Genomic DNA, 70,470 nt, shown 5'->3' on the forward strand with positions numbered 1-70,470 from the left:
GCTTGGGGGCCCATCTGAGGGGTTAATACGACTCTGGTGGAGGTACAGAGGTCCAATCTTGCACTGCCTGCTGTCCCCCGAGTGAGAGCTCAGATAAAAATGGGTTTCTTTGGGGGATAAAATGCACAGGTTGAATCACTTGAAGGGCAGGTGTCTGCAAGGCTCTGCACACCTGTCTTGACTGGGCGCGGAGCTGACCCCGGGGCCCTTTTTTCTGCAATGGCCTCCCTTGCCTATCTGTCCTAGAGCGGCGCTCATTCCCCCAGTGATACCCTCGTTGGCAACAAGGACATAAACCTGGCTTAGTATGATCAACTCTATCTCGAGCTTGTCCAGTCTCCCTTTGAGTACATTCTCTCTTGAAGTGTCCTGTCTGGCCACATCTGAAACATGTTTTTGGCCGACTCCCCCAGAAGGTGACCGTCCCCAAACAGCAGAAGCTATTACTTTCCCCATTACGTGAGTAGTATCTATACTTCGGAAAATTTTCAGATAGTCATTTACACTTTTATGTTTATAAGGCCTAAGGGCTTCCTGACAATATTTATTAGCATTTTCAAAGGCCAATTGTTTAATAGTAGGCATGGCTCCTTCCACATCTCCAAAAATCCTTCCTGCCAATTGCATAAGGCGGTCAACAAATTCCTGGAAGGGCTCCGAGGGTCCCTGGACCACTTTACACAGCTGCTCTCCTGCCCCCTTATTAGGCAAGGACTTCCAAGCCCTCGTGGCGCAAGTTGCAATCTGTGCATACACAGCTGGGTCATATCATATCTGGGCACTAAGTTCAGTATACAAACCCATGCCTGCTAGCATGTCCACGTTCCTCTGCGGAACCCCAGCCACTGCATTACATGCGACAGTCTGAATACACTGCTCCTGATAGTCACTGCTCCAGAGCAAATAATCACCCCCACTGAGGACTGCTCTACACATTCGTTGCCAATCACTAGGTGTTAAGAATTGTCCTGTGAAGGATTCAAAAATGGCAATCGTAAAAGGGGCATGTGGACCATAAGCCATAACTGCCTCCTTAAGCTGTTTTATGTCTTTAAACTGGAGGGCTTCATGCTGTCTCTGCGTTTGCCCTGGGTTAGTTGGGTGAGACACTTCAACTACTGGAAAGACTACTCCCCGAAAGGGAGCAGAAGGCTTTGCCAAAGATAATTGACTTTGATAATCTGGGTTATACGCCATGGGCTGCTCTCCTCTAGTTTCTTTTTCTTTGATCTTACACTCTTTCAACTTCTTCTTTAGGGCCCGTATTTCAGAGGTTAAAGTTGCCTCTTCCTCCTCAGAATTAGAAGAAGATATGTCAGAGGCAATCTCAGACAGGACCAAAGATTTTACAGATTGCTCCTCCTGCACTTCATTCAGGGCAAACTCCATACTTCCTAGCTGCTCTCTTATTTTTTCATCCTCATTCCTAAGCGCATCTCTAATGAGATGCCTTAATGAAAAGGTAGCGATAGGAACACTGTTGGACCCTTCCTTTTGTAAAATCCTCTGGAGGTCAGACTTCATCTGATCCCAATCTTGGATATTTAGCTCTCCTGATACCATAAACCAAGGACTACTCAATTCTATTGTTTTATAAAATCTTTAACACTCTCATACTTAATCCCGGTGCCTTGATCCTCTTAACAATTTCACTAATCCACCAAAACCGTGGACGAACCTGCGGCACCCATTTCCAATACGCCCGTTTCCTACCTCCCTGAGGCGTTGACCAGCTTCCCCAGGCGATCCATCAGCTTCCTCCCTTCTTTCTCTGACCTCGGTGGGACCTCCACTTGTGGCGCCCGCACCACCTCAGTACCAAGTCAAGGGTGAGGGACTGCGGATTTAACACACACGCACACACACACACTAACACACACTAACACAGCGGGCCCTTCATGCTAAGAGAACAACAGCAGCAGTTTCAGCGGTTTCTATTCAGTGCTTAAAGAGCCTCCTTATAGACAGCAAAACAGGAATGCCACTCGCAGGTGAAATCCCTCAAGAGGTGATTGCGCACAGGAGGAAAAGTCCTGAGGAGAGGAGGGGTGCATTCTCAGAGCAGTAAACATGACTAGCTAACCAACATAAACACAGACATGGAAGCTGCCAGAAACGGAACATGAAACAGCAAGACAGGCAGGCAGCCCAGTTGGGCCTGGTTTCTACATCTCTTCTCTTCCTGGCCATCTTGTAACCCCTACTTGAGATCTCCCAGACCAAGAACTGACATTGTCTACTTCTCTTCTGCCCAGTAATTTGCTGTCAGGAACTTTATTAACCTATCCCCGCCTGCCCAAGACAAGATAACTTCCTGGGATGCTGGGAGCTACAGTTCTTGGGAAATAACAAGCCACATGTTTTCACTCCCCTAATTACATTTGTTTTAACCAAATACACTGGACGTGCTTGATCAGTGTAGGTGGGAGGTAGGCAGGAAATTCATCAGGATGCATGCTTGCCCCTGACTGGACCTGATGGTAAATGCAATGACTTGTAGGTTTCGCCTTTTTAAGCCCCTGCAAAATGTGGCTCACGGCCACTCCTTAGGGAACTCGAGAGTAGACCTTTCCAGAATCCCCCTCCCCCCGGGCCAGTATTTAATTAAAGCTTGTTTCAAATTTGCCTCAAAATTTTGGAACTGGTCTTTCTCTCATGAATTTCATGTTTGACAGTTCTCTTCCCTCTTCCCCATTACATACATAGACACACACACACACACACACACACACACACACACACACACACAATATATATATATATATATATATATATATATATATATATATATATATATATATATATCCACATGACAACCACTGCTGCTTGACAACATTCCAGCATACCGACAGACACACCAGATCACAAATTCTCCAACATCCATTTACTTTCATCTTTGATGATTCTCACAAGAGCAGAAAAGAAAGAGAAGCTACTTAAGAGCAGTACAGTAGAGTTGAGGCAGTGGACTAGGGAAGAGAGAGAGCAGCGAAGACAGTATAGTAGGGTACAGTAGAGAGTTCAGTAGGGAAGACAGTATAGGAGAGCTGGGTTCAGTTGAGTTTGGACAGTTTGGTGCAGTGGAGTTGAGCGGTCAGTTGGGAGTGAGTGCAGTGGAGTTCAATTTAGTGCAGCTCAGTTCCTGGAGTTCAAGGGCAATTTTCCAAGCAGAGCACTCCAGCAAGAAGCCAAATTAAATCAGTCACCTTGGACAAGGGTTTGAGCCAAAACAGCTGAGTTGAACAAGCCAGCCAGAGTTCAGAAAAAGATAGAAAAGGGCCAACCATTCATCAGTAATCCTCCAAGATGACAATTATGTCAGACAAATAAAGAATACCTTTATGCATGGTGGCATGCACCTTTAATCCTAGCACTCAGGATACAGAGGCAGGTGGATCTTTGTGAATTTAAAGCCAGGCTGGTCTGCATAGTGCATTTCAGGACAGCCAGAGCTATATAATACAGAGAATCCTGGCTAAATAAATAAAAGATGTTTATGTGAATAAACTGAGCATATTTGAAAGATGAATCTCATGTGGACATTCTAGCTGCCTGCTGAGCACCTCACAGCCTACCAGCTGAGCTCTCTGCACCTGGACTCTGCTGTCTAGACTGTACCTGAAGCAGCATCAGCCTCTTCTTCTGCAAGGGCCACACCCGATGGACTGTCATCCTTGGCCACATGCGTCCAGGGCTATTGGCCACAGAGCAGCAATGGCTCCAGCACCTCACACACCAGTCTTCCACAGCTGGCCTGGAAAAGGTGGGTAATGTGACAAATCTATTGCTATCTCCATTAGCTGCCATATGATCAGGGAGGAAGGGACCCAGTAAGGGGCCAGGACACCAACACAGGAGATTGGTAGTGAGGAAGATACCCATAGGTAAAAACGGGCCATGTGTAGGAAGGAGATGAGCAGGATAAGGGTGTGTGTGTGTGTGTGTGACAGGAGAGTCCCTGGGATCTGCTAGGGACCCATGAAAGGGCCTCTGAAGGAGCAACATGCAGGAAATGGGGCAGAGAGTGTGAGAGAGGGAATGCACTTGTCCTGTTTACAGGCTGGGTTTGTAATTGGAGTTTGTGTTTTTGTTTTTGTTTTTATGTCTTGTTTCTTGTTTTGTTTTTCAAGACAGGGTCTCTCTGTGTAGCCTTGGCTGTCCTGGACTCGCTTTGTAGACCAGGCTGGCCTTGAACTCACAGTGATCCGCCTGCCTCTGCCTCGTGAGTGCTGGGATTAAAGGCATGTGCCACCACACCCGGCCTGTAATAGGAGTTCTTACAGATGACTGCCCAGTCCCCAGGACTAGTCTTCAACCCAGATCAGCCTAGGAAAAGGAAAACCTCAGTCTCGGGAAGCTAAGCATGGCTGGCAAAGGGCCATAATGGGTATCCTGACTGGGAGGAGGGCACCCCAGAACCCACAGAGACCCTGTAGCAGGCTGAGGTGGGAAAGAGAGGGAAGTAGTTGGTGAGTATTTTACCTTCTTTTGCCGCCTGTGTCATCCCTGACCAAGAGACAAAGAAAAACAGGTAGAAATAGGCTAGTCAGAAACTTGGTCTCTTCCTGACCTCTGGTGGCCATAAGACAGAATGACAAGACCAGGTAAGGGAAAAAAAGGCAGCAATGGCTATGAGCATCAATGTGCTGTCTTTGGCCTCCAACTAACTCTACCTTGACCCTGCTTCTACCACTTTCCCAGGCTAGGGATGCTTCCTCTTTCCAGCTGGGCCTGAGTCATTTACCAGCCTGCACACTGGTCTATAAAGTGAGTCCAGGACAGCCAAGGCTATTACACAGGAAACCCTGTCTCAGAGGGGGAAAAAAAAGATGTAATCTCAGAGTCATTTTGATTTGCGTTTCTGTGATGACTAAGGATGTTGAGCATTTCTTTAAGTGCTTCTTGGCCATAAGAGATTCCTCTGTTGAGAATTCTGTTTACCAAGACCCACCCTATGGAGGAAAGCCAACCCCTAACACCATTAACAATACTCTGCTATGGTTTCAGACAGGAGCCTAGCAGAGAAGTCCCCTGAGAGGCTCCATCCAACAGCCATTCAAAACAGATGCTGAGATTCAAAACCGAACATTGGACAAAGTGAAGAGTCTTATGGAAAAGTGGAGAGGAAGGATAAAAGGACCTAGAGGTGACGGGCTCCACAAGAAGACCAACAGAGCCAACTAACCATGGTCCAGAGGGGCTTGTGGAGACTGAAACATAAACCAAGGACCACGCATGGACTGGGCCTAGATCCTCTACACAGATGAGCTGATGGACAGCACAGGCTTCACATGGGTCCCCTAGCAAGGGGAGAGGGAGCTGTCTCTGACATGGACTCTGTTGCCTGCTTTTTGATCACTTCCCCCTGGCGGGACTGCCTTGCCAGGCCACAGGAGAAGAGGGCATGCTCAGTCCTGATGTGGACTTGATGAGCTGGGGTAGGTGGAGAGGGGCAGCTCCCCTTTTCTGAGGAATGGGGGAAGGAGAGGGAGAAGAGGGAAGGAGAGTAGGACTAGGAGGAGAGGAGGGAAGGGCCTAGGACCAGGATGTAACGTGAACAAATAAACTATTTTTTAAAAGATTTCTTTTTAGCTTTGTACCCTATTTTTTAATTGGGCTATATAGTTTGTTGATGTTTATTGAGTTGCTTATATATTTTGTATATCAGCCCTCTGTCAGATGTAGGGTTGGTGAAGATCATTTCCTGTTCCGTAGGCTGCCATTTTGTCCTATTGGCCATGTTCTTTACTTTCTGGAAGCTTTTCAGCTTCATGAGGTCCCATTTACTAGTTGTCGATCTTAGAGCCTGAGCTGTTGGCGTTCTATTCAGGAAGCTGGCTACTGTGCCAATGAGCTCAAAGGTATTCTCCATTTTCTCTTCTAATAGATTTAATGGGGGCTGGAGAGATGGCTTTGAGGTTAAGAGCACTGGCTGCTCTTCCAAAAGTCCTGAGTTCAATTCTTTTTTTTTTTTTCTTTTTTTAAGATTTATTTATTTATTCATTACGTACATAGTGCTCTGACTGCATGTACATCTGCAGGCCATAGGAGGGCATCAGATCACATTATAGATGGTTGTGAGCCACCATGTGGTTGCTGGGAATTGAACTCATGACCTCTGGAAGAGCAATCAGTGCTCTTAACCGCTGAGCCATCTCTCCAGCCCCTTGAGTTCAATTCTTAGAAACCACATGGTGGCTCACAACCATCTATAATGAGATCTGATGCCTTCTTCTGTCATGGAGGTAGAACATGGCATACATATAATAACAAATAAATAACTTAAAGAACTAATAGACTTAATGTATATAGCTTTATGTTGAGGTCTTTGATCCATTTGGACTTGAGTTCTGTGCAGGGTGATAAATATGGATCTATTTGCATTATTCTACATGCAGACATCCAGTTGGACCAGCTGAAGATGCTTTCTTTTTTCCATTGTATGGTTTTCAATTATTTTTCAAAACTCAAGTGTCCATAGGTGTGTGTATTTATTTCTGGGTCTTTGATTCAACTCCATTGATCAACCCACCTGTCTTTATGCCAATACCATGGTGTGTTTTTTTTATTATTACTATTTCTCTGTAGTACAGTTTGAACTCAGGGCTGGTGATACCTCCAGAAGTCCTTTTATTGTACAGAATTGGTTTAGCTATCCTGAGCCTTTTAATTTTTATTGAATATTTGCATCAATGTTGATAGGAGAGATAAGTCTGAAGTTCTTTTTCTTTGTTGAGTCTTTGTGTGATTTAGGTATCAGGGTAACTGTGGCCTCATAACATGAGTTTGGCAGTGTTGCTTCTATTTCCATTTTGTGAATAGCTTGGGGAGTATTGGTATTAGCTTTTCTTTGAAAGTCTGGTAGAATTCTGTGGTAAAACCATCTGTCCCAGGGCTTTTTTGTTTGGGATACTGTCAAGAAAATCATCCACTTCATTTAGATTTTTCAATTTTGAGGCATACAGGTTTTTGAAGTAAGTAAGCCCTAATGATTCTTTGGATTTCCTCTGTATCTGTTGCTTTGACTCCCTTTTCATTTCTGATTTTGTTAATTTGGACTCTCTCTCTCTCTCTCTGTATTTCTCTCTCTCTCTCTCTCTCTCTCTCTCTCTCTGTATTTCTCTCTCTCTCTGTATTTCTCTCTCTCTCTCTCTCTCTCTCTCTCTCTCTCTCTCTCTCTCTCTCTCTGCCTTTTTGTTAGTTTGGTTAAGGGTTTGTCTATCTTGTTGATTTTCTCAAAGAACCATTTCTTGGTTTTGTTGATTCTTTGTATTGTTCTCTTTGTTTCTGAATTATTGATTTCTGCCATGTTTATTTCCTGCTATCTACTCCTCTTGGGTGTGTTTGCTTCTTTTTGTTCTAGAGCTTTCAAGTGTTCTTTTTAATTGCTAGTATAAGCACTCTCCAATTTCTTTATGACGGCACTTAGTGCTATGAACTTTCCTCTTAGCACTGCCTTGTGTCCCATAAGTTTGAGTATGTTGTGCCTTCATTTTCATTGACTTCTAGAAAGTCTTTAATTTCTTCATTTTTCTCACTGACCCAGTGGTTATTGAGCTGAGAATTGTTCGGTTTCCATGAGTTTGTAGGTTTTCTGTTGTTTATGTTGTTGTTAAAGGCCAGCTTTTATCCATGGTGGTCTGACAGAATACAAGGTGTTATTTCAATTCTCTTCTATCTGTTGAGGTTTGCCTTGTGACAGACTGTGTAATCAGTTCTGGTTCCATGAGGTGCTGAGAGAGTATTTCGTGTTCTGATGGAATGTGTGTGTGTGTGTGTGTGTGTGTGTGTGTGTGTGTTCCATTTGATTCATAAAGTTGGTTAGTTTCATTATTTCTCTGTTTAGTTTCTGTTGATGACCTGCTCATTGGTGAGAAGGGTGTTGAAGTCTCCTACATTAATGTATGGGTTTTAATGTGTGATTTAAGCTTTCGTAATGTTTCTTTTATGAATGTGGGTTCCCTTGCATTTGGGGCATATGTGTTCAGAATTGAGACATCATCTTGGTGGAGTTTTCCTTTGACGAACATGAAGTGTCCTTACCCATCTCTTTTGATTAATTTTGGTTGAAAGTCTATTTCATTATATATTAGAATGGCTACCCCAGCTTGCTTCTTGGGTCTTTTTGCTTAGAAAAGCTTTTATCAGCCCTTTACTCTGAGACAATGTCTGTCTTTGTTGCTGAGGTGTGTTTTGTGTAGGCAGCAGAATGATGGATCCTGGTTTTGCAACCATCCTGTCAGCCTGTGTCTTTTTATTGATGAATCAAGACCATTGATGTTGAGAGATATTAATGACCAATGATTGTTAAATCCTTTTATTTTCATAGCAGTAGTGGTGGTGGTGGTAGTGGTGTGTGTGTGCACGCGCGCTTCCCTTCTTTTGTTCTTGCTGGTGTGAGATTATTTATTTCCTGTTTTTTCTTGGATGTAGTTACTCTCATTTGGATAGAGTTTTCCTTCTAGTACTTTCTGTAAAGCTGGATTTGTGAATAGATATTGTTTAAATTTTGTTTTGCCTTGGAATAGCTTGTTTTCTCCAACTATGGCGATTGAGAGTTTTGTGGGGTATATTAGTCTAGGTTGGCATCTGTGGTCTTTTAGAGGCTGCCAGACATCTGTCCAAGCCCTTCCAGATTTTATAGTACCTGTTAAGAAGTTGGGTGTAATTGTGGTAGGTTTGCCTGTATAAGTCTCTTGGCCTTTTTCCCTTGCAGATTTTAATATTCTTTCTTTGTTCTGTACATTTAGTGCTTTGCTTATGATGTGGTGAGAAGATTTTCTTTTCTGGTCTGGTCTGATACTTATTGCATGTTTAATTGCATGTTTATAGGAATCTCTTTCTTTAGGTTGGGGAAACTTTCTTCTGGTGTGTGGCGTACGTGTTGTGGGTTGTGTATCTGTGTGTGTTGGAGTGGTGGGGATGTTGGTGGTGTATGCATTGTGTAGAGTGTATGGTGTGGGTGTGTGGTGTGTAGATGTTTAGGTATATGTAGACTTAAGCTACATAGCCTTACTGGCTTCTCCAGGAGCTTCCTGGCAGAACTTCTGAGCTTCCTCAGTTACAAATGAGTCTCACATTATGGTCAAGTGTAACAGAAACAAGCCTGGCTGTGGGCAGAGCTGGAGCAGGAGCAACAGGAGGCTGAGAGAAGGACAAGGCTTATGAGGAGCTAGCAGGGCACAGGAAGCAGGTGAAGGCCATGAAGAGTGGTGTGTTGGAAATGATTCTGTTAGGATGGGGTGCCATTTAATAATAATAAGTCACTGGATGTCCTTGAGTGTTCCTCACTGGAGTCTGCCCCGAGTCTACTCTCGCTGTCACTTTCTTTCTTTTTTTCTTTTCTTTTCTTTTACTGTTTTATTCTCTATTTTCTTTTGAAAATATTTTATTAATTTATTCATATTACATCTCAATTGTTAGCCCATCCTTTGTATCCTCCTATTCCTCCCTCCCTCCCTCCCGCTTTCCCCTTACTCCCCTCCTCTATGACTGTGACTGAGGGGGACCTCCTCCCCCTGTATATGCTCACAGGGTATCAGGTCTCTTCTTGGTAACCTGCTATCCTTCCTCTGAGTGCCACAAGGCCTCCCCATCAAGGAGACATGGTCAAAAATGGGGCACCAGAGTTCACATGAAAGTCAGACCCCACTCTCCACTCAACAGTGGAGAATGTCCTGTCCATCGACACTGAGATTCCATCTTACACCCATCAGAATGGCTAAGATCAAAAATTCAAGTGACACCACATGCTGGCGAGGATGTGGAGAGAGAGGAACACTCCTTCATTGCTGGTGGGATTGCAAACTAGTACAACCACTTTGGAAAGCTATCTGGTGTTTTCTCAGAAAAATGGGAATAGAGCTTCCTCAAGACCCAGCTATTCCACTCCTTGGAATATACCCAGAAAATGCTCCACCACACAACAGGGACATATGCTCAACCATGTTCATAGCTGCCTTATTCATAATAGCCAGAACAGGGAAACAGCCTAACTGTCCCTCAGTAGAAGAATGGATAAAGAAACTGTGGTACATTTACACTATGGAATACTACTCAGCTATTAAAAACAAAGAATTCCAGGAATTTGTGGACAAAAGGATTGAACTAGAAATTATCATAATGAGTGAGTTCACCCAGAAGCAAAAAGATTCAAATGGTGTATACTCACTTATATCAAGACACTAGCCCAAAGGGCATGTCCCATGAAAGTCTTCACATACCAGGAAAGTGGGTAAGAAAGGAGGACATCCTATGGGGACTTTAGGTGAGAGAAGCATGGGAGAATGGGGAAATAGAAGGATCTAAAGGGTCCTAGAAACCTACAAGAAGAACATTATGACAGGCAGATCTGGGCCCAGGGGTTCTGCTCAAACTATGGCACCAGCCAAGGACAATATAGGCAGTAAACTTCGAACCCCTACCCAGATCTAGCTGATGGACAGGACAGTCTCGCTGTCACTTTCACTCAGTGTTTGCTCTCACCACCACGCTGCTCTCTTTCTTTCTTTCTTTCTTTCTTTCTTTCTTTCTTTCTTTCTTTCTTTCTTTCTTTCTTATACGGTATTCTGCCTACATTAAGCCAGCAGGCCAGAAGAGGGCACCAGATCTCATTATAAATGGTTGTGAACCACCATGTGGTAGCTGGGAATTGAACTCAGGATCTTTGGAAGAACAGCCAATGCTCTTAACCTCTGAGCCATCTCTCCAGCCCTCTGCTCTGTCTTCATCAAGTCTTTCTTCGAAGACACACAGAACTTGGACCCCACAGCACAGAACATCCATGGGAGCCTTCGGTAACACAAGAAGACTGAAATGGGAGCCAGACAACAAGTTTGTCTGCCTCCCCACCCCCACATCAGTGAGTAGTAAAAAATAGCAGTACCATTAGCAGAACTAAGGAATCATGTGCAGGAGTCTAGGTAAGTTTGATAAGGCCTGATGGTCTTCAGATATTCAGCATTGTGGTTGGTTCTGCTTAAGAATTGTAATCGTTGTGGTTATTATGAGGGAAGGCCATTAACAAGAGACCAGTTGGACCCCCATTAGAGAAACTTCACACACACACACACACAGACACACACACACACACACACACACACACACACACACAGAGTTCAGGAATCCCAAACTGCTAGTTTCTGAATGCTATACACTGCCAGCACAGAACTGCAACCCAGCACCCTGGAACCAGACCCTTGGACCAGGGCTGCTATTGTTTGCATGACCTGATTTGCACAGCCCTATTTGCATGGCAGAGGTTGCACAACTGGAAAGTACGTGCACAGTGGCTCATATCAACCTCTTAGAGCTGTGTACCACTCAGTCTAATGCATTACATGCCAGCAGGCTGTACACAGAGAACCTCACCCTAACTGTAAAGAGGATTCTTCCCAGTGGAGACCCTCCTCCCCCTGGGGTAGAACCCTCCTTATCACTCACTCTAATGGCCTCTTGTTGTATACTTACAATCTGTTCTTATTCTAAAGAATGAATTCACTTATTGCCTGTCAATACTTTCTCCTTTAAGAAGGGACTGTATTGTAAGTCCATGGTAGTCATATCATTTTTCAGAAAACAAACAAACAAAAACACCTGAAATTCTCAGAGAAGTGAAGCTGTGTCTATAAATATCCTATAAGGGAGGAGTTGTTCAGGTTTTTGGAAGGATCAAAGTCCCTTTGACTATGGCAGCTAGACTCTCAGACCGTGAGGGTCATTATTACTCCTCAGCTTCATGTCAGTGCTGACAAGTCACCCAGATGGAAACATTAAATAATAAATGGCCATTTCTTGTCTAGGTCCTGACCTGGCACTGCTTCCACAGCAAAGGGGAAGTCCAAGGTGGATCATGGAGCCTAAGTCACTGAGCCCTCAGGGGAGAGCACAGAGAAGCACTCAGGACTCCACGGTAGCTGAGTGCCCATCTTTTCACCTCACAGGTCAAGGTGAGGCCTCTGACCAGGACAGAATCTTATGTCTTCCAACACCAAGACTCACCTCACCTCTGTCTCCTCCTGCCTGCAAGCTAGCTAGCTGTTCACAAAGATGTCTCTTAACTGACAGAGGGTTGCAGCATCATTTCCAGATGTAATGGGTATGGCTGGGGAGGGTACAGGAGGACTAGCCATGCCACACAGCTATGGATGGGGACACACACACACACACACACACACACACACACACACCTAATGCCAGCCCCAGCACAATCGAAGTGTGTCTCACCTCCCCAAGCTAGCAGAGTCCTGGGCTTCCACACACTACCAGCCAACTCCTCCTACCTGGCTTCCCTGATTAGCCCTGATCCCCACTGGTGGAAAAAGAGGAATTGGAGAAGGGTCTTAGGAAATTCACTCCAGAGAACTGAGCTCTCCTTTGGTTCACTAATCCCTGAGGGGTGGACACGGTCTGCTCTTCCAGCCTGGTTTTGTAGGTGGGTCAAGAAGAATCCCAAGATGTGCCCTTTATTCATATAAAGCTTGACTGGCAGGCTAGAAGCTGTGGGTGGGGTTTCCCACCATTTGGTGCAGGGGAGGACCCATTGCAGGAGCAGTGGCTGGTGTGAATGCAGAGGAGGTGGAGGCAACTACAGGGTGGTGTATCCTGGCACTAGGCTGCCAGGTGGGACAGGCAGTCTCTGCTTTGTCTGGAAGGCTCCCTGGGAATGCCAACTGCAGTTCTAGCTGGGTCCCAGGCTGAGGTATCATGCTGCTTTTTATGAAATGGCATATTTAATATATAACTAACCCGGGATGGTATTGTGTGCTTGTCATCCCAGTGTTCAAAGCAAAAACAAGGGGATCACAAGCTTGAGGCCAGCCTGCTTTTTGTTTTGTTTTGTTTTGTTTTGTTTTTACATAGTGATTTCCAGGCCAGCCTGGTTTACATAGTGAGTTCCAGGCCAGCCTGGTCTACAAGTGAGTTCCAGGCCAGCCTGGTCTACAAGTGAGTTCCAGGCCAGCCTGGTTTACATAATGAGTTCCAGGCCAGCCAGGATTACATAATGAGAACCTCCTGTCAAAAAAGAACCAACCAAACAAACAAATAAACAAAACATCGTGTAACTAATTGTGTTTGGTGTTGAAGGAAGGTCCAACTGTGTGTGGGTTCCCCACCCCCCCGCCCCCCGCCCAGGCTTTCATGTGATTTTACTTTTTCCCTTCAGCCATAATAACATGATATCCAAATGTTGTCTTAAGTGGTAGGTCTGTGAACACAGGCTTACCTATTCTACTTACAGGCAAGGCAAAAGGCATTGCCACCACCTTTAGGGCCCTGAGATTTCTGGTCGGGACAATCACTCCCAGAGTCTGCACCTCCTTTTCCCTCCTTTTCCAGGTCCACTTTTCCCCTGTGATGGCATCTCTTAAGCTTGCCATTGAATTCTCAACTTTTCCCCCAACTGTGTTCTTAAATGCTTGATTTCAGTGCCTTGAGATCTGGTTACCACCCTGTTGTGGGCATTGTTATGAATGTTGAACATCTCCTGTAACCACGTGATGATAAGAAATGTTCCAAATTATCCCTGATTGGCTGAATAAAGATGCTGAAGCCTATGACTGGGCAGAAGAGAGGGAGGTGGAGTTTTAGGTGCCTGGGCTTGGATTGGAGGGAGGAGGAAACTGAAGAGGAAGAGAAGAGAAAGAGAGTGCAGCAGAGCATCAGGAGGGGAGGAAGCCAGAGAGAGAGAGAGAGAGAGAGAGAGAGGAGTTGCCATAAGGCAAGATAGCACTGAGTACATGGCTGTAGGAACAGACTGACGGAGCAGAAGCTGTCCTGGGAGTCATCAGATTGGCAAGTGGTTGGTTTTTATGGGAGTTTTAAGTCCTAGGCTTTGAGTAGCTCAGAATCTGCCCATCATAGTGCTTACAGCTTAATAACAAATCAATCTCTCTGTGTCAGTCATTGGAAAACTAACTGGTTAATGAAAACTACTGCCTAAATAATTTATTGTATGGATTAATATAGAAAGAGTAATTCATCTTTCCGCAGTTTGGTTTGGTTTGAAGGCAGGTTCCTACATCAGCTCTTGCTGGTCCAGAGCTCACTGTATATTCCAGGCTGGCCTTAACATAACCCTCGTGTCTCAGTCTCACAAATTCACATGATTATTGTTGTAAAGCCAACAAAACTCTCATCCCTCTTCTGCAGAGATCTGCTTCTGCAACTAACTTGGCAAGAATGATACTTAAGGAGCACTCATTTCCCTCAATTTCAGCTACAGACTACTGAGACAGTGGGTCCCCAGAGCACAGACACTTTCCTAGGAGCCTCACGCTGAGAGAAGGAAAAGCCTGAAGCCTGGTACTACACAGAGGCGGGAGCTGCCTCAGTAAAAGACACTTCACCGAGTGCTAACAATTCAGACCACCTGCAGAAGAGACTGGAGCAGCCACAATGATGGGCATCAGCATTCCCTGACCAGGACCATTACACCTACACACACACACACACACACACACACACAACACTGAAATAGTTTTAGTTTTGTTTTTACTAATAATAGCTTTTCACTGTTGTTTGTGCATAGCTCTCTCATTGGCCTGTTGAGGACTGATTGCCAAGCTTGGCATGTTAGAGTTGCCAGGGCACAGGCAAACTCTGACCTTAACAAGGCTGGTAAAATGCCTACCACTCCTTCTTGCAAAACTAAACACACATGATGGCTCCCAGAGTATTACATATCATAACCTCGTGTTTGGTTATTAAAAGACAGCTGTAGAGAGATGGAAGGCAGAAAGAGAGGCTTGGTCTTATAACAGGCCCAGACCTTAGCACAACTGACTCCATGATGGAAGTGCCATTCAGGTTGTATCCATCAATGTCCATAGTTCTGAGAAAGTCTCTAACTGTACTAATCTTGCTTTTTTTTTTTTTTTTTAAACTTTCTGTAGTTCTGTTTCTGACTAACTGTTCTTGTTAACTGAAATTTGTCAATCCAAACTATGATATTTCCCCCCACTGGAAAAGTTTTTATTGAGACTCCACCAGCTGCACAAATTACTTCTGTCATTAAGCACCTTCTTCCTTTGCAATGCGGTCTTTCATGAGTGGTCCCATGAATGCTTTCTTCTCCTCCACGGTCTGGAAACAACCATGGCCCAACTTGGAAGTGGTGTTGATGAACTTCAGGTCAGTCTTCTCCAGAGATCACTATTTGGTCTGCACCAGCAAGGACTTGCGAAGAGTAAACACTCACTTCATGGTTCCCACCACACAGCCTCTGAGCATGACGAAGCCATTGGTCACCCCACCAGAATGCGCAAAGCCACCCAGTGGGTTGATACTCTTGCCAGACAGGTCACAGTCAGTAGATGCACTGTTCCTGATCAGCTTACCTTCCTTGATGAGGTAGCCTTGACTGTTTTATAAATCTTGTCAATCCCCAATAGATGATGATGATAGCCTTTCTGCCCAGCTCCAGGCACAGAGAAGGGCAGGGTGCCAGGCTCCAATTCAGGCAACTTTGCACATCCCTCTGTGGGTCTTCAGGGTAGTTTCTTCGTATGTTAACGACTGGTTGCCCCTTTGTACCTTTTGCCTTCTGTCACCCTGATGACATCAGTCATGTCATCCTGTCCAAACAGCTGGTTCACATGACGTTGCTGCTCCAGCCTCTCTCTGGCCCAGTCTAGCTTCTCAGCCACAGTGCCCCCGTTCACCTGGATCTCCATCAAGTGTGCTTTCTCCTGGCACCAAGGAAGCAGACACAGCTGAGTGTGAGCAATTGTGCAGATGACCTGGCAGTACTTCATGCTGTTGAAGTCCTCCTCCAGCTGTTTCTTGCCCATGTCATCCTGCCATTTCTTACAGTATTTGGTAAAGGCCTTCTTCTCAGATTTATGCCAGTTCTTTGTTTTTTTTTTTTTTAATTTATTTATTTATTATGTATACAGTGTTCTGTCTGCATGCCAAAAGAGGGCATCAGATCTCATTACAGATGGTTGTAAGCCACCATGTGGTTGCTGGGAATTGAACTCAGGACCTCTGGGAGAACAGCCAGTGCTCTTAACCTTTGAGCCATCTCTCTATCCCCGGATTTGTGCCAGTTCTTATAGAAGCGTCTTTTACACTCATTGCTGATGTGCTCAGCAAATACTGTCTTAAAGGTCTGGAGGCCTCGTGGGGTTTCTACATATCCCACAATGCCTGCAACCACCATGGGTCAGGTTTCCACAATGGTTACAGCCTCCATGACTTCCTTCTTGTTCACCTCAGATCCTGGCCTGTTGACTTCCCAGATGATGTGGATCATACCAGCCTTGGAGCCTAGAAAGGCTGAGAGGTGAACAGGCTTGGCAGGGTCATCCTTGGGGAATCTCTTCACTTTCCCATGATGCTGGCTGTTGCGTTTCTAAGGTAAGAAACCCACGGACCCGTGCCTGGGAGCAGAGAATTTCCTGTGAGACATTATGACCGTCGCACGCCGATAGAAACCAAAACATGATTTTTTATGCTCAGGGCTACACCAGAATCCTGAACACCCAGTGTAGTCGCCAGCCAGCCAATAAAGACTCTCTACCGGCTTAAACCCACCTCTGAGCAGTCCTCTCTGGTGGACACCCCACCAGAAAGTCTGACCTTTGATGGGGCAGTGTCTATTTCTGATGAAGCAGCATTTTGTCACCCATGTGTGCATGTGGCTAAAACATCTACATGGGAAGATGGGGCGGGGAACCTTCTAGGGGTGGAAACTCAGAACGACTTCTGTAGTCCTCAAGGGTAGCTGAGAAATGTCTTTCAGCAGGAAACTATAATTCCTAACTCTTGAGAAGCTATCAAAACGAAGGGCAGGGGTGTTAGCGTTATAGCTGTGCTCTGTGAGGAAGGGCTCGTTCTGGGTCCAGTGAAGAAGGGGTCCTCTAGTCTCCCAGCAGGGTGAGGGTCTTAACTTGATTGGCTTCAGTGGATCATGCAATCGTCATCCATGTTGGCCTGCATGCCGCCATGCTTCCTGCTGGGACGATAATGGGCTAAACTTCTGAACTGTAAACCAGCCCCAGTTAAAGATTTTCTTTTATACAAGCAGCTATATGGTCGTGGTGTCTCTTCACGGCAGTAAAACACTAAGACAGAGCTGACTCAGGGAGACAGTGACTGGTCCCACTGCCAGGACTGCTGCACCAGAATGAGTGAGCAGAAGTAGCAGGGAGCTCCAGAGCATCAAAGGAAGGGAACAGGAGAGAATAGAGGACTAACAGAAAGAATTGTATCTGGCCCGGCATGAAAGAGACAAAGGTCCCTTTCAGCCAGATTTTCTCCATAGCTTCTAAAGGGTCTTTTTGCAGATGTATCGGGTGCACACTACTGGGAGAGCTTGTGTGGAACAGTTTGTTTGGGTATAAAGTGAAGCTCTCACAAGTATGAGGAGAATGAGGAGGAGTGAAATGGTTGAAGGGAGGAAGTGGAGCACATCCATCCATGAGGAGGCTTGTTGATGAGGTTATGTCTGGATCCCTGACTCTAAGCATCACCCCAAGCCAGTTAGGATTTGATGGCATGAGAGCAGTATTGCTCACGGAGAAGGGCACAATTCTGGGAGTAGCGCATCAGTCAAGGAGTCGGGCTGGTCCTGAAGGCTGGTGAGAAAGGTCAACTGATGCAAAGAGATTCAGACTAGCTGTTTCAGCTCTGAGTCCCCAAAAGTGTCCAGATGGCAAGAAGAGGGATGCGTTGGATGGCCCATGGCCCATCAGTCCCCTTTCAGAGGTCACCTGAGCTGCTCTTGGTAACTGCCTCATGACGGAAGAGCGATGAGGGGAGCAGCAGTTAGAGTGTCTCAGAAGATAAAGCTTGACAGTTGGCAAAGATCCGGAACCTAAGTCAGGAGGTAGTGACTGTACAACTTGGCAGGGAACATTAGAGGAAAGGTTATGTGAGGAAAACTCACATCGTGATTCGCATGAGTTGAGTGCAGCTGTACACTGGCTGGACCACGCCACAGCACACTGTAGAGGGATAGAGAAGTGTAAGCAGCCAGTCATTACATCAGACACCTGCATGAGGAACAAGCACTGGAAGCTGTGTCAAAGTCAGGCGAAGCCAGCATCCAAGGAAGGACTCTGAACAGGAAATGTCTTAGTGATAGTCTTTGCTTTTACATAGAAGGAACTCTGTACCTTTGCTTCAAATATCAACAATACCAGCTATTATTTAATGAACAAAAACAGAGCATCTCAAGTAAAACACAATTTTTGGTTAGAAGTAATAAAGTAAAAAATTTAAAACTGGGACTATTATCTTAAATGACCATATCTAGTACTTGAAAACATGACAATACATATTTTCCTTAAATCAAATGTTATGCCTATATTCCAAGAGTCAATTTAATGCTTTTTTTGGCAATTTAATTCTTAGTAATATTTCCCAGTTAGCCTCTAGGACCAACATTGGCACCACTTGGCACCTTAACAGAGATGGGGACTCTGACTCCATGAACCACTGAATCGGAACGTTTGGGGCGGAGCCAACATTTGTGCTTCCAGGCCCTCTGTGTGGGTCACAGCTAAATGACATCTGCAAACACTGTCAGTAGCTGCAGTGAGTTCTTCTGATCAGTACTGGCATCTACGTTTCCAGACAAAGTGTCTCCTGGAACCATTTAGAAACAAAGCAACAGCAGTTTTCCATGTTTCTTCATCCATAACAAATACATCTTTAATTTTTTTAGGGGGGGGTGGGTTTGAAGCAGGCTCTCACTGTAGGCCCAAGCAGCCTTGCCTGTACCTCACCAGTGTCCACAGCAAGTGAATCCCTGCATCAGCAAGCAGCACCTCGGTGGGGTTGGCGTTCACTGCCATCTGATAACTGAGCTCCAGGATCCTGTTCCAGCGCTATTTCTATATTGCCAGGTTCAGATTCCCTCAGAAGAGCCCAAGATAAGAGCTGTGGGTTCCAGCAGCTTGCTCTCCCTTCCACCTCAGGTGAGGTGGGGGAGATGGTACCAGGGATTGAACCAAGGGCCTCCAACATAGTGATACTCCTTAGTGAGCTACAACCTTGGCCCTTTCTTCAGGTTAGAAACAAGGGTTGTGCTAAGTTACCTAGATTGGGCCGAAACTTGTGGTCCTTCTCTCTGCACTACCGTCCTAGGCGCTAGAAGCTTTCTGAGGGATAAAATCAGAGGAATGAAGAGAGAGTCAGAGACAGCAAGGGATGAAAGGCAATGCCGGGTGTATTGAAATTAGTCCTGTCCCATGGTGCCAGTCCTGTGAGGGTCCCCTAAGGAACAGCCTTACACTTCAGAGTGCCTCTTAACGAAGCATTTATCCATTGCTTCCTGGCCTTCATCGACTCTGAGTTACCCACAAGGCCACCTGACTCTCTGGGTCATCTCCCCATAAACTCTCTCCTCCGCTGAGATTTCTAGGGCACACTTGTTTGCAGGCTAAATGTGCTTTCCCAGCTTCGGACCAACCCCAATGACGTCTAAGATCGCTGTAGACTCAAGAAAACCATGCAGCAGACAGAGCTGACTCTTACCACAGCCATGTCGGGAGTCAAACAAGAATCAGGAACATGCTTTCCATGAACAAACGCGATCCCCTGGGCACAGGAAAGGCATCAGGAGCTCAGCTTTCCTGTTTCAAACAAAAAGATGCATATTTAAACTACAGCTGCTTGATTTAAAAGAAAGCTTGCCAGGAATGTTCACATACACACCTTTGGTCCCAGTACTTGGAGGCATAAGAGAATGGATCTGAGTTCAAGGCCAGCCTGCTCTACACAATAAGAACATGTGTCAAAAATAAATAACTTTGCTGGGCAGTGGTGGCACACGCCTTTAATTCAAGCACTAGGGAGGCAGAGGCACGCAGATCTCTGTGAGTTTGAGGCCAGCCTGGAATTTACAGAGTGATTTCAGGAGAGCCAGGGCTACGCACAAAACTAAAATAAATAAATAAAAATTTAAAAACTAAAACATAAAATGTGCTTTTTTTGCCAGGCATATGGTGCACGCCTGTTATCTCAGCCCCTGGGAAGCTGAGGCAGAAGGAAAGCAGACCGGGATCACACTAACATGTAATCTTGAGGCTTGTCTTCTTTTGTTGAGACAAATTCTTGCTATGCAGTGCTTGGATGGCCTGGATCTTCCTATGTGTAGAACAGGCTAGCCTTGAACCTGCAGCTATCCTTCTGCTTCTTCCTCTCAACTGCTGAGATCACAGGCCTGTGTCACCACTTCCAGGGAGCTTTAAGTTTGAAAAATATAGCAGGGGGTGGGACGGCATGATTAAGAGTCTTGGCCAATGTGTCACACAGTTGGTCACTATCTCAGATCGGCTTCCCCGTGGTAGTTTGAAGAAGTTAGCACTGCTGCCATGTGAGAAGGACAATCTGGTTCCCATAAGAAGATGACTTACTTCTGCCTAGCATGGTGGCTCATGCCTGTAAAAATTCCAGCGCTCAGGAGGCAGAGGCAGGTGGATGTCTGTGAATTCGAGGCCAGTCTGGTCTACAAAGTACAAAGGGAGTCTTGGACAACTAGGGCTGTTACACAGAGAGACCCTGTCTCAAAAAAAGGAGTTCTAGGCAAACCTAGATGTGTGTGCTTGTGTGTGTGTGTGAGTGTGTGTGTGTGTGTGTGAGAGAGAGAGAGAGAGAGAGAGAGAGAGAAAGAGAGAGAGAAAGAGAGAGAGAGAGAGAGAGAGAGAGAGAGAGAGAGAGAGAGAGAGAGAGAGAGAGAGAGAGAGAGAGAGAGAGAGAGAGAGAGAGAGAGAGAAACAGACAGACAGGCAGACAGAGACAGAGACACAGAGACAGACAGACAGACAGACAGCACATTGAACAGGGTAGTACATACCTTTGATGCCAGCATGATGAAGGCAGAGACAGTCTGAGTTAGAGAGACACAAGGAGAGACTCGGTCCTGCTCTGGGGTCATCTCGCCATAGAGTGACATGTTTTTCAGCTTCAGTGTTTTGCAATCCAAGGTAACTGCAGGATTAGGACAATGACTAGGCAGCTTCAGGCGCATTTTAGGAGTCCGGAGCAAGACACTGTAAACACTGACAGTGAGGGACCTCAGTTCCTCTTCTTGCTCTGCCTTTAGCCTTGAAGTAGGATGAGACAGCTTAGATAACATCACCGAGTGATTAACATGTCTACACGCACGGGGAAACAAGTGACTCAAAGTAAAGGAGATGCATAAAACAAAGGAGGAGGTCCTAGATCCCATCTTGCTTTTTGTCACATGCAGGCCTAAGAGGTATTGATGCTGTTTACCAAAAGCAGTTTCTAAGTACGTTTCAGGAATATCTGTGCTTTGCAGAAGGCAAGGAAATTATTAAAGACTCCTTGAGGGTCATATCAAAACTCAAAACCAAGGCCAGGGATAGAAGTACAAGCTTGTAAGCACAGTACTTGAGAGTAGGGCTGCTGTACTGAGGTCATTCTGAGTACTTAGCAAGTCCGAGGCTAAAAGTAGATACACGAGACCCTGTCTCAAAACAAAACAAAAACTCTCAAACACAGCCAGCTCAGCCTGTAATCCAGACTACACAGGAAGGGGAAGACTGAAAGTTCAGATCCAGCCTGGGTTATAGCATGAGTGACGCACGCCTGTAATCCCAGCACACACGGAGGTGGGGTGGGGGGGGGGTGGGGGGGGAGACACAGAGAAACCCTGTCTCAAAACAAAAACAACAACAAAATAACAAAGTAACCTGGGTGAGACATCTCAGACCTGGAACCCTTGAACCTGGGAGATGAAGGCAAGAGGATCAGGAGTGCAAAGCTATCCTTAGCAACATTTTGAGTTCCAGGCCAGTCGCGACTACAAGAGAACTACGCCAACAAAAACAAACTTCAGTTTTGAGATAGGGTCTTAGGTAGGTTGGATTCCCTTTGTAGCTGCAGCAGTCACTGAAGTTCGGATTCTCCTGCCTCCGCCTCCCAGTTGCAGGCCCCACCATGCCCAGATGAATAATTACATAAGTCCCTTCTCTTTCGCACCCAGGCAGTAAGGGGAAGTTGTCAGGCCAGGTGCCAGCCTGAAAGAAAAGAGGAGGAAGAGGAAGCAGAAGCACCTTTGGAGGGAAGATGCAAGTCTTGGGCTGGAGCCCCAGCAGGGTACCATTACTCCTCAGGAAAAGGAGCAGCATCCAATGAGGCTAAGGATAGGCCAGGACATCCTGATGAGAGCCAGGCAGACTATCTAGTTCAGTAGAACTAGCCGATTGACCTAGCTGCTGGCAGGGCTCACAGAATGCTTCTAGCTCTCACAAACAGCTTAGGAGATAGACAATGAGCCAGGAACCTGGATGAGAAGATGACAGGATGTTAACCAAGACCTTTCCTAGACCCTGGAGGATCCACGACTTGAACCTTGAGATCAACAGGGAATCAAAGATTTGGGACTCCTGGGATTGTGTCTTCCCTCATTTGTGTATACACACACACACACACACACACACACACACATACACACATACACACACACACACACACACACACACACAGTGACCCAATTCACCCTTTTACCTGTGGGGCCTCATTTTGGCTGTTCTTCCTGCCTGAAACTCTTGCCCTGGAAGCATTGTGTGGGCAAGTGATGAGGCAGTCTCTCTCTGTAGCATGAACATGGCCAGGGCATGTGGGAGGAGTCAGGCTGGTTCTGGCCTGGAATTGACCCAGGCCTGGAATTGACCCAGTACTGAGACCTCTAGTGCCACATGCAGAATTTGGAATTAGAAAGAGACTGGGAGTGCTCCAGTGGCGCAATCAATTAGCACGAGGTACTTATAGAAAGGGACTGGGGGCTGGAGAGATGGCTCAGAGGTTAAGAGCACTGGCCATTCTTCCAAAGGTCCTGAGTTCAATTCCCAGAAACCACATGGTGGCTCACAACCACCTATAATGAGATCTGGTGCCCTCTTCTGGTCTGCAGGTGTACATGCAGGCAGAACACTGTATACATAATAAATAAATAAATCTTTAAGAAAAGAAAAGAAAGACTGGGCAGGGTCCTAAGCACCCCACTCTTTCCTACCCGGTCTTCATAGAAACCTCTAGTCTTGTCTTGCTGGGCTAAGCCTCATAGGGCCATTTCTGATGACTAAGATGACACCCATGCACTAAGGCCTTGAGAGTAGTGAAAGGTTCCATTCTACTCTTTCTCAAACAGAGTGTGGACTAGGATGCAGGAAGAGGGTATCAGGAAGGGGAGCCCATCTTAGTGCCACATCCCTGCAACCAGGAAGGTTCCTGTTGGAAGATACTTAGGCAAAGCCAAGCATCTGCTGGTCCAGCTGCCCGTGTGTCTAGGCAAATGTCTACCTGGCTTAGAACCTAGCCCCAGGAGGCTCCACCATACCTACCAACACCTCTCAAGACCCTTTGAGTATGTGCACACTCTGTCTTTGAGACAGGAACACAGGAAGACCATGCACAGCATTCTCCGGCCAAGTGTACCAGGTAGGACACAGCCTATGGGAATCCATAACTTGGCCACCAGAGTAAGAGGTCTCCCCAGCACTTGGCTGTATTAGGTTCAGGGCTAGAATGTGTCAGAAATAGGGAGCGTTAAAGAGAAGAGAACCCTGCTAGAGAGCTGAGAGAGTCCTTACCAGAGGATCAAAGCTGACTCACAAGAAAAATATTATCAATATTATCAAGCCCTTGAGCTAGACCTTGGTACAGTCTAGCACTTAAAGATCTCATTCTTACTTTGTTGACATTTTGTGACATTGGTATGAGGCCAGATTCCATTTAATTTACTCCAGGTGTGGGTGGGATTGGATCTAGCCAGGGACTAGAGTAGGTAGGGGGAGCAGGAAGTGCAACCCCCCTCCCAAGCCAGGTGGAAACTTGCCTAGCCCTAGTCCACAGTGAGCCCAGACACATGTCACGGCCTGAGCACCGATTCCGGCTATAGGTTAGCTCTCATCTTTCAGACATGCCGAAGCCTGATCTCATTCCCTTCCCACTGGGGCTTGAACCCAGAGGCTTTGCAAAATTCCGGGCGAGGACTTTGTTACTGACATTCACCTCTAACCCTCTCATTTACTTATTTTTGAGACAAAAATCTTGATAAGTTGCCTTGGTAGGTCTTGAATTTATGATCTTCTTTGCTTTAGCCTCCTGAGTAGCTAGGCTTCTGTGCCTGCATATCCAGGGCTGGCTTGGTCTCATTTACTTATTTACTTACTTTCTATCTATCTATCTATCTATCTATCTATCTATCTATCTATCTATCATCTATCGACAGGGGCTCACTATGTAGACCAAGCTGGCTGTCCTCAAACTTGTGATGATCCCTCTGGGCTCAAACTGTCAAAATGGAGAAGCTCATTTGTTGAAACCACAGTGGGAAAAGCTGTAGCCGCTGAGGGAGCCGGGCATATGCTATACACTTTCAGTCCTAGCACTTAGAAGTCAGAAGGGATCATCATAAATACATAAAAGGCTGGGAATATAGCAGGTAGATAGTACAACAGGGCAAAGTCCTGCTTCCATATCCTGTTGAGCTGAGCAAACAGACAGACAAACGAACACCTCCATTTGGAAAGGGGTATGCCCAAGTACGAGGAGCTAGGGGTTGGCAGGATCCTAGCTGGGGCTCCCCAGGTCCAGTTGCTATGGAGGAGTCTCTCCCCTCAGGCTTCTAGTTATTTTTCTCCTCAGCAAGCCTCTGCTGACCAAAAACAACAATGACCCCTGGGACAGGGCTGATCCAGTGACGGCAAGGAGCCCTGAGGTTCAAACCCCTAGTTCTCCCAAGAAGAGTTAGAGGGCAGAGGCATGAGCCTGCTCCCTTTTATCCCTGAGCTGGGAGGGTCCTAAGAGGTTCAAGGCTGCTTAGGCCAGACTCCTGCAGCGTGGGTGGGCATTCCTTAGGTTTCTGTCACTATGACCAAAAGCAACCTGGGGAGGAAAAGGTTGATTTGGCTTGTGGGTCACATCCCATCATCAGCTAATGCAAAGGCAAAAGTCAGAGCAGGAACTGATGTAGAGGCCATGGAGGAGGCTATGCACTTACTGGCTTGCTCTCCATGGCTTGTTCAACCTTTCTTTTCTTTTCTTTTTTCTTTCTTTCTTTTTTTTTTTTTTTCATTTTTTGTTTTGTTTTGTTTTGTTTTTCAAGACAAGGTCTCTCTGTGTTAGCCTTGGCTGTCCTGGACTCGCTTTGTCGACCAGGCTGGTCTTGAACTCACAGTGATCCATCTGCCTCTGCCACCCAAGTGCTGGGATTAAAGGCATGTGCCACCACTCCTGGCACTAAACCTGCTTTCTTATACATCCCAGAACTCCCCGCCCAGGGTGGCACCACCCACATCAATCATTAAGCAAGAAAATGCCCACCAGCCCGACACAGTGGCACACTCCTTTAATCCCAGCACTCAGGAGGCAGAGGCAGGCAGCTCTCTGTGAGTTTGAGGCCAGCCTGGTCTACAAAGCTAGTCCAGGACAGCCAGGATTACAAGAGAAACCTTGTCTCAAAAAACCAAAAGAGGAAAAGAAAATGCCCATAGACTTGCCTGTAGACTAATATTATGGAGGTATTTTCTCAGTTGAGATTCCTTCTTAGATGACTCTAGTTTATGTCAAGTTAACAAAAACAAAACCAGAACTAACCAACACAGAGCTGGAGCTTGAAAGGGGGTCTTCTACCCAAAGCCCCTGCCACCCCCACATACCTAGTACAAGGCTCTGAGTAGAACTCTAGGTAGGGCAGCTGGCACGAATGGGGCTGTCTCCTCTGATGTGCCTAATCCAGCCCCTCCCAGTTTGGTGGAATGGAACAGTAACCACGCTGAAGCAGAGCTGAGGCAGGGGCAGGGTGAAACACACACGGCTCCCATACATACCCCAGTTAGCACCTGCTACCCTCAGGACCCGTGTCTGACTACCACTGTCACTACACCCTCCACCACCAGAATACCACTGGAAAGGATGTGCTGCATCCGTCACAGCTCCAGGAACTGAGCTGACAGGGGGGCGGGGCGGGTGGCAGGGGAATAAAGCAACGACAGACATACAGTCACATGCACAGGAAAGCTGGGATCGGATGGACTGGGTTCTCTGATACATAAGCCAAAGCACTCTAGAAAAGCGGCACATTTATTACGTACCGGTGAACATGGAGGTGGGCGGGGTTATTACTTAGAGATAAACAAGGAGTTCAGCTTGGGGCTAATACCCACAGATAAACAATATGCAGCTGAACAAGGAGGCGGGTTTGACAAATCCCACTGGAAGCAGTCTGTAGGGAAGCCTTGCCATTTCCCACGGGGCAGAGGCATTTGCATCCTTCACATGGCCCATGGCAACAGCACACACTCGCTCGGGACTTAACTCACCCAGGGCTCCCTCCATGCCCACAAGGACACTTAACTATTCCTCAATTTAAAAAAAAGAAAAATGATTTCCAGGATGTGGGAAAGATATATCTGTTCTCACTTGAAGTCTGCAGCCCCACAAGACAAGAGCTTTTCAGGAGGCCCCTTGGTGACTAGGGCAGCTTTAGGGCACTTTGCTATGGAGACAGAACTCTGGACAGCTAGTGGCAGAAGTGGACAGCTGGACGATGTGGGTGGAACTCGGGGCCACTGGCATTTTAGGCAAGAGCTATACACTGAGTTCTACCCAAGCCTGGTGACTCCTTTCCTGAGGGGACTTGCAAAGGGCATCACGGTGTCTGTCTCCTGACACCATATCCTTGGAAGTCTTGGCAGGAGCCTGCGGCATGGACAAGCAGTGGTTTCCTGCAGCTGGAATTCTCTTGGCTGGTAAGTGAATGTGGATGGGGAAGATGAGCTGAGGTGCCTTCTTGTAGGGAAGGGCGGGATCCTTCTCCTCAGTGAACTCCAGGACTCTCACTTTCCTTCACTGTCCTGGTCTTGGTCAGCCAGAGGGATGTCAGGGAAAGGCCTCAGGGTCCTTGGGGACCCTCAGGATCACCTTCTTGGAGCTCTAGACACAAGTAGGTAGGTTTGGCATTAACCCCTTCAAGGGTTGCCCCAAATATATGTTCTACTGCCCAGTCTGCCCCTAATAAGAACCCTGCATTCAGGGAACATGGTCCAGTCACAGTGTCATCATGGGGAATCAGACAGCACTTCCAGCTCCATCAAGTTAATCTGAGATGGTTTAAATAGAGTAGGCAAGACTCTCGACTCCTGGCAACCAATTGGGTCTGGGAGACTTCTCTTTGTGTGTGTGTGAGGGGGGGTCCTTGACATGGGGGTTGTTAGCATGGAGACAGACAGACACATCTTAAAGGCATTTTCCTTTGTCCTCACAGTGTCTATTCCTGGGTAGAGGTGAGGGCATCCCTATGTTAGCTGGGCTAGAATCAGAAAGGGAAGATGGCTTGAGTGGGGAGCTCTGTGGTTTGGGGTCTAACCAGCTCTCGAGAACCTAAGTGAGCAAGATGTAACACGGTGAGATCTGCGAGGCTGGGGCCCATCCTTCCCGGCAGACACTGGAAAACCGGGCCTTTCTTGTTTTTGCAGCCTTTTTAGTAGGCTCCGCTTCTACCCTTCTTTCTACTCATGAAGCCCATGACCAGTTTCCTGCAGCCTCTGGCACATCTGCTCGGCAGAATAACAGCATTCGACTTGTCGTCCTGACAGACACTACTGGCGGTATCAACTCCGTTGAGAGGGAATTGGAGGCCCTGGGGAGGAGGAGGGCAGGAGTCCTTTCTACGGAAGCAGCTGGGGGTCAGGAGTTCCCCTCAATGCCTGGCCTCTCAGGCAGAATCAAACCTGAGCCAGCTGCCTCAGCCCTGACCACATCTACAGCCCACGCGGCTGTTGAGTCTCAACCAGTGTCCTCTGAGGCTAAACCTGTAGAGGAAATCTTGGCCCCTGGAACTCTAGAAGCAATTGCTATGTCATCACCACAGCCGTCTCCTGAACGTGGACCTGAGCGGAAGTTCATCAAGGCCTCCACGTTGCGTGAGACAGCCCCTGCCTCTGCTACACCGGAGAAAATCGTTGCTGCTAAACCAACACAGTGTTTAATTAGAACTTCCCTTTACCCCATATTTGTAAGACCTCCATGCCTGTTATGTCACACCTCTAGTCCCACTGTCCAGATACCAGTGCCTGGCCGGAGGGATGGCCACTCCAGGCCAGAGGCATCCTCATCTGTGGCGTTGGCTCCAAGAACCTCCTTAGGACTGCCTACCTTTCCATGTACGCCTAACACACTGAAGGCTACAGAGCCCCTGTTGCTTTCATCTTCTGGGAGTTCAGGGCTGGACCTCACCTCCCAAGCCTTTACTGTGGGCTCCAGGTCATCTGAAAACACTGTAGCTTTGGGCACACGCCCAGTATTCAGTGGTACTTCCATGCTGCTGTTGCCCTCAGCAACATCGCCTTCACATCCATCCTCCCTCTACTCCCCACGCCGTTTGTCAGCATCGCCTCCGTCTTCATCTCCACCACCTACCTCTTTTTCGTTCTTCCCTCTACCATCCTCAGTACCGGTCCCAGGTTTCTCAGTCGCCAGAGGAGCCAGGAACTCTCCTAAACCTTCCGTGTCTGTGACTGCACTCTCAACTACAGACTCTTCCATCAGAATCTCAAACCTTGCACCCCTTAGGGCCCTACAACCCAGCCGCCCCAGGCCTTGGCTTCCTACTGGCCCAATCCACATGTCCACCCTCCCCCTCCAACACTTTTCCAAGCCTCCCTCTGCCCCACATAGCTTTACAAAGTCATCTGGGGATCCTGATCCTACCCAGTCCTCTCCCCTGCCTCATCCTGGCCAGGATGTGTCTTTGCAGGACTTGAGTTCCTCCACTCCAGGACCTAGTCACGTGACCCGCTCTGTGACCTTCAGGATCACAACAGCTGTCTGGAACCCGGTACCCATGGAGCGCCTGCTGTTGAATAGGCTTATCTGCTACCAGGTGCGGTACCTACCGGATGGGGAGAGGGATGTGGATGAAGGCAGTCCCTCCTGCTCTGCCTTCTGAGTATGCCAGGCATAGCCATGACACATACTCTATAGGCCTTGGCTCCTAACAGCAGCTAGACACAAAATAGGAAAATCTAATGAGTACCATGCTGTGCTCCCGGGAGGAGTCTGAAGAGAGGGTAGACAGAAATAATTCTTTGAAGTCATTACAGAGGGAAAAAAATCTCACAGTGGGGAAGGACTCAACTACCAGAAATGGAGCAGGCTCTTGCTGTGCAGCTGCTAGCTTTTTATCAGCACGCAGCACACAGCACACAGCTGGGTCTAGGAACCCTGATACCCTAGCAAAGTGAAGCCTGGTTTCTGCCTCCATCTCGGAACCAGGAGCAGGGTGGCCATCTCTCACTTGTCATAAACGGCACAGTTTCCTCTCTGCTTATTGAATGACTCATTTCTATGTGCAACTCAGGAACGAATAAGAACTAACAGGAGCTCCTGCCATCGGAGCTCCAGTCCTCCGGTCTAACCCAGACCAGTTTATACTCACAAGCCATAGGGAAGGAGGATAGCAAGCTGGCCACGCGCTGGGTGAAGTGCCGTGCACACACTGGGTGGCCACTTTACCACGGCAGTAGATTCTCTATCTCTTTTTCTAAGTTTTTGGCCGTGGGCTAGATCTAAATGGAATGGACAGAGAGTAGCCACCTAAAAACCTAGGAATCCCCAAGCACCGGGGCGGAGAGAACACTGTTTAGGGGGACCCAAGTTGCAGAGGGGCTAGCAAAGGATTCTGTGACAAATGAGGGTGGGGCTGGCAGCCCAGGCTGGTGGCTGTTGGGGTGCAGAGCCCAGAGTACTGGACTGTGGAGGTAAAGCCAGCAGATGCACAGACCCTGGACAGATGGATCCCAGTTATGGTTTTCAGTATAAAGTAATCACAACCCTCAGGCTGCTAGGGCCCAGGGAAGGCCCAGCTAGACCAGGATCAGGGATGAGGACCACTGCAGAGGCCAGGACAGATGTAAGGACACAAGGCAGCGGTGGCCGGCAGACTGACCCTCATGCCTCTGCCTCAGCTCCAGCTCACCTACCATGAGGTCTTCTCCAGCTTCAAGAATGTCAGTGCTCTGCTGTTTCGGTGAGTGTATGCGGTTCTCAACTGACCTAGGCCTTCACAGCACAGAGCCCCAGCCTGCACTGCTCAGCCTCGCCTGGGTGTCCAGGAACCCCTTGGCCCAGACAAGGGGAGGGGGGATAGGAAGGAAGGAGGGGCGGGAGAAGGTTATGAGAGGCCCACATTTGGTTCTGCTACCAGCTGTGCTGCATGACCTCAGTTGGCCTTCCTGCTGTGTCCTGATTCCAGCTGTTGGGTCTGGACAAGATTGTCTGAGTGCCATGGAAAAACAAAACAAAACAAAACAAAACAAAACAACAACAACCAAAAAAAAAAAAAAAAAAAAAAAAAACAGGCGAAGAGAGCATCAAGCTACTTATTCTGGGAACAGGGTCATGTAAAGGATACGTAAATATATGTAAATATATGTAAATCCTTGGGTGGGACTCTCTCATTCCAGGCTGCTAAGAACTTCAACTACTTCTAGGGTTGCCACAAGGCCATGGTCCTAGCTGCTTCAAAGCTGTTTTCCCTTTTAATAAACTGAAGTCCCCTTCTGTGACTTCCCCTGGTCCTGGGCCTGAGCTGTCTTATCTCCCCAGGCCTGGGATGGCACAGGTGCTCACAGGCAGAGCAAGTGTTAGTTTAGGTTCTGAGGCTGTTTGTTTCCAGGTCTTGCCATGTGCACTGCCTAAAGGCTGCCTCCCTGAAGACGTGAGCTCCAGCTCCTCTAGGCTTCCAGAAAATTCTCAGGCCTGCCACTTCCCTCTCCCCAGAGCCCCTGACTTCTTGAACTGCAGCTGATGCTATTTTCCTGTGTCCACTTGATTTCCTGTGAGCTCCCAGCCAGCTGTGACATTTTTGCTTTTGTTTTTGTTTTCCTTTTTTTGTTTGTTTTTTTGGTTTTTTGGTTTTTCGAGACAGGGTTTCTCTGTGTAGCCTTGGCCATCCTGGACTCACTTTGTAGACCAGGCTGGCCTCGAACTCACAGCGATCCGCCTGCCTCTGCCTCTTGAGTGCTGGGATTAAAGGCGTGCGCCGTTTTTTGTTTTCCAAGACAGGGTTTCTCGCCGGGCGTGGTGGCAATCCCACCCGCATCCCTCAAACCTCCCAACAACCTCCTAGGAAGAGTATTTTATCCTCATTTACCAAGGAGCCTCAGCACTGCAGGGGTCATGTGACCACTTTAGTCATGCAGGGAAGGTCTTATCTGCAGCCTGGAGCTGCCCCTGCATGCCTCTCCCCCTCAGTGCACCCCCTTCTGCACTCTTGTCCCCACTGACCTCTCCTGCAGGCCTGGTTCTACAAGAGTGAAAGCCTCCCTTGTGTTTGGCCTGCCTGATCCCTCAGCCCTAGAAATCCTCTGGGCTTTGTATCGCAAAGTGAAGTCCTCCAGATGGTCACTTGGGCACCTGTCCCTGGCTGACCACAGCCTTTCCTCTGATGGTGAGTCTAGATCAACGCCTGGCCCAGGCCTCCTCACCCGCCCATAGAAGATGCTGGCTGGGTTCCGTGGAGGATCCAATTGGGTCTGCTGAGCAGGCCGTGATGAGAAAGGCAGCTGAGCTGTTCCAACTGCCCAGCCTGCTGCATGTGACTCTGCAGGGTACAACCTGACAGACCTTATGCGGGAAACCATCAACATCAGTTTCACGCTCATGAGGCCCTTCCTGCCTCAGCTGCTGCTGCCTGGCTCTCAACCTTTTATCCTGTTGGAAAAGCACGTCCTCCAGCTGGTGAGGTGTCCTTTCCCCTGCTTCTGGGCCTGGGATGTTCTCTCTGCCACCCTTGTCAAAAGGCCTCTCTAGCGTCTAGTGATAGGTACAGTGATGCCTGATGGGTGGACGCAGCACCAGCTTGGCATATGTGGGAGGGAACCCAGCTGTGCCCTGAGGGTAAAGCTGGCTGAGAGAGGAGAAAGCTCTGAGGAAGTCAGTGGCCAGCCTAGCATCAGATGTCCCTGCCCAGGAGACTGCCCGGGAGAAGGCTCTCTAGTCCTGCCTTACCTTGTCTGGCACCTGACTCACCCTATACTGGGCCTCGGGACAGGTAGCTCCCAGCCAACCTGACCTCCAGGACTTCCTATAGGTCACTCATGAGGTGTCAAGATTCTACAAGGCTGATCCCCAGGACCGGCCCCTGCTCCTATTCAGGTGAGCTGACTATTCCATTCAGTTTCCCAGCCCACCCTACATCCCTGTTTACCTAGTTACTCTCTTGGAGATATTTCTATAGGGCAACTCCACCCCTGGGGGTGGAGGTGGGGGGTGGGGGTGGGGTACAGATGAGGGTTGGAGAGCACCAGTAAGACCTTTGTCTAAACTGGCTAGATCCAGTCTCACAGAGTTCTGCCCTTAGAGGAAGGAACATTAAGAGTGTATACTTAGGCGCTCAATGCTTGCTTCTGAAAGCATGTACTGGCAAAGAGCCCACGCTGCTGCACTCTCCCATCCTTCCCTAGCAACGCGAAGGAGTGGGTGAGCATTTACATGGAATACAAGTTCAAGAGGCCCATCCCCACCCACCTGCAAGGCCTGGCCAGTCACCTGGCCCGTCGAATAACAGATCCCACCCTCCAGAAATCCAGCATGGTGGCAAATGGTGAGCTTTGAGCCCCCCGCCCGTGTATGGCTCTGGGCCAGCCAATCTCTCTAGACTTCACTGTCCCCTCAACAGCAAAGCTTGTGTGCGAGCCCTTAGGGGGGAAGTGGGTCCAGAGCTCTGTGGGAAACCTGGGCTCAGAGATACAAGATAGTCCAGCCCCACTCTCACTGCTCACCTTAATCCTCTGTCCCTAGAGAGGAGACAATAGTCGTCAGCCTCCCACTAAGGTCAGAACTGCATCTGCCTCATGAGGCCCTCCCTGAGCAGGCTAGTACATCCATATTGGAGAAATCCAAGGTCTCTCAGTCCCCAGAAGCCATAACCTGAAGCTGTTCTTCGGTGGGCCTTCAGCCTCCTAAGTCCTGATTCATCAAGGGCTGTCCCAGCCACCTCCCCTCTGCAGCCTCTCAGGTTGAGTGTTACCATCCGGGAGCTGTGCTCGATAGCTTCCAGAGACAGGGCCTTGGTTTGCCTCTCAGAGCACCAGCCTGAAAGGTGTGCATGCCCTGTCAGTGTTGAGCCTCAAACCTCAGCATCCTCTTAACAGACGACAGAAGCAACCACTCATCTTTCAGCAAGACTGTGCTATGCATGTCTACAAGTCATTACGGAGCCCCTCCCGGGAGATCAGGGACAGTAAAGAACACAAAGCTTTCTGCTGTCAAGTCTGTGTGAACAGGCCATCCCCCACTGTTAAGACAGATTAGAGCACCGGCTGTCAGGTTAGCTTTGTGGCTCCTAGCTCCTCCCTTAGAGGGAGAGGACAGCCAGCCCTTCAAGGTATGCCACAGCAAGGGAGCTGGCTGCATTCCAATACAAGTTCATATATAAACGTGGAAATTGTGTATCAGATTCTTTTCATGCCATACAATTTCCTACTGCTGATGTTTTTCATGCATTTAAAATATAATTCTTACCTCATCAGTCTAACAAAAGCTGGCAGCAAAGACACGCCCTCAGACAAAGTGTGCTGACCACTGGATGGGAGCAGTGGAGTTTGGGCAAGCAACCCTAGGCCAGGTGTGGTCCTATCCCACAGCTCCCAGAAGACAGGAGTCCTGGGAGCTGCTATCACCATGACCACCCCATCACTTTAGGGAAGAAAGCAGATCTGGTGCTTTATGAGACGTGGCTTCTGATCCTGGGTCACCCTTTCACCAAAGCCTTGGAGAACAAGACTAGTTTTGAGTCCCAGGAGCTTCGTGGACTGCTGACAAAATGGGTGATGTGAGGGGACAGAGGCAAGGAGAAAGGGTGAGTGGCTGGGCTAGGCTGTGTAAGGCTGTGACACTCTTGGTTTCTCCTGACCTCAGCTAACCTCAGCCCTCCAGCCTCTACAGAACTTTGGTCAAGTGGTGGTGGAGGAATTCCGGTGAGTCTCCAGTTCAGAGGGTGGGTCCTGGGGCTGGATGAGAGAGCCTCTCTGCATCTCTCCAGCCCCCATAAAGCCTACAATTCTCCTAGGCAGGAACCATTGAGTGCCAGAGTACAAGCTGCCTTCTTCGGGGCTGCACCAACCCTGGCCATCATTCAAGACCACATGCGCCAAGCCTTGGGCTCCCTGCAAGACACTGAAGGTCTCCAGTTAGAGATGTCCACCCCAGTCCTTGGTCAGTGCCTCTCCCTCTGTTCATGTCCTCTATCCCTTGGCTGTCCCCAGCCTTGCTATTTCCGCCCCTCTAGCCTTTCCTCTTGTACACAGCACTGCAGGACCATGTCTGCTCTTAGCTTTCCTGTGAGCCCCCAGTGTCCCAGGAACCGTCACACCTAGAAGGCTCTTGAGGATGGAAAGCCCACCCTACCTTCCCATTCTGTCCCATCCAGGCACCCCCAGCTCCAGAGCCTCGAGAGGCCCCAGCTGTGGGCTTGTACTGAACCTCCAGTTCATCACATCTCTCCTTGTTCTGGTGAGTCTGGCCAGCCAAGGGCTTATTCCTAAGAAACAAAGCCTTTGAGACCTTAACGCAAACAACGCGCAGCAGCCTGCTATGCATCTGCACCCGAGTTCTCTCTGCACGTCAGCCAGAACAGCATGCCTTCCGCATTGGGCTTGGATTTGACCCCAAAACTGCACCACCATAGTTCAGATGCCAAAGCAGAGGACCTGCACTGGAAGACTGAAGCCCCCCACAGCGGGGGCTGTACCCCACAAGCTGTAGAGGCCCATCTTCTGCCAACTGCCCTGGTTGCCCTGAGATGTGGAGGAGATTGCTGAGTGATCTTCCAAAACTCTCCCTGAGTTACAGTGCTGGGTTGTAGAGTTCACATGACAGGGCAGAAGCCAAGGGGTGGTCAGGGCGAATCCTTCTAGAAACAATTTGAATGCTAGATATGGGTTAGGGCGACAAGAGCAGAACTTTAGTCGTAAGGGGAGAACTGGGACAGAGACTAGAGATGTGCTCCCACCACATAAGGATGCTGTCAACGCCCACTCCAGGCTCTTAAAAAGGCCTCAGGTGACGTCAGCTCAATTCCTCTTCTCCTGCCTGCCCTCCACCTTAACAGATGGCCAGGTAGATGGGGGAGGGAATCACGGGACAGCAAATATTTGTGACAGTTTCTCACCATGTAGCCCAGGCTGGCCTTTAACTCACTGCATAGCCCAAGCTAGCCTCAAATTTGCAGTGGTCCTCCTGCCTAAGCCTCCAAGATGTAGGATTACAGACGTGCTACCATGCTCCACTTTGGCTCCAGATATTCTTTCAGGACAGGGGTTCACTGTGTAGCCATGGCTGGTCCTGGAACTTGCTCTGTAGATCAGGCTGGCCTTGAACTCAGAGACGCATCTGCCACTGCAATTAAAGGTGTAGGCCACCACCGTCCAGCTCCAGATGTCATTCTTAACGCATAACTTTGTCTTTGCTATACCCCCAGGTGGCCTTTTGTGCTGCTCCCCCTTCACCAAGAAGCAAACCCCCTAGCTCTTCTAGGTCACTTTGCCTCACCTCATCTCACCTTACCCAGGGCTTCCAGACAGTACCTCAACCCTGAGGAGTAAAACTGCAGGAAGCCAGAACAGAAAGGGCAAGCCTGGGCCTTCCTCTCCTCAAACTCCTGCCTCACCCCAGCTCCACACTGCATAAAACTGGGGATAACACTCGCTCCCATGTCCATGGTTGCAAAGCCAGTTCCTGTTTGGGGCTTCACATACCCTCACCTCCCACCTCTCCAGGAGGTGGGCAATGGTTTCCTTCACATCTAAGGCCATGCCCACAGGCTCTCTGCGGCATGCACAAGTGGGGCAGGACAAAAGTAGTCAGGTCTATGGGAGGTTCTGCCAGGCCCTGCTGCCGCCATCAACTACCCATGAAACGGGGATCACACCTAGGAATATGAGACCAAGTGCCAGTGTGTAAATACGGCATGCAGTTAGAGCCAGGTGAGCATCCAATATGTTCATGTACAGTGACCCCTGATGTGACGTCAATCAGACAGACCCTGGTGACTTCACAGTGCCTCAGAGAACAGAGCAGAGGGAACCACAGCCTACAAGCTGAACCCTCAGGAAGAGGCCAGAGCTTCTGCCAAGAAACAGGAAAGGGGTTGGGGGGTGGGGCTCTGAAGAAGGTGGTGGCCTTTGATCGATGCTTGGCTCTGGGCCTTCGGGCCAGTGCAGAAGTGAGAAACGGAGGTTGGCAGAAGTTACTTTCAGCTCCAGACGTTAACTTACCTACTTGGCATCAGTGGGAAGGGAGACGGGGCTACACAGGAGGAGGCTCACAGGACTCAGGATGGCTTAGCACCAGGCTACAAGAGTGAAGCCACATGCGGCAACTCGGCCACTCCAAGTTATAAACTACAAGGTTGCATGGTTAGCTGGCCTAGCCAGGGAGTTCTTGGAGCAAGGCTAAACTCAACAGCCCAAAGGATCCCCAAACTGCAGGAGAGCTGGGAGACCCTGTGAGGGAAGAGGACCCAGCAGACAGACCGTGAGAGTCGGATGAGGCGAGCAGGGTTCTAGTCAAGCTATGTAGGTCCACTGTGCCAGACACAGCCTTCAAGTTGAAGGTATTGAGAGTTCCAGGGCTGGAACAGAACGTCCTTGGGAAATGAGTGACCACGGAGAAGGAACACAGTCCACCCACACAGTCAAACTTTGGGCCTGCTAGCCAGCAGAAAAGAAACAAAGACTGGCCTTGAGAGATGAAATGAACTGAGCTTCCAGACCTGCTTCAAGTGTGTATCCATTTCCCGGTCAGATTCCTAAAACAGGTGGCCTCCCTCTTCTCGGGAGTGTGAGGCCGCCATGCAGTTCCCTGAATACACTAACTGTTTCCCCCGTGTAGATCCAGAAGTGACAGGCACAATGCTCCCTTGGTCTGTGTCCTCTTAGGTTTCCATGCCCCTGAAAGGGTCTGGTTAGAGCACATCAGGTACAAAACCACAGCCATTGGGAATGCCGACCTTTTGGTATGGCATTCCTCTGCCTGGGGCCCCTGGGAGTTGCCTCTGGTACATAGCTCGGGAAGAGCATCATCACATCTTTCTCCAAGGATTTATGTCCAGGCTACACAGGAGTGCTGTCTGTCTGTCTGAGCCTCGCACAGACACCCTGGCCAGCTAGAAGGGACTGGCTCTGTAGCCCTTCCTGCTGAAGATACAGAGACCCTGAAAGGGGTGCACTGTCAGCGCCTGGAGATGGCAGCCAGGGAGGAGGCCCAAAGAGCAAGGGAAATAGCAGCTGGCAAGAAGCCAGGCAGGACTGGCTGACTGGCTGCCCCCAGTAGTCTACCTCAGCTGAGGTGACAGGTGGGCTTAGAAGCACCCCTCCATTTCCAGCAGGGGAACCAAAGAGGCACTCAGGCCATGCTCCCAGCTGCTTTGAGGGGCTGACAGTGATCCAGTGGTCTAGCCTAACCCTTTAGCACACCAGGAAAGGTCTATGCAGGTTACCAAGCTGACAGTCTTCCCTACTACGCCCCGTCCTTCCCACCAGAACACACCTCGGGAGACGTTCCTCCACGCATCTTGCAGACTCTTGCTTTGCAGCAAAACTGGCTGCTGGGGCCCTTGGCCTCGTCTTGGGCTTTAATCCCAAGTTTCCCCACACTGGAGCCTGAGGCCCCTCCTGGCATCAGGTGGGTGATGTGTGGGGTCTAGCCATGCCTCCTGAGGCACTAGGGATGGACTCAAAATCTGGAGCTTGTGAAACTAAAGGGAAGGACATGTAAAATGATGCTAGGCACAGGACTCAAGCCTCTCCGGCCTGGGCGGAACTGTGGTACCCTGAAGTGCCACTGTCATCTAACAAGGGAAAGGAAATGAGGGCAGAGGCAGAGGGGTTCCGTCCTGCAATGACTGTATCATGGTTCCTATTCCCACCAATTACAAAGGCCAGGTGCTGGATCTAGATGTAGTTTCAACATGACCCCCACAAGGGTTCACATGGTGAAACTTTATCCCCATTGTGAGGTGAGAGGACAGGAATTTAATCCAGCTATTGTGCTCAGAGGTGGTGTGTTTGGGGTGATTAAGATTAAAATCATCAGGTGGGGCCCCATGATCTAAAACCGGCAGCTCTAAATGCTGCCCGGAAGACCCACATGCATGTTCCCTCTTGCCATGTGGTGATCCGCCTCAGGATTCTGCCAACAAGAATGCCATCACCAGATGTGGCGGTTCAAACGTGGACCTCTTGAACCACCACCCAAAACTGAGTGTGGTAATGCACGCGTGCACACACACCCAACACTAGGGCAGCTGGAGGAGAAAGATTGCTGGGATTTTTTTAGGCCCTCTGGGACTACAGGGGGAGACCCCGTCTAAGAGCAAAAGCAAAACCCATGAGCCTAAACAATCCTCATTAAACTTCTGCCTGTGTTGTTACTGGTGATTAGAAAACAAAAAACTAAAACCAGTTTCCCACATTATAGAATTTCTTGGGCCTCCACAGAGCATTGGTGGGCAGCTGCCACATTAAATCTAGGCTCAGGGCTAAGCTAATTCAGGCAGCTAGTGTAGCTGGGCACAGACTCTAGCTGCACACAGCCCTGAGGTGCTCTGGTGGACTGGTTCCAGCACAGGTGGAAAGAAGGCGCATTCAGGTAGGAGATGTTGAGGGCGGGCCTAGAACACTCTTAACAGGTTGATGGAATGCACAGGGGACGGGACAGTTCCACACCTTAATGGGCACACATGCTCAGTCCTAGGAAACAGGCACACAGATGTCTAAGATCCTCCCTAGTCACGGGAAAGCGGCCTTTCTCGGGATGGAGTGGCTAGCTGCAGGAGCACAGCGGAGTGCTGGTACATCTTGTGCAGGAACAAGGAGAGCCTATTGCTGAAGAGTGATATGCAACATTAACCCATAACCCCTCAAATACAAGCTAGGTCCCAGGTTCTAAAAACAGCCCAAATGCTTTTTAATAGCTGGCCCCCAGGGCCCAGTCTCATCAAAACCCTTAAATAAGACAGGAGCCACAGCTTGCCAGCAACCAGCTGAGCTCAGCCCACTGCAGAGAGGTGGCCCCAAGAGCCTTGGCAAATACCAAGGGTGCCCAGTCCAGATCTCCCGGCATTGAGCTCACACAGCCTGTCCGGTCCAGTCTCTGTAGCTGCTTGGCTCTAGAAGCGTACAACTCTATACAGTCCTACTGGGGTGTGAGACACAGCCCAGGTAGGTCACTGATATGAATCCAGAGCAGACATGGGGTTCTCAGGTCAGCCCCAGCCCAGGTCCCTGCACCGCAGTGGACTGGGGGAGGAAGTGTGTGTGAGTCATACACGTTGTACAATGTACCACATGAAGATAAGTGGGTCCCAAGACGTATGAAGACTTGACCAGAAGCTTCTGCCAGCCTCAAGTCTCTATCCCACAGCCTGACAGATGTCAAAGGCCTGTCCTGGGCAAGAAGCAACCCAAAGCATAACGGTATATGCCAGAAGTCATCCCCACAACAACCCTTGCGAGGTAGGCTGTGCTGTCTTAGTCTACAAATGGGGGAACAAGGGCTCGTGAGACGTGAAGTGTTTGCCCAGAACACGCAACAAGGAACACAGCAGCCAGGATTCAAGGCCAGGTCAGATTGGCTCCAATGCCCACAGGTTTTCTCAAGGGAAGGAAACCCTTCTAACAAAGACCTTGAGGTTAAAAAGTTCACGAAGTCTCTGCCCAGTTAGGTGGGCCCAGCCCTAATATCCACTTCTAGCCCTGAGCAGGTGGATTGTCAGGACAGGTACACAGTGGTCCCAGATGGTTGGTTGTCCCAACAACACTAGCAACCAATGCTACAGACGATGGCTCTGGCTGCCCAGGAGTTGGGGGTGAGGCGAAGGACGATCTGGTCCTGAGGCCTTGTGGCCCCAAGTAGGAAGTGCCACACCATTGAGCCAGGCGTTTTCCAACAAGCTCCGGAAGCGTGCCCTCAGGGTGGGGCCTGGTGGGCTGGTGCTGGCACCAGAGCTGGGTGAGGGATCACATGACCCTTCCCCCGTGGTTGTCTCTGCTTTCTCGGGGCCAGGTGTTGGTGGCTTCCTCCCTGGCTTCTTGAACTTGGGAGCTGATGACTTCCCAGCCGGGGCTTGGCTTTCTGGCTCATCTCTGGTCACCGTGGGTTCTGATGGGGATAAAGCCCTGGCCTCGGTGTCAAAGCCATCTACAAAAGGAAAGCAGCGTCAGACTGCAAAATCCAAACTTCAAGGTCCTGTGTCACAACAGTGGTTCTGCTTACCCCAAAGGGTCACAGAGTCACACACAGGCCACTGACCAGACCCAACGGGAACTTGCTGAAAAGACAAGCTCCTTCCTAAGGGACACCAGAGCTCCACCCGATGAGGACAGAGCTCAGAAGAGGTTGCTTGGGAACAAGGAAAGGCGGCTTGCAGGCCGGGAAGCACTGCTGGGTCATCGCACCACACAGCTGAGTAAACTGACGTGAGGCAAGAGGAGGCTCTGCCACACAAAAGGGCCATCATCATCTCTGCCACAAAGTCCCTAGGGCAAGAGACAGAGACCAGGCTGCGGGCTGCCAGGAGAGCACGGGAACCCAGACAGGAACAAGTCTAACATGTCACCCCTGGGAAAGGGTCATCTCATCCCCAGAAAGGGGACTCAACCCACAGGCTGAGAGCCGCTGCTCCAAGGACACCCACAGCTCAGGGAGGGAACGCGGAACAAGGGTCTTCAAACCTAACCAGTGGGACCTGCAGGCAAGACCATGAAAAGGGACCTGACCCTCTCTCTGGGCCCAGGCAGGGCAACGGGCAGGGATGTGGGTCAGCTAGGAGCCTGTTCCAGGGCAGGACTCTGCCTCAGGCCTCCTCCACCCTGACCAGGGCTGTCCACGGCAGAGTTCTCAGCTGCTTGAGGAAGTAGGATGCATTGTTCAGAAAAACTTCTAGGCAAGGAGCTGGGTGGCAGACGTGTGTGGCAGCAGGCAGAGAAGATCTGAGAAAGGGTCAAGAATCCCGAAGTCAGTTTACTGACACAGAAAAGGCCTGTGTGCGGAATGTGTGTCCTCTAGAACATTAAAAAACCAGCAAGCTCCAGAGTTGAGCACGGGGCATATCTCCATAATCAGGTACTAGGGAGACTGGAGGGTAGGGTTTGAGGACACTCTGGGTTATATAATGGGGTACTTTCAAAATGAGAGTGCCAACTAGGACAATGCATCATTGAGGAAACAGGACAACAATCAATTCCTCAATTCAAGGCAATACGGTACACGCAAGTGCCAGGAGACCAGAGAAAACGTCCATTGAAAGGTAACAGTGTTGATATGGGAAGGGCATGAGGTCCCGTCGGATCCTGGGCATGGAAAGCGAACAAGGATGCTTCAGCAGAATTGGAAAGACAGCAAGTGGGAAGTAAGCTCGGAGCAAAGCTGAGGCCTGTGGTTACAGAGTCCCCAGCAGAGGCCCAGGTGCCAACAGACAGCAGGCAGGAGGTTATTTAAGACTAGTGCTGAGATGAAAGACATCAGAAGAAAAAACTGCAGATAGAAAACTTGCCCTGGCCTATACAAGACACAGAGGTACAAAGAGAGAGTCTCTGGTGGTTTGATTATGTTTGGCTCCATGGACACGTGTGTTTTAAGTGCTTGGCCCTACGGGAGGGGCTCTATTAGGAGATGTGCCCTTGTTGGAGGGAGTGCGTCACTCCAGGGGCGGGCTTTGAGGTCTTATATGCTCAAGCTACGCTCAGTGTGGCACCTGGCCTCTTCCTACTGTCTTCATATCAAGAGGTACAAGTCTGAGCTCCTTCTCCAGCACCATGTCTGCCTGGACACTGCCATGCTTCCCACCATGATGACAACGGACTAAACCTCTGAAACTGTGAGACACTCCCAATTGAAAGTTTTCCTTTATAGGAGTTGCCTTGGTCACATTGTCTCTTCACAGCAATCAAACCCTAACTAAGAAAGAGGACATTCAGGAAGGATGGGAGGGCCAAGAACACATCCATGCAAACAGTTCTGATACCTAGAGGATCAATACGGCAAAGGAAGGCCAAGAGCTCCAGGAATCCCACCCCTGCCCCCAGCTAAATTCCTGGACTCATTCAGCCCCATGCCCCTCATCCATCATCCAAGCAGTACACACGCTCGCTCACCCAGCTCTGGTGGTTACAGAGCTGCCCCATGCTCACCCAGCTGGCGGCGTACACAGTCATGCCACTGTAGGCCCAGCAGGTCAGGGTAGATGTCGGGCAGCTGGCGCAGTGCCAGCAGCTTCAGCATGCGTGAGGTGCAGCCGTGAAGGGCGCGTTCGCGTAGCGCACGCTCCTCTGACAAAGTGGTGGGCCGGAGCTCCACACGGTGCTCCTGCAGCACGTGGTCCACAGAGGCAGGCGGCAGCTTCGGAAAGAGACGCTCCTTCACCAGATGGATGGGCACAAAGATGGCACCGGCCCGGACCACATGGGGAAAGGGGCACTGCTGCGTGCACACGAACTTCTGCAGCTGGGACAGCAGCTTGCCCAGTAGGCCCTGCACCCCCTGGCAGTCCTGCCACGCAGCCTGGCCCCATGGCCCAGTTGTCTCAAGCCACTCTCGCAGTTTCTCTGGTGGAGAGTGGGCCACAGAGCCGGAGATGGCATCACAGAGGGATGTGTGCAGCCCTGTAAAGTGCTGTTCTGGGGAGTCCTCAGGAGCTGCAGTGGAAACCTGAGCAGAGGCTGGAGCAGGGCCTGCGGCCAGAGCAGGGGCAGGAGCTGGTGATGGAGCGGGAGCAGAGGCTGGGGCCGGGGATGCCACAGCTACGGCTGGTGGGCTAGGCAGGGCCAAGTTGAAGCATGCCACTGGCAAAGGCTGAGTGAGAATCTGCAGTCCCATGGGCACGGATGGGGGGTTGGGCACGGGCTGGGCAGGGGCAGGAGCTGGGGCAGGTGGGGATGGGACAACAGCTGCAGGCAAGGGTGCAGGACGGAGGATCTTGAATTTTCGGAACATGAAGGCCACAGAGCTGTGGAAGTTGGTCCTTGGTGTGGCTTCTGTGGGCACTTCAGACATTTCTGTGACCATCTTTTTTAGGCCCGGCAGACCCGACACTGTATTTTCCATACCTGGCCCATCCGCAGCTTCAATGGGCTTCTCATGCACCTGAGGACTAGCGGCCTTGACAGGAACAGCCTCTGCCACAGGCTTCTTCACACTCAAGTCCAGCGCCACCTCCTCACGAAGCGAGCAGTGAGGCCTGGAGGCTCCATCCTGGACAGGCAGGGCCTCCTTGCAATCTTTGTCTTGGCTCTTACTGGTCGCTGGAGCAGAATCCTCGTCAGGTGGGGGCTCGGGTGTCTGCACATCCAGGTAGTCACGGTAGGGGGCCAGACTAAAAACATTGTCAATCACAGGCATTGGTGGAGAGCTGGGAGGCCTGGCACCCTTCTGTGGAAAAGGCTGGCGCTCCTTGGCACAGGGATGCAGTGATGGTGAGGTGCGGGGAACTGGACTGTCACGGATGACAATAGGTACCCCAGGACGTTCACTGGGCCTGGGCTGGAGTTGCTCTCTCCTGCAGCTGGGCAGCCATATCTTCTCTTGAGCTTCCGGTGTTGGCTTTTCTGCAGGTCTCACAGGCTCAGAGCATGGCTGGTTGGCTGGTAAAGGCTGGCATGCTCGCTGGAAGGCACTGGGCTGTGGCACATGCTGCACACTGTTCTGGGAATGGGAAGGTGGTGTTCCTCCAAGTCCTGGGGATGCCCCATAGAGAGAGAGGTCATCCCTGGCATAAGGAAAACCCAGAGTTTGGGGGACAAAGTCCAGTGGACACCTTGGAGCAAGAGGGGGCTCCAGCTTGAGGCCTGGGGAGGGTGCTGGGTGGGGTACAGTGGAGTAGGAATAAGTGTCTATCCCAGGGGGCATGTAGGGGGTCTGGGATGCCTGCTGCCTCAAGTAGGGGCTACCCAGCCCACCAGCTTGGTACGCAGCAGCCCCCTTGTGGGGTCCTAGAGGTGGCAGTGGGAGCAGAGAGCCATAGTTTCCCTGCTTCTCTGGGTGACGACAAGATGGAGGGCAAGGCAAGGCCTGTGGAGGTGGGGGCAGTGGGTAGTGGGCTGGCACTGCATCCTGGCAAGGTGGTCCTAGGGGCTGGGCAAGCTGGGTCCAAGGACTGGAGGGCCCCTCGGACACTGCTTGCTTGGAATCTCCAGAATAAGGACTGGTGTATTTGGAAGCCAGGAAGCCTGTGCTGTGCATGGTTCGATACTTCTCCAACAGTGCCTGGCACGGGGAAAAAGTCAGGGAGGAGTCTTTGCCAGGTGCCCCAGTTGGTAGCCCACGCAATAACGTCCCATCCAGAGACTGGCCCTTGCCAGGAGCTGTAGTTAGAGAACAGGGTGGCTCAGCAGAGGGCAATAGGGGCCCCGTCACCAAGGTCCAGTCAACATCCAATGGTCTCTTGGTTCCTCCATCGCCTAAGCAAGTGGAGAGTCCGTAACACAAAGGGCTCCGGTAGACAGGCTTGGGCGCTGCCAGTGGTGGGCCTGGGAATGCATGAGCCTGCGGACCAAAGGGCAGAAGCTCACTGGAGTCCTGTATCTTTTCAGAGCCTTCTGTCGAAGGGCGGTACAGCAGGCAGTTTGTCAACAGGTTGTCAGCCCGGAGTGTGGATCCTGCCACACCAGTGGGGTATAAGGGTGGGTAAGGGGTCCAAGATGCCAACCGCTCAGGTCCTGACTTGGGATTACCCGCTATGGGGCAGGAGAAGTATGAACCCTTGTAATTGCAGGAGTCCTGGTTACCAGCAGAAAGGGGCAGGCCATGGCCTGGCCCTGGGTCTGGCTCCAGGCGGGGCAGCTTGCCGTACATCACAGGCCCCAGAGGGCCCAGGGGCCGCTTCTCTGCCATTACTGTGAAGGTGTCAAGCCCTCCAGAACCTCTGCTACTTGACTTGCTGACCTGAGAGAGAAGAGAGGCAAAGGTGGTTAGGACACGGGCCACGTGTAAGCAAGCAAAGGCCACTCAACTCATGGCTGAGACTCTGGCCCTTAGCAACACTCGGGTCAGACTGGAAAGGCCACACATGCAGAGGTTTCTGGTCCTACCTTTTATTTCCGGATGTAGTTTGGTTTGATTTTTTGTTTTGTTTTTCAAGACAGGGTTTCACTGTATAGCCTTGGACTGTTCTAGAACTTGCTCTGTAGACCAGGCTGGCCTCCAACTTAAGAGAGATCTGCCTGCCTCTGTTTCCTGAGTGCTGGGATTAAAGGCGTGCGCCACCAGTGGCCAGCTCTAGTTATAGTTTTTGAGGTACTGAACAAATATGTATACTTTGGCCTTATACACAACAAGTCTATAGTTCACCGTAGGAGCCCTAGGGGTTCTGGGGAGTTTTAGAGGGTCAGTTGCCTTGGCTCCCTGCTCTGCCTTCCCAGGAAAGACCTATCTACCCCAAAGTCACTGATGAAGGTGATGGCACAACAAGTGGGCTGCCCTTCCCTACTGCTTCCTATTCCAAGATGCCACAGGTCTCAAAAGTCTCCAACAGCCAAGACATGGAAGGCATCCCAGCGCTGCCTACAAACTCCGGATTCTTCTAACATTTTTCACACTTCGCTGACATGTTTGTCTTACCAAAAATCAGAACCTCAAAGCCAGGTCACCAGAACCAGAACAAACCACCCTTGAATGGATAGGGCAGCAGTCCCTCCAGAGAGGTATCTGGGTAACTCTTCAGTCCTACCCAAGCTGACCAGCAGATGGTGCTGTGGTGCCAGCAGGAAGGTCCCTGGCTCAGGGTAGGAGTGTCTGTGTGAATCTCCAGGCCTTGTGCTCACATGGATACATGGAAAGGGAGGGAGGGCGTGCCTGGGAAGTTGGGAGGTCCCAAGGGCCCAGAGTCCTAGCTGGCAACTACTTCCACTGTACTGTACTTTAGTGCTGGGGGGGTAAAAACCAACAACACAGGTATTCTTCCCCGGGGGGCCTTTCTCACTGTTCTTTCTCACTTTTCCTTAATAAATTTAGGTTCTATCTGAAGGAAAAACAGAAGGCAGCAGCACAGAGGGGAGTCCAAAGACGATGGGGATCAGTGTCCACCGTGAACTTTCTTAATCCAACAGGCATCCGATGACTTATGGGTGGCTCATCTGAGGCCTGTCTTTTGGGGTTATCAATGGCCCTCCTCTACCTCCTCCACTGAGCACTTCCATCCCACCCCCACCCCCACCGAGTAGGCCACAGGTCAAATGTCACACGCTTCTGTCACCTGCAAGCAAGAACCAGCTTTCTCCTTTCTCAACACTGTCCAGTGACTATTGGGGCTCAGAGTGACAATAGCAAGGAGACAAGAAAACAAAAGGAAAAGAGTAGTATGGCCCATTCCCACCCCAGCAGATGGCAAGAAGGAAAGGCCTAGAGGAAAGGCCCCATGCTGCACTCTAGTATGCTTGTATGGTTGGTTTTGGGTTTTGTTTGTTTTGTTTTGTATCCTTTGATTGGGTCTCACTGTTTACCTCTAGCTGGCTTGGAATTTACTACGCAGATCAAACTGGCCTTCGACAGAGATCCTCCCGCCTCTGTTCGCTGCCACAAGGCTTGCATGGTTCTGAGGTTACCCAGTTCACTCTATCCCTGGGGAGCTCTGGGCTAATTAAGGGCTGGCTCGGGTCTCACTTCCACCAATGCTCCTTGGGACATGCTCTAACCACCCATCTCAAGGGCCCTTCTCTCCAGAGCTCAGCCCAACCCGTGCCCTTTGCCCTGGAGGCTTCCTGAGAACCAGCCACCTGGGACCCTCAGCAATCTTTGTAGGAGGAGTGAAAGCTCCAAAAAGCCAGCCCCAGCCCTCGCCTTTGAAAGGTGTGGAGATAACATTAAATCCTGCCAGTAGGATGGAAAGAAAGCTCCCTCGGATGGAGGCCCCACCCCCACTTAAGACAGCAACCAAAACGAAGGTGCCTTGTTTCCGGACACCGAGATGGCCTCAGGGGCTTGGAGAAAAAGGTAGGGCCACAGGTGAGCCTTCCGAGGAGGTGTTATGTTCTAATAGTGCTCAGATGAGTTCTAACCTCAGCCAGAACCCAGGGCAGGGTCAAGCGCCTATCGCGGCAGCTCTTTCCCAAGGGGGGTAGACAAACAACTCCGCGGGTGCATTTCCATCTCCACGTCCTTGGGGCCTCAAGAAGAGCGCTATCCCAGCCAAGTTCAGGCGGGCATCAGTATTGTCTCGACTCTAAAAGCACCGGTCTTCTTAAAAAACCAACCAAACAAAAAAACTCTGCCAGCTGAGGCTCTGAGGTCTCCAAACAGCAAACAAGGGCCAGTCCAGAAGTCCCAGTTTGAGAGAAATGGTCTCTGGATAACACCATCACTACATTTCCCGATCCTGGCCCCGCCTGTGACCATCGTGCCTGCGGCCCACAGCCGGCTTCGGTATGGAACTGGCGCCCCACCGACACACCAGGCTTCCGGGTGTCCCCAAGCCTCACTCTGCAGCTCTGCGACGCACGTGCACCCCAGGAGGCTGACATACAGACTGCCGCCACGCACGCAAAGCCGTTCCTGCACGTACGTGCATCCCTGGATGTGCACATATGCCCCCCCCCCCCCACCGCCCAACTGTACTCTTCCCTAGTTCAGGCACACGTGTGAACGCCAAGAGGTTCGCACTCGGAGCCCAAGGATCGACGACCGCAGACTGCAGTGAGGTCCAGAAAGGGGGGTGCGGGGAGCGGGGGTTGGTTGTCCAGCCGCAAAGTCCAGGCAGCCACATCCTTCGGGGCGATCCCACCAGCCTGGGCTGCGGCCAGAGAGTGAGTCAAGCAGTGGCTAAGAAACCGCAGGCGGTCCTGTTCCAACAGGGTTTGTCCACGGCCCGGCGGCACCTCAGCGCCCGTCACCACCGATCCCAACCCCCACCCCCCCCCCCATCCCGAATCGGCGCCCGGCAATCCGCGTGAGCCGGGTCCCGCGAGAGGCCCGAGGGATCCGCCTGACTCTTCGCCAGCCCTACGCCCAGGCATTGCTGGGGCTCCGAGGCTCTACCAGGCCCAGGGAGCATCCAAGTCCTGGCAAAGTCTGGGCAGCGGTACGACTGGCGCGGCAGCCCGACCGCCCCAAGCCTCAGCACCTGGGCCCCCCGACCCCCCGGCGCTTGGTCCGGCAACCGGCCGGTAGGGGCGCCCTGGAGCAGGGCCACCCGCCCCTTGCCCACGCGCCGTCCGCAAACTCGGCCCAAGTTTCCGCACCCGCCGGGCAGGCGAGCTCCTACCTTCAGAGCACCAAGCTTCTGGCTGCCGCCACCCGGAGCCGCGGCTGCATCCTCCAGCGCCACCTAGGCTGCGAGGTCCCTGTCCGGCCGGCCTTGCGCGGGAAGTCGCGGCAGACACCTAGCCCAGAGCCACGCTCCGCGCTGCCGTTCGCGCCGCCGCCGGGCGCCGTCTGTGGTCCCGGGCGGGGCGGGCCGGGGGCGGAGCGGGGGCGGGGCGGCCCGTTGGGTGGGGGCAGAACCCGGCTGTGCCTCTGGGAGCCTGCGCTCCCTTGGGCCCTCCGGTGCTGAAGGCCTGAGTGGAACCAACTTTCCCGCGACCTGGCCCTTCTGGCCTTGTGCACCGCCTTCACTTGCCCCTCTCCTCAAACTTGGTCTGCCCCGAGGGCAATCAATAAGCCGTCATTCAATCATTCCGTTAGATCATTCATTCCTTGCTTTTTTTTTCTAGGCATGTGACCTTGGACCTGCCACTTAACTCTAGCTTGTCTTTTGCTACTTTGAGGGTTCTGTCTCCTAACAGCATCTTCTCGAGATCAACTGCTTTCTCTTTTCACACATCTCTTTTCTGTACCAGCTGCTTTCTCTTCTCAAACCCTACTCAATCTCCCTCAACTTCTGCTGGCTTTTTATATCTTCTGTTCCCAGAAATCCAAGAGGCAACTGACATTGAAGGTCATAGGGTCAAGCAGTTCTAACGGCTAAGAACCCAAGGGATCCTTTACAGAGCTAGTCACACACGATAACTCATACTACACTTAACTTCCACGAGCTTCGGTTTCCTCATTTGTAAATGTGGTATTCTGTCTCATAGAAATAGGGCTATCAGGCATCAAAGACATATATGGCACATAAGTTGAGATATGATACATAACTAAATCCTAGCATTGGGAGGCTGAGGCAGGGGAATTGTCGCAAATGGCTGTGCCTGTCTGGGAACTCACTAAGTAGACCAGACTGGCTTTGAACTCACAAGAGATACCTGGCCTCTACCTCCCAAGTGCTGAGCTATCAAGACTCTTAATAAAATTTTTGAAAAGAGGCTTTAAGGGGGCCCTGACCTCTTTGACTACTAGTTGCATTAGAAAGCTGGAGGAAGGCTTCCTGGAACTCCGAGGCTAAGCATATGATTGATTTCCAACCTGGGGAGTTGTTGCCAAGTGGCCTTGGTGGGTATCTGAACCTTTCTGGCAAATAGCCCTCACCTGAGCCAGCCTGAGCACATGGGCCGCTTGGAAGGCTAATGGGACGAAGTATCCCTAGTCAGGAGGATGTGCTGTAGAGACGGGTTAGGAGACCAGGTGTCTCTGTTAACCCAGGCCTCTAGCCACTGGGTTGTGGAGCCTTGCACCACCACCACCACCACCCCACCACCCCCATCCCCAAGCACTACTTCTTTCTTGGAAAGAATCTGATCTCTGTAGTTCCAAGACTGACCAAAGGCCATGGCAGGATCACAAAGTGAGGGAGAAGGACAGGTGAACACCGTACAGATCAAAACGAGTTCATGGGGCAAAGCCACTCAGGACACCACTTTGAACCACAGGTCAGGACTGCTGAGTCAGAGCAACGCGGGGCTGAGGGCACAGGTGTGGGAGCAGCTGGAGCTAAGGAGGAGGGGCTGGGTTCCAGGTAGGAGTAGGAAGAGGAAGTGAGGTCACTCAAGGAGAGAGGGGAGGGTGTCTCTTGGATTAGAACTGAAAGATTTTTTACTTACAGAGACAGAGAGGAGAGACTCAGAGGTTTGGGGCTTTCCCAATCACGCTGCAGGGTGGAACAAAAGCCCAAATTGCCTGGGTTTTGTATTTTAACAGACACGCTTCAACCCTAGGAAGGTGTATCTGTACTGTGAAAGCTGTGGGTCATGCCAGATCTGACAGCCGCAGCCTGCAGTCCTCTCTCAAGGGGATATTGTTTCCTGCCCTCACACCTCACTGACTCTGCCCTACCCTCCCTACTGCGCAGTCTCTACTCCCACTCCTGACCTGCTTCTAGGAGTGGGTTCAGAGGAAGACAGTGTCCTTGGCTCTTGTGGTTCAGAACCAAGGAAGACCCCCATCACGTCAGGGTGAGCCTGCAAGACCCTAGGGCTCAACTAAAACGGCAGCCCCGTTGTTTTGTCTTAATTCAGAAACATCTCTCAAATCAACTTGTTTATTCCTTTTTGACACCACTTAAACACTCTGGATTACCAAAGAGAGAAAAAAGGACATAGGATGGTGGACTTGAGAGACACTTTGCAACACCCAGGGCCTTAACTTGTTCAACACGAAAGAGAACCAGGTAGCCACCTACCTTTCAGATTATATACTGTCAGCGTCCGGCAACATCATGAGAAACTGCTCATAAACTGTAGGAGACTTGGCATGCCGGGCAACTGTGAACTCCCGACATTTCTGGCCCTGGCCTTTCCCTCTGTGCCCCAAAGATCATGTGCAGAGACTCTAGCAAATGAGCATAGAGTCCTTTCAAGGTGACTTGAGAGGCCCCTTGACTTTCTTAACACTCTGACCTTGGAGAAATAGTACTGTTTTGTCTGGAAGGTGAAGTCACTGAGTCAGTGAAGAGTTTAACTTGTGGGCACGGGGTTGGGGGCGTGTGCGGAGGCGGGGAAGAGTAAAAGCCTGGCACGTGTAATCCGAATGCTCAGAAGGCTAAGAGATGGGGATCTACTGAATTAAGGCAGGTCTGAGGTATACAGTAAGTTCCAAGCCAGCCAGGGCTACAGTGGGACTATCCAAAAAGCAAAATAAAAAGCGACACAAAGTATAACAGTAAAGTTCAAAGAGGGTACCTCTTCACCCCATCCCAGCCCTACACAGGTTGGAAACACAGGTGCATGCCCTGCCCCCTCCCCCTCACTGTCGCAGACTCCTCCATAGAAAGGTAAGGTAAAAAAGGTCAGCTTCCTGAACTGCAACTTGCCATGTTATGGTTATAGATAATAACGTCCCTCCCACTGGTGAGGTCATGCCTGTTAGTTACAAGTATTTTCCCTTCAGAGGAGTATCTCACTCACCCCAGAGGAGAGGGAGTGATGAAAGCCACCCTACAGGCAGCAAACCAGAGAAACTCAAGACACATGTGGTGATTCCTTCCATCTTTTGAGTTCCGGCTATAGACACTGCCTCCTCCAGGGAGGCTACCCAGACTATTACCACTGCCCTCTCATCTTCGACAGAGGATGATTTTAGTGCTGGTAGGTGATGGGGCAAGGAGCTCCGACATGGAGCTGGTTCTGTGCCAGCCACTTAATCAACAGTGTTTTACTTAAGTCTTAGAACCAGATAAAGAATTTGAGAAGCAAGCCAACTCACCAGGTATGGTAGTGCATAGTGACAGATGGCTATAATCCCAGAACTTGAAAGGCTAAGGTAGCAGGACCAGGGGTTCAAGGAAGACCATATCTTAGAAAAAAAAAAATTAAAAAATAGTCAAGGGAACTGAGTTTGACCTTCTGAGCTGTGTGACTTAAGCACCCTTAACTTCAGTTTGCACATCAGCGCAACAGGCAGAATTATGACATGTCACAGGACATTGATGACTTCACAGCTTAGTTCATAGTAAGCCTTGAACCACTTGCTCTGAGCATGATGGAGAACTAGGATACTGGTCCTTAAGGCAATAAATGGAGGAGTAGAATTTCCCTTCTTGGAGTTACTACAAGACTCCAGGCCCTCCTGAGAGAGGGCTCGGATGCATCTGGTGGCCGGAAACCCTCTGCCTGTTAAGCAAAATCAGCTTGAAGTTGTGTTGTGCTGGTGGCCATTATTAGCCTGAGCTTGGAACACCTTAGGAAGTGTAGTAGTCTATAGCCTGGGAGGTTTAGGGCCAGGGGTTTCAACTGAGTGAGGCCAGCTGTTTTCCAAAGGTATGCAGGAAGCTGGGAGGCAGCCTCTTGTCAGTCTCAGAGTCTCCTGTGGTTCCCAGTCTAGATCTACCTGTCCCCTCCATTGTCCCCCATAGCCTGCCTGCAAGAGCATCCCCCAGGAGCCAACTGGCTCATTAGGATCCTATATGCCTTGTCTTCTGGTCAGTCTTTGTTAACGAAGACCAACATCCTCCTGGATGCCTTCCCTGATCTCCAGGCTGGTTTACCCCCCGCCCCCCGCCCCAATCCCAGTCTCAGATCCCGGTACTCAAATGGCTTCATTTCTATCTCCCCCATGAGACTGGGGAAGGGACCTCCTTCAGGGCAAGAGTCCATCTGAGCGCTGGGATGAGTGGCCAGCACAGAGCTAACTCAGGCCATGGCTATGGAGTCACAATTTAATACAGGAGCATACTGCATAGCTTTAAGGGAAAAAAAAAAGCCAGAAAAACTCAGACCTGTTCATTCCAACACTTGGAAGACTGAAGCAGGAGAATCACTGTGAATTCAAAGCTAGCCTAGGTACATAGTAAGTGCCACAACAGCCTGGGCTACACAGTCTTGGAGGTAGCAAGGGAAAACAAAACAAAACAAAACAAACACCTGGCTACACTTTTCTACAGTGATCCACCACAGGCCCTGGCCCCTGCCCCACCCCACCCCCAATCACTTTCTTCCCTGTCGCAAGTCTTTCTCCAGGGCTCCTCTCTCTCAGCCCAGGTGCCCCTGGCAAAAGCATACACAGCTATTTCCAGGATAGTGGTTTGGGCAGAAAGCTCTACCCCCTTCCCTGTCCTGACAGTAGCCCAGCGCTTGTTCCTCCGTGTCAAACTTTGGCCTCCAGCAGGGATCACCTTCCTCCCGGGCCTCTCAGTTCAAAGGTTTAAAGGGGGGCTGCCAACCCAGTTCCCTCTCAGCTTGGCACACACCTTCCCCCAGTGCTAGAGCACCCCCTCACACACCACGGGCAAGGCAGGGCAACTGTCTTCGAAGTCTTCCTAAGGCTGTCTGGGGTTACAAGTTCTGGCCAGGTGGTTGGCTGGCTGTTGTCCCCTCATTAGCAGCCTGCTGGGGTTTCTGTCACTTAGGGCTGGTTACTTAGCAACCAGCTCCAAGAAGGGCTTGGCACTGGACTGGCAGAACAGAGTGGCTGCTGAGGGGGAGGACAATAGGCCAGTGACCAGGGTCATGGTTACAAGGTTTCAGTGTAGGGCTTCAGAAAATCCTTGTCGTAGTGTCAGCTTAGAAACTCACAGCCTGGACCAAAAAAAAGGTCCCTGAACCCTTAACCCAAACATCACACTCAGAGCCCTTGAGTTTCCTAGAGACTGTGGGGCAGAGGATATGGGGGGTTATGAGAGGAAGTTGACTGAGGCACTGTTCCCCATTTCTGGACTAGAGAGATAATCCTGTGTCTTTATGCACTACAACCCTGTGGTCTGAGGTAGGAGACAGAGTCACATATAGGTCTTAAACTTTGAATAGGAAGTCCACCTTACTTTTTAACCATTGTATGATTGTATGGTTTTAACGGCGGGGGGGGGGGGGAGGTGGTAGTTTTGGTTTAGTTTGGTTTTCAGTTTTCTGAGACAGGGTTTCACTGTGTAGCCTTGGCTGTCCTGGACTTGATTTGTAGACCAGGTTGGCCTTGAATTCACAGTGATCCGCCTGCCTCTGCCTCCTGAGTGCTGGGATTACAGGCTTGAGCCACCGTGCCCAGCATTCAGTTGTACGGTTTGAGTCATGTCTGTTTACTTAGTTTTTTGAGACAGGGTCTCAGTATAAAATCCAGGCTAGCCTGGAACGTGCAATTCTCCTGTCACAGCCTGAGTGTTTTGATTACAGGCACGCACTGCTTTGCCTGGCTGGTGAGCTCATCCACTGCATGGGTGGGTGGCCCCATTTCAGTTCTCAGGGTGCAAAATGCTCAAGGCAGCACTGTTTACACAGCCTGACTCGATCCCTGTTCCGTTGCTCAACACCAGGCTTCCCACGCTGTAGGGAGAAGGGGGTGAGTCCTTTAGATATCTACCATGTGCCTACCACGTGCCAGGTGACCAAGGAATGTGTCATTTTCTTGTCCAGCCCTGCTCCTCTCCACTTCCAGACTGATTTGTTTTGTTTTGTTTTTCTGATTTAACAAGGATATCATCTTTTGTATGGAGGGGAATGGAGTTCGTTTTTGGGTTTTGTTTTTGGTTTTGTTTTTTTTTAATAGTGACTCTATTTAATCTGTCTAATGGATTAAGTCATTAAATCCATTTATTTCATTAATCCATTTCCTGGATTAAATGTAGCAATCTTGAGGTGACAGGATGGAGGACAAGCCACACCACCCTCCCAACTTGGCACTTCTGCTGTGTCCCTCGGTTGGGCACCTGCTCTTGCTACAAGTAGCATAGGTCGGTATAGCCACAGGCAGGTTAGAGTTTTAGGAAGAGCAGTGACAGCTAATTAAAATTTTAGCTCAGGAAGGCCCCCTAGGGCCAGGGATTGCCTCAGTCAGCTTCCTTGGGGGAACCCCCTAATTGGACCCCTGGGTTCTAGCAATGATGCAACCTCACCAGGCAGATGATTACAGGCAGGCAGGGAGGGGACAGGAGGGAAGGAAACAGGTTGACAAAAAATAATAATAATAACAACCCCTCCCCACACCATTGTGAGTAGTGACTTTGAAGTCCCCAGACTGTCACTTAGGTGCTGTGTGACAGGAGACGCATTGCTTGGCCTCTCAAAGTCTCTTGTCTTTTTACTGGAAAAATGGAGATAAGAAAACTTCCTGCCCTAGAGGTGTACTGGGAAAAATTATACATGGAAAATACAAAACATGATGCCTGGCTCAGAATTGGGGACCCATAAAGCTTGAGCAATTAGCATCACAGTTACTAGACCTTGATTACCACCCAAGCCTTCCCTACCCCTGACCTCATCAGCCCTCTGTGCCTCCTCTAAGGAAAGAGAAAGGAACTGGTGGTAGGGGTTAGTTTCTCCATAGCTGGCAGGCATGGGAGTTTCACAGTTGCTAAGAAATGGGCCAGAGGACAGAGAGGCAGCTAAAGACCAGACAGTGCAGTGTGTGTGGTCAGGCTCTACGGGGAGTCAACAGGGCTACTAGAGCAGGGCATGGCCAATATGAGTGACAGCTCGTGCTGCCCTGCTGGGAGCTGAAGGAGAGCCCGAGTGCCAGAATGGTGGGCTATCGGGTATCTGGGAGATGGAGGAGGATACTAGCCTTATCCTTCCTGGCAGTAGCAAGATGAGCTCCGAGTCCCCCACCTGTGTCTAGAGAGCAGCCAACCGATCCCCCAGCCTGAATTCTCCCTCCATAGTCACAACACAAGGTCATGTCTGGCAGTCTTAGAGGGACAGGGTCCAGTCCAAGATTCAGAAAAGGCCGGGGTTAACATAGGTCTCTGTCTCTGTGTATCTCTGTCTCTGTGTATCTCTGTCTCTGTATCTCTCTGTCTCTGTCTTTCTCTCTCTCTATGTCTCTGTGTGTATGTGTGCTCCTTTCAGCCTAAGCATCTGTGAAGGTGACCGCTGGAGATGAGAGTTGGGTCCATATTTCCCTGGAGCTGGGGCTGGGCTGGCTAAGAGGACTTCAGAAACAGGCACCCCTTTCCTCTCCATCTCCCCCAACTCCCCCTTCTCTCTCTCTCTCTCTCTCTCTCTCTCTCTCTCTCTCTCTCTCTCTCTCTCTCTCTCACACACACACACACACACACACACACACACACACACACCAGAAGCATCAGAAGCATCCCTGCTCAGTGATGTCACCTGCAGGTTGTGTTCACTGCTGTTTGTCGAATCTGTTCTTTCAAATGTTGAAGCTTTAATCTCCACATGTGTATGTTGATGGCATTTGGAGATGGGACCCTTGGGTTTAGGGTGGTTGGGTCAGGAAGGCTCTGCCCTTGTGAGTGGACTGACCTACTCACAAACAAAAGGCTCTTGACAGTGGCTGCTCTCAAAGTGGAGTGTTCTGGCAGGCTGGTTTATGTCACCATGTGATGTCCTTCATGATATGGCACAGCAGGAAGTCCCTTTTATCCAGTGTCCAGCAGCTGCCAGCACCAGCTTCAACTTACCACTTTCTAGAACCATGAGCTAAGAAGAACAGATTGCGATCCCAACCCAGCACTGCACCTACTTGGACCTAGACTCCTCCCTTCTCCGTGGTCACTTCCTTGCCCAGCAGAGTGCTCTTCCCTAAATGCTCCATAAACCCATTTCAATAACCAGTGGCCTCAGAACACAAATATTTTCACAGAGAGAAAACCAGAGCCAGGACAGGTGTGGAGACAAGGATGAATTTCAAGGTAGCTGGTCATCTCTAATAAATCGATGTTCTCTCAACAAACAGTCCTGGGCTTGGCCTTCTGCTTTCTTTGCAGCATCCCCGGCCTGTCTCCCAGTTGCAGCCCCTACCTCCTGTCATCCAGGCCATCTGTAGCTCGCTCTGGCTCCAATTAGCTCAGCAATTAGCACCTCATCAAGGCCTGTCTGCCTCTGAACAGCTCCCCTGAGCAGAGTCTTCAGGAGGTCTCCATGACCTCAGGGCCCAGAGTGGTACAAGTCTAGGCCTGTCTTACCACCCCCACACCCCCATACCCGCACACCCTCATGCCCCCATACCCCTACACCTGCACACCCCCACATCTGCACACCACACCCCCACACTCCCATGCCCTCACACCCCCACCCCCACATCCCCACACTGCACACCGCTACATTCCCACCCCCACACCTCCACACCCCCACACCACACACCCCTACACTCTCACACCCCCACACCCATAAGTTTCCCTGCTTCCTCGGGTGCCTCTCACAGCATAGAACAAGAGACTGAAATATCTCCCAGGAACTGGGTACAGGTCTAAGAGGAGACGATTCTGACTCAAAACAAGCAGTCCCCAGACCCTGAACAACCACCCTAACACTCTCCTCAGCCATTGCTGCTTATTTAGCTGGTGACCCCAGGCAGCTGGGGTGTCAAGGAGATGGCAGAGCTGGGGGATAGCCTAAGCCCAGTGGGAACAAGTCACCAAGTGGCCGGCAGATGCTCTCCAAAGTCCCCCAGGTAGTAGGGTTTAGAAGTTAGTTCGGATCACCACTCGAGTCATTTAGAAAGCCACCAGCTCTCTAGTTTCATTCACCTTTTTGGTCACCTCTCAGTCCCTTAAAGGAAATGGGCCAAGTGCCCCCAACCCCAAGCCTTACAGCCAGGCTGAAGAGACACGAGGAAGGGGGAGGGGATACATGCACGTGTAATTGTTCCCTCCTCCTCTTCCTCCTCCTTCTTCTTGTTATTATTATTATTTGTTGTTGTTATTGTTTGTTTGTTTGTTTGTTTTTTGAGACAGGGTTTCTCTGTGTAGCCTTGCCTGTCCTAGACTCACTTTGTAATCCAGGCTGGCCTCGAACTCACAGCAATCCGCCTGCCTCTGCCTCCCGAGTACTGGGATTACAGGCGTGTGCCACCACGCCCGCCTAAATGCTGCATTCTTAGGAGGCTGTGGCAGATGGGTAAAGCGTTCCAGGTCCATCAAATCAGAAAGACTTTGCTGCCAGAGACAGCATAGGCATCACAACACAGAGCACAGCTCTGGGGTAAAGGGCCAGTTGAGATGTCTCCTTCCTAAGCTCAATGTTCCTATCTCAAACAGAGAAATACTAACAGTAATAGCCTCGACCCAGGGACGTAGTTCATTCAGCAAAGTGCTAACCCCAGCACACACACACAAAGCCCTGGGTTCGATGTCCAGCATCTCCTAAATCAGGTGTGGTAGGTAACACATAACTATAATCCCAACATGTGAGAGATGGAGGCAGGGGCATTAAGAAATTCAGTATCATTTTCAGCTCCAAAGTGAATTCAGGGCTAGCCTGTGCCACATGAGACCCCAACTCAAATAAATAAATAAAAGTAAAAGTAAAGCAAGAGCCCTGTGCCCCATAGAGGGTCACTGAAGACATCTGCCTGAGGGGAGGAGATAGATAAGCATCTGAGAGAAGCACCTGGCCTCTTCCCTCCTTCCCTTCTTCCCTCCCTCCCTCCCTTCAGACACAGGGCAGTTAGCCCAGGGAGAGAAGTCACATGGGATAGGGGGAAGCCACAAGGAATGGCACATGCCAAGAATGGATGACCACTCTGAACAGGAAGGCGAGAGGCCCAGGGGACCCAGCTGGACAGAAGGCCCACAGACCAAGGAGGCAAGCCGTTGCCGACCCTGAGCTGCTGCGTCAGTCTGGAGCTTAGAACCTCAGCAGCAGGAGCCCAGCAACTCTCCTACAGCTGCGAAGAAGCTTCACCAGAAAGCCCCAGTGAAGAGAAACTGCTGCCTCACCACCGCCAGGGACCGAAGCCACTAGTGTTGCCTGCGGAGAAGCAGGGGCCTTCTCAGGGATACTTGGGTATAAACGAGGCTCCTGAGCCGAAAGCAGGCTCAGATCCTAAATCTCAATTCAACTGTGAAATCTGAGGGAGGGGAGTTTCCTTTCTGGTCCCCGAACTCCAGGGCACCTGTTTGCTTGCTTACTTGCTTGCTTTGTTCGTTTTGATGCAGCACCAGCTAGCCTAGAATTCGTTATGTAGACCAGGCCGTCATCCTCAGCTCTAAAGGAGCCTTGACTACGGGAAAGTGTGTGTGTGTGTATGTGTGTGTGTGTGTTGGGGGTGGGTGGGGGTGGGTGTCCAGTGATCAGAATTCTGACCCACCCAAAATAACAGAGCGGGCTGTGAGGTCTCGGCAGAGTCCCTGTCCCTCTTGCTTCTGCTAGCATGCTTGGGGTGGCTGGGCTCGGAGCAGGTAAGAATCCTGGTCTGCTTTCCTTTCTCTGAGAAATTCTAAATCACTGCAGGAATGCCCAGGAGGCCAAAACCACACTGCCAGCCTTTCCTCCAGAGGCTCAAAGCCAAGGGCAGTGGGTGGAAATCCTCGTAGGCCCTCTGTTTTAGAGCCTTCTGCTCCCACACCAGCGGCACCAGCTCACCACCCTCCCACCTCATTCTAATCCCGGCACTGGTTTCCATTTCTGTCCTCTCTCCTGTCCTGGTTCTAACGCAGCGGCCAGGACACTCATACCAGATACCTTGAAATTCTTTGCCTTCCATAGGCAGTCAGTGGGGCACCCCACAGTCGGGGTACCTTGGCCCAATCCTCTTCACCCATGGTATATCTTCTAAATGAACCTCCTCCTCCTCCTCAGAAAGCGACAAGGACTTCCTGTGACCCACAACCCTGGACCCTGTGTGCTGACAGACTAACCACAACAAACGGGAGGGCAGAAGTGTCAGACTCAGCTCAGTCGGACCCTGCCCGTGACTGTGAACCCAGTTAGGCTCTGAAGGGGCAGGTGTGAAACTCTTGAGGGCAAAGGACCAGTGAAAACACGAGGTACCTGGGGAGACACATTCATTGCTCAGTCAAGTGGTGGGGCTATGGGCAACAGGTTGAAGTGTTGATGAGTACGGAAGGGTTTAGGCATGAGAGACCTAAGCAGGCTTCTGGGCACTCGGTCTACGCCATTAGGCAGATTCCCCAGAACTTTGAATGTACAGCCACTCTGTGGCCTTCCAAGGATCCCTGGCTATCTGGCCCTTGTAAGCCTCAGGCTTAGGGGAAACACAATGCCACCACCCTAAACTCCATCAGAGCTCTGGCCTGGGCTGTGCTTCCTCATACCTCGATGAGTCAAGATAGGTCTCAGGAAGCAGGCAGGCTCTCCCTGAACTTGAAAACACGTGAGACTGAGAGGCAGACAGAGGCCAGGGCAGTCACCATCTGTGGGGAGGGGCTGCGGCCTGAGATTAGTGTCTATCTCCCTGGGTTCAAATCCCACCTCTGCGTGTTATCTGTGCTGCCTGGGCAAGACACATCACCATGCTGGGGCTCAGTTTACACAAGCATGAAACTTAGCATGAAGCGTGTGGGAGCTCCCCTGTGGGCTCATTGTATGAAAGACTTGGGATTTGATCCTCAGAACCAAACAAGTAAACTAGATAGATAGATAGATAGATAGATAGATAGATAGATAGATAGATAGATAATAGACAGACAGACCGATAGATAGTAGATAGATAGATGACAGATAGAGAGACAGATAGATAATAGATGATAGACAGACAGATAATAACTAGATAGATGATAGATGATAGAGAGACAATAGATAGATAGATAGACAGATAGATAAAAAGGTGAATTATACCTGTAGCCTCATAAATTGGGAGGCGGAGATAGGAGGATTGTGTGAGTTCAAGGCTAGTCCAGGCTACATACTGAGTTTCAAATCAGCCTAGGTTACAGTATAAGAACTATTCTCAAAAATGCATTTTAAAAGGGCAGGGGAATAGGGTGAAAGTGGGAGGGAGGAACGGGAGGATACAAGGGATGGGATAACAATTGAGATGTAATCTGAATAAATTAATTAAATTAAAATTTTTTTAATTAAAAAAAAAAAGTCAATCAAGCCAGGCATGGTGGCGATGCCTTTAATCACAGCACTCAGGAGGCAGAGGCAGGCAGATTACTGTGAGTTCAAGGACAGCCTGGTCTACAAAGTGAGTCTAGGACGGCCAAGGCTACACAGAGAAACCCTGTCTCAAAACACCAAAAAGAAAAAAGAAAAAAAAAAAAAGTCAATCAATAGTATACCTATTGCTCACCTCATGGGATTGCTAACCAGATCTGGTGCGATCATGGGCGCAGCTGTGTTCGGTGCCTCCCACAATAAGTGAACTCTGAGGCTAGGGAAGGAGCCCAGCTGGCCTGCACAGCTTGTGTGCATGTGCGCGTTGGGGACCAGGTGATCCAGGACATTCAAGAGAGCCTGATAGGGGAATTCCCTGCCCCTCTCAAAGCCTTCACCCCTTTGTGACCTTCTCAGTCCCCCTGCCTTCCCTCCCTCCCTCCCGCCTCTGTGGACCATGTCTAAGGCTGTTAGATCACAACGAAGGACAAACAAACAGGCCCCTCTTTTCTTTCTCCTCTCCCCTAGTCCCTCCTTCCTCTTTCCTTCCCCTCCCCCACTCTGTCCTCTCTTTCTTTCTCCCCTTCCACCCTAAGTCTACCTCAGGCAGGTGTGTGAAACTTCCCTGGGCTATCCACAGGACATAGTAGTTGCCCAAGGCAGAAGGGCCCCTGAAAAGGCCCCACCCCTCCCCCCAACCCAATAGCAGACACTAGGAGAATGGTGATAGGTGGTGGGGCTGATCAATCACCACCACCCACCCACAAAAGTCCTCCCCCAGCCTGTTCCTGGCACCCATTGCTTTAGGGGTCATAGTTATAGCCAGTTTGCCTAGTTTGTATCCTGCCTGCACCCCAACCAAGTTTGTGACCTCAGAAAGCCACTGGATACAGCTGGCCGGGTTTCATCTCTAAAATGGTGCCATCTCACCTTTTTTTTTTTTTTTTTTTAAGGTTCTTTATTTTTGCAAACTTTATTTGGGGTTGGTGCTAGCTTTCAGAAGTCAGTTTCTCCTTCCATTGTAAGGCCCAGTATTACACATAGCATGCTTGGATAGCAAGTGCCTTTACCCAGTTAGCCATCTCACTAGCCTGTTTCGTCTTTCTTATTAGGTATAGAGGGAAAACAGCCTTGAAAAACAACTAACATGCTAGGCACACACCTGTAATCCCAGCACTCAGGAGGCAGAGGCAGGAGGGTCTGGAATTCGAGGCTAGCCTGGGCTATTTGGAACCCTTTCTTAATGAGAGAAATGGGGGAGAGAAAAGGGAAAAAGAGAAGAGACAGTGTTGGAGGAGACTGACTTACCAGCTTGCTTGTCAGGCCTGACCCTCCCTCTGGACAGCTGCCCCTAGGGGAGGCTGGATGCTTGGCTCCCTCACTCTCGTTCCCAGGAGAAGGAAATGTAGAATAAACCAGTTCATCCTCTAGCTAGTTCCTTCTCTTTCTGTGGGGACCTCCCTGTGGGGTGATGCTCCTAGCCTGCCCTCCTAGCCTCACATACCTGGACTCCAGCTCCTGCAAAGCCTCAAGGGCATCCTGTCTCCTTCCTTCCCCATCCTTGTTCTGAGCTCCCTGCCTTCTCTCCCTCCAAACCCATCCATCCCCAAGTGTCTCTATGGTCCACAGGCATTTCTGCTTTCTTTCCTCATCCTCTCTTCTGCTTGATAGTCCAAACTCAGCACTTGAACCAGCCCCAAGCTAAGGAGAGATATAATCTTGTCAGGGCTGATACCCCAGCCACCCCTTGAACCTTGGTTTCTTCTCCTGTAATCTAAAAAGTACAAATAAAGATACCTAGAGGTAGGGCTGGCGAGATGGCTCAGAGGTTAAGAGTACATACTTACTGTTTGTGAACATATTCAGTTCCCAGCACCCATATTTAGTGGCTTACAACCACCTGCGACTCCAATTCCAGAGGAACCAGCAGTCTCCAGGGCCATGTGCACTCTGTGCACACACACACACACACAAACACACACACACACACACACACACACTTTTAGCATATACAACTGTAATCCCATTATTTTGGAAACTGAGGCAGAAGAATCACTGCTGGACTACATAGCAAAACCCTGTTTAAATTTAAAAAAATAAAGTAGTGATGAGCTCAATGGTAGAGTACTTGCCTAGCACATATGTATAAGGGCCTGGATGTGATCCCCTGCACCATAACACACACACACACACACACACACACACACACACACACACACACACCATACATAGCCACAGTAATCCCAGCACTCAGGAGGCTGAAGCAAGGTTATCAAAAGTTAGAAAGTAGTCTGGTGTACATAGAAAGCTCCAAGCCAACAAGGATCACAGAGTGAGGCCTTTTCTCAAAAGCAAAACAAAACAGAAAACCTGTTGAGAAATGGATCAACAGGTGAAAAAGGCTCTTGGTGCCAAGCCTGACAACCCCGAGTTTGAGCCCTGTGACCCACGTGGTCGGAGAGAACGGACTCTGGTAAGTTGTCCTCTGACCTACACACACACACACACACACACACACACACTTAAAAATAGTAGGGGGCTGGAGAGATGGCTCAGTGGTTATGAGCATTGGCTGCTCTTCCAGGGGACTCAGGTTCAATTCCCAGAACCCACACAGCAGCTAACAACTGTCTGTAACTCCGGTTCCAGGAGACACCTTTACACCGACATACATGCATGCAAAATATCAATGCACAGGAAATAAAAAATTATTTAAAGAATTTACTCCTTAAACCAAACAAGCAAAAAATAACCAGTAGTCTTCACACTTAGGAAGCTCTGGCAGAAGGACAGCTGAGGGTCCAAGGCCAGTCTGGACTACACCAGCGACTTCCAGGCCAGCCTGAGCTACAGTATTTGATCCTGTCTCAAAAACTCAAAGAGGCTGGTGGATTTCTGTGAGTTTGAGTCTACAAAGTGAGTCCAGGGCAGCCAGGACTACAAGAGAAACCCTGTCTCAAAACAAAACAACAACAAAAATTCAAAGAGAGTAGAATTAAAAAAAAAAAAAATGAATCAAATGTCCCTGATTAACAAAATCAAGTTCTGTGTGGAGAGTAAATGGCTTGGCCCTGTCAAGGTGGCTCCTCCTCTGTGCCTCTGCAGTCCCAGGAACTACATACATAGGCTGAGACAGGCCACCCAGGACGGGAGGTGTAGGTGTGGCTGGCCCTACCAAGTGGAAGAGGCTGAGCTTGGAGTGAGGATGAGGCCTTGAGAGGCTGGAAGGGTTTTCCCTGTCTCTGGATGGCCTGGCATCACACTTTGTATGAGACCCTGGTGGCTGCTGTTTGAGAGTCCAGGGCTCAGCTTTCACCAGACTCCACCAGGAACCTATGCCAGCCCACAGAGCTCTTGGCAGAGTCCCACACCAGGTGCCTGTTGTGAGAGCAGAGCCTATACTACAGTTCAGGAATTAGATGCCACTGTGGCCGGACACACTTGGGCACTGCCCAGACTGTGTCTGGCAGAAGCCCATGTTCTCCCAATAACTCTCAGGATGGCAGGCTCTCAGTCATTTTTGCAAACACTCTTCCCACTCAACAACTTCCCTGTGCCCGTTGCCCACAAACTCGGGCCTCTCTAGCTGGATGCCCCCTTCAGGCCCTTAACCCCTTCTCACTGACCAGCACACAAGTCTGTCTTTTGCAAAGGATCATGGGTGAAGAAGGACACGACTGTCTACTCCCTCTATTGTGATTTGGCTTTCAAAAACTATATCTATTCTTTTATTCCCTCTATATATTTTTTAAATTTTTTTTAATGTGTATGGGTGTATTGCCTGCCTGTACGTGTGTCCTCTGTATGCATGCTTTATACCTGCAGCAGTAAGAAGAGAGCCTGGGGCTGGAGTTACAGACAGCTGGGAGCTGCCATGTGCTGCTAGGAATCAAACCTGGGTCATCTGGAAGAGGAGCCAGTGCTCTTAACACCTAAATTGTCTCTCTAGCCTCCATATGTGGGCATTGCGTGTGTGTGCAGTTTTTAAAGTATGCATCTCACTATGTAGCCCCAGCTGGCCTGCCTCTGTTCCCCAAGTGTTGAAATTACAAACATATGACACTACACCTGGGTTGTGGGGTTTCTTTTTCTTTTCTTTTCTTTTCGACAGAGTCTCATGTATGCTAAGCTGGCCTCCAACTTGCAATGTAGGCGAGGATGACATTGAACTTTTTCTTTTGTGTGTGTTGGGGGGGGGGATATGTGCAAGTGTGTGTGTGTGTGTGAGTGTGTGTGTGGGTATATGTGTGGGATACTTGTACAAGTGTGTGCATGTACAAAGCCAAAGGCTGATCTTGGGAGCCATCCTCAATAGTTCTTCCATCTTATTTATTGCAACTGGGTCTCTCAGTGAAATGCAGAGTTTGCTGATATGACTAGGTTTTGCTAGCTAGCTTACTCTGAGAGGGGGGTGGTGGTGTCCTGTCTCTACCATCCAAGGCTGGAATACAAGCAGACTGCCATGCCCACCTGGCATTTATACAGGTTCTGGTCCCCACACTTGCACAGCAAGCACTTTACCCACTGGACTGTCTCCCCAGCTCAGCCTTTACCTCCTGAATCCTCAGTGCTGGGAGTGCAGACGCGTGCCGCCCTCCCTAAGCAAACGTCTACCAGCTGAGTGCCATCCATCCTCTGCTGCACTCATTTCTTAGGCAGGACTTTTTTGCCCACCAACATAGACCTATGGACAAAGAAGTCACATTTATTCTTAAGATTTGTTCCTCTTTCCCATGAGTTTAGTCACTGCTACAGGAGCGACCAAATTGCAGCTATTTGTCTCCACCATTTTTGTTTTGCTACTAGAGTGAAGAAATTGGGAAGGAGAGAGGTTTATTCCCATTCGTGGTTCTGACAAAGAAGGTGATGGCCTTCTTGTTTGCCAAGGTCCAGAAGCAGCACAGGGCACTATATTAAGGGAGGGAGAGAGGGCGGCCTTGCTCAGCAAAACTGCTTTTATAGACCTTTTTTTTTTTAAACATGACCCAATGACCTATCTATCTAGTAATCCCAGGAACGAAATCACACATTCACAAGGCTCTTAAAGGTCCCACCTCCTATTGTTTCATAACAGGGAGTGCATTTCTCTATGTGCTTTGGAGAGACAAATCATATTCAGCCCGTATCCCCATCCTGTGTAAAGAAAGACCCACCAGCTGCTTCCTGTCCTGTTGCTCACCACACAAGCCACAGCTTGCTGATGTCTTCCTGGGTTTCTCTGACCACCCCTCTTCCCACCACCATACACTGCTATGCTTTCCTGTGTGAAGGGTATGTTCTTTCATTCTCACTCCGGGCAATTCAGCCTACACCCTCCTCCCTCAGCGAGCCAGGTGTCTCCATCTCAGTGGTTTTGCTAGACTAAGGGTGCCTATCAGTGCCACCTGCTGCTGCTGAGGCTGGTCTTTCTGCAAGCTGCACCCATGCTCGGTACCACGCTCCGACCACCCAAATAGGAAAAGAGACACAGGAAACATTTGTTATTCCCAGGTTGTTGTTGGTGTGTGTGTGTGTGTGTGTGTGTGAGTGTGAGTGTGTGTGTGTGTGTGTGTGTGTGTGTGTGTGTGTGTGTGTGTGTGTGTTTTCCTTTCTCCCTCATGATGAGTTTGGTCACTTTTGCACCTCATAAATTTTGAGTGTGTTTAGGTTACTCTCTGACCCCTTTTGGATTGTGAACATATGTCCCAGGTTTATCATGAGCTGGTGAGTCAGGGAACAGTTAAGGAGGATGAGGCACTCGAATCCCTCCGACATTCCAAGAGCACAAACACTGATGCCAGAATGCTTGGGTGTCCGTTCATTTTCCCTGTCTTGCTGTGTGACCTTGCACAACTGACTTCTCTGTGCTTCAGGTATTTTTCCTCTGTGAACAGCAGCTCGAAACACCTCATGGGGTCATTGTTGAATTGATACATGCAAGCTCCTAGCCTAGTGCCTGGCACACAGCAAGCACGCTAGGAGTGCAGGCTGTTTATTATGAGCAAGTTTATATATGGTAGGAAGAAGGAATGTAAGATAAGGTTGTTTAAATACACACAGGTCTGGCTAGCTTTTCAGGACCGTAAAGCTGTCACATTCGTATCAGCTGCAAGGGTTAACCCCAGGTCACACCAACCAGGACCATCTCTTAAAAGCCAGGTGTGGACTGTGAATCACAAATAGCAGCCACAGAAACACTTGTCTTATTTGTTTTGCTAAAGTCTGAGATAGCTTTCTTTCCTAGACCTCAGCCCACATCTCTGGACAGTTATCAGAACATCTTTTAATCAAGCAGGGCCTGGCAGAGTGTAGGGAGAGCTGGGGAGCCCATCACTGCCTGGACAACCAACCAGCTGGTATCAGCAGGGTGAGCCCAGGGTTTTGTTGCCACTAAGTGCCAGACAGGAGGGACTGGGCAGGGAGGCTTGGGACTGTGCAGATGAAAGGCTCCTCTGTAGACCTGGCCATGAGACTAGTCCTCAAGGACCAGGTAGGGTTCCTGGCCATTGGCCACACTGTCTTCAGAATCCGTGGCCTACATAGAGCTTCTTCCTCCAGCACCCAGAGCCTTAGCAGGCTCCACAGGCCCCCTGCCCCGCTTTCCTGTGGGGTAGGGAGGCCAGACAGCAGGAAAACCTAGCCAGGTTGAACAGGTGGCCAAGAGGGGGACTTAGCAGCAACCTGTGGACACTGGCACCGAGCCTCTCCCTCCTTCACCTGCCGCTGCCCAAGAAGCTTAGAACAGCACACAGGACGCTCAGTTAAGAGAGACGTGCTAACGTTGTTTGGCAAGCTCAAGCCCAAAGAGACAAGGTCACTCGACATTTAGCCGTTCTAGCCAATGGAAACATAATATGAACCCATATGTTACTTGAGGTTTTTCTAGTAGACGCTAAGAACTTTTTAAAGAACATCTCTTAAATGTGAAATTAACCTCAGTAATATGCTTAACACAATTCACCCCCAAATTATCGTTTCAATACTTATTGAAGTATTATTATTTCGATATACAATATAATATCAAGATAATTAAGGAGGCTCTTTTTTTTTTTTTTTCCGAGACAAGGTTTCCCTGTGTAGCCTTGGCTGTCCTGGACTCACTTTATAGACCAGGCTGGCCTCAGACTCACATCGATCCTCCTTCCTCTGCCTCCCGAGTGCTAGGGTTAAAGGCATGCGCCACCACGCCTGGCATAAGGAGGCATTTTTTACATTTCTTTGACCCATGCTAAATCACATAGGTAACTCACATAGCCATGTGTAGCAAGAGAGGGAAGCCCTCTCCCTCCCCTTCTTCTGCAAGTGCAGTAGGAAAATGTGTACTTAAGCGCATAACACAGGGAAGGGTTCTTGTTGTTTTGAGACAGCAGCAGCATCTCACTCTATAATTCAGGCTGGCCTCAAACCCATAACAATCCTCCTGCCTCAGATCCTGGATGCTGGGATACAGGTGTGTGCCACCGTATCTGACTAAAACTAACTTTAGTCGGTTACAGTTAAGGGCATATATAATATGTTGAGCCAGGCATGGTGGTGCACGCCTTTCTTCCCAGCACTCTGGAGGCAGAGGCAGGCAGATCTCTGTGAGTTGGAAGCCAGCCTGGTCTACAAAGAGAGTTCCAGGACAGCCAGGGCCATTACACATAGAAACCTTACCTCAAAAAAAAACAACAAAACAAAACAATCACACAAAAAAGATTATATGTTAACTTAGTAAGTAAAGGGGAGAGAGAAAAGGGCAACCAACAGGAAAAACAACTACTTTTCTTTAGGAAAAACAAATGAGAATGAGAGACAGATGATAACGGTCATGACTACCTATGTGTGGAGATACGTGGTCTTTCCGCCTTCTTTGGGGCCATAAAACTTCTGAGGAATGGAAATATATGGTATTCATTTCCCATAAATTGCTTTTATTAAAATAAGGGAAGCGCCTACCACGATTGGGGGGAGGGGCGTCTATTGACGCTCAAACATCTTCAGCATAATATGACTTGTACGGACTCTGAGGTCCTGAGTAGGTCCCAGGACCTTTTGAGTGCTCGGCAGCCATACTTGGATAGTGGCTACTCCACTGGGTGTGCAGATGCAGACCCAGCGGGCGTCCCTTGGGGGGTGGTAGGCGACGCCTGGCTCAGCAACCTGCTCCTGTAGAAGCTGCTGTGGTGTGGATCAGAAAGCTCCCTCCACGGTGTACAACCCCAGCCATTGATAGAAAACCACCGTGAGTGTGGCGGGCCGGCTTAGCAAGAGGCTCAACACCCAGAGCAGGGGAGGGCAGGTGGATGCTGAGGTACCACAAGGCTGAGCTTCCTCTGGGTGCCTGAGCTCTACGCTCCAAGGAGCCTAAGAGGTGGGGCAGCCTGTGTCCTAGACACGTGGCTTTGCAAGCACCCCTCTAAACTGCTCAATGAACCCTGCAAACAGGGCCACTGGTCGCAACCCATCTCAGTCCCTGCCCTGGCTGCTTCCTCCGTACTTTAGCTGGGAAACTCAGAAGCCTGTCACTGCCACTTGGTCTCACAGATGAGGAAACTGAGGTACAGTCCCTGCGCATCCACCCTTACACTCCTCGTGTCTTGGGCCTAAGCCTAGGTTTCAACAAAGCCCCGGAAGCCTCAAGAGAAAACTTGCAAGGTTTTGCACCCTGGCACCTTGCCAGCTGCCTGCCCCTTGGACATGAGCGGGCACAGCACCCCCACCCCCACCCCCGGGGACTGGCTGCCAGGGCGGAGCCCCCAGGGAAACGTGATGTAACTCTGCACTCGGTTTGCAGTAGAAACCCCCAGGCACTTCAGGGTGTTGTTTACTCCAGCGAGGATGGGGGCGGGGGGAGGCGGAGTCTGCACACTCTGCCAGGGTACCCATCCCAGCGGTCACAGCTGCGAGCTGGGTGCCCACACTTATATGTCAGCCTGGTTTCAACCTCTGATGACCCAGAGCAGTGACCAACCATGTCTAGATAGACTCTGCAAAGTCCCACCCCCACCCTAACCCCACCCCCACCGTGTTCTCTGTAAGAGCTCCACAACAGTTCAAAGTAACATTCAAACAGAGGAGCTTCCGTCCCCAGCAGCCAAGACAGGGGTCCTCCGGTCAAACCTCACGGTGGCTAACTGCAGCAGTGGCAGGTCTCCCACGGAACGCACATGGGTCTGTTTGCTTGCATGTCTAAGGTGCAAGGTTTCTGCACAGTGCATCAGTGAGACGCGGTGGAAAGCCCATTTTTGGACGCCCAGAAGCCTCCCTTGGGTGCGTAGTTGGAGGGGGTGGGGTTAGCATTTCCCAGGAGTTTGATGCAACATTCTGGAGGGCTGAAAGGCAGAACTGCCTCAGAGCTAGCACACTACAAATGGTCTCCCGCTATCCCTCCCTGTCCGGTGCCCAGCCCTGGATAACTGGTGCCAATGTGAGAGAACAGACTTTACAGCACCCACCGCAGCTGAATTCTGGGGCCATGCAAAAGCGTCCACCCAGGAGAGAGCAAGATGACGATGGGTCTGGACAGATCCCAAGCTCGGGCAATGCTGATGGGCCCTGGCAGCTGTGCCCTGTGCCCACTGCCAGGTCTCGCCCGTAGAGCTTCAGTTCCCAGCTGAGTATAGATGAGGAAACTAAGGCCCAGAGAGAGTAGGGGAGCCACAAGTCACCTGGTGAGTTAGTGACAGCAGCCACTGATACCCACAGACCCCTGCTCCTGGTCCCTTCATGCATCCCGAGAGGACAAGAGTATTATGGGTTGGGGATGCAGAGCTGTGCCAGAATAGGCTAGGCCCCAGTAAGCAGGGGACCCTCTTTGGAGGTGTTATGCGCAGCGGAGGAGGCTTCCTGAGGTAGGAGCTGAGAAAGGCTGAGACTCTTCTGTGAAGACTGGCTCTGAGAACTATTAAGAAGCAAGCTATGGAAAGACTCATCA

The 70,470-nt window shown here is 50.1% G+C and overlaps 2 protein-coding genes and 1 pseudogene across 3 annotated transcripts; 1 reads left to right on the forward strand and 2 right to left on the reverse strand.

Annotated features, from left to right (window-relative positions):
• Positions 1-15,012: 15,012 nt before the first annotated feature.
• Positions 15,013-16,411, reverse strand: LOC127198057 (60S ribosomal protein L3-like; annotated as a pseudogene).
• Positions 16,412-26,686: 10,275 nt separating this feature from the next.
• Positions 26,687-36,950, forward strand: LOC127197906 (taste receptor cell protein 1-like). The gene is made up of 12 exons (XM_051155735.1): positions 26,687-26,729; positions 27,456-28,861; positions 29,946-30,007; positions 31,278-31,429; positions 31,589-31,719; positions 32,072-32,136; positions 32,445-32,584; positions 33,685-33,809; positions 33,901-33,959; positions 34,052-34,197; positions 34,412-34,494; positions 36,921-36,950. The coding sequence occupies exons 1-12, from the start codon at positions 26,687-26,689 to the stop codon at positions 36,948-36,950; spliced, it is 2,442 nt and encodes an 813-aa protein (XP_051011692.1).
• A 1,975-nt stretch (positions 36,951-38,925) lies between these two features.
• On the reverse strand, positions 38,926-48,395 carry C14H15orf39 (chromosome 14 C15orf39 homolog). Of its 2 annotated transcripts, XM_051156524.1 has the most exons (3): positions 48,236-48,395; positions 42,174-44,922; positions 38,926-40,182 (listed from the first exon to the last, which is right to left on the reverse strand). In XM_051156524.1, the coding sequence occupies exons 2-3, from the start codon at positions 44,869-44,871 to the stop codon at positions 39,815-39,817; spliced, it is 3,066 nt and encodes a 1,021-aa protein (XP_051012481.1). In that variant the 5' UTR covers positions 44,872-44,922; positions 48,236-48,395; the 3' UTR covers positions 38,926-39,814. The 2 variants fall into 2 exon arrangements, with proteins under 2 accessions (XP_051012481.1, XP_051012482.1); XM_051156525.1 differs by lacking the exon at positions 48,236-48,395 and having other exon boundaries at positions 42,174-45,305.
• Positions 48,396-70,470: the final 22,075 nt, after the last annotated feature.

This window comes from Acomys russatus, chromosome 14 (assembly GCF_903995435.1).
Source record: "Acomys russatus chromosome 14, mAcoRus1.1, whole genome shotgun sequence".
In the NCBI taxonomy this organism is placed as follows: Eukaryota; Metazoa; Chordata; class Mammalia; order Rodentia; family Muridae; genus Acomys; species Acomys russatus.

Coding starts and splice junctions, on each gene's coding strand:
- LOC127197906 (XM_051155735.1), top strand. CDS start 26,687: ATGGACAAGCAGTGGTTTCCTGCAGCTGGAATTCTCTTGGCTG. Junction 32,137..32,444: donor CGGCCCCTGCTCCTATTCAG/GTGAGCTGACTA, acceptor ATCCTTCCCTAG/CAACGCGAAGGAGTGGGTGA. Junction 34,495..36,920: donor TCACATCTCTCCTTGTTCTG/GTGAGTCTGGCC, acceptor GTGTCCTCTTAG/GTTTCCATGCCCCTGAAAGG.
- C14H15orf39 (XM_051156524.1), bottom strand. CDS start 44,871: ATGGCAGAGAAGCGGCCCCTGGGCCCTCTGGGGCCTGTGATGTACGGC. Junction 40,183..42,173: donor CTGTGTACGCCGCCAGCTGG/GTGAGCATGGGG, acceptor TTCCTTTTGTAG/ATGGCTTTGACACCGAGGCC.